At 55.8% G+C, this 60,948-nt stretch overlaps 3 protein-coding genes across 7 annotated transcripts; all 3 read right to left on the bottom strand.

Moving 5' to 3' along the window:
- Positions 1–320: 320 nt before the first annotated feature.
- Positions 321–6,640, bottom strand: PDXP (pyridoxal phosphatase). 2 transcript variants are annotated; one of them, XM_082636311.1, is made up of 2 exons: positions 6,035–6,640; positions 321–1,630 (listed from the first exon to the last, which is right to left on the bottom strand). In XM_082636311.1, the coding sequence occupies exons 1-2, from the start codon at positions 6,606–6,608 to the stop codon at positions 1,314–1,316; spliced, it is 891 nt and encodes a 296-aa protein (XP_082492437.1). In that variant the 5' UTR covers positions 6,609–6,640; the 3' UTR covers positions 321–1,313. The 2 variants fall into 2 exon arrangements, with proteins under 2 accessions (XP_082492437.1, XP_082492438.1); XM_082636312.1 differs by lacking the exon at positions 321–1,630 and adding an exon at positions 2,158–2,727.
- Positions 6,641–9,079: 2,439 nt separating this feature from the next.
- SH3BP1 (SH3 domain binding protein 1) lies at positions 9,080–21,601 on the bottom strand. Of its 2 annotated transcripts, none has more exons than XM_082635004.1 (18): positions 21,364–21,601; positions 20,165–20,207; positions 19,828–19,932; positions 18,609–18,685; positions 18,188–18,299; positions 18,020–18,096; positions 17,384–17,522; positions 16,743–16,811; positions 16,501–16,591; positions 15,930–16,075; positions 14,857–14,968; positions 14,407–14,488; positions 14,236–14,316; positions 13,606–13,722; positions 12,962–13,059; positions 12,462–12,627; positions 11,343–11,436; positions 9,080–9,279 (listed from the first exon to the last, which is right to left on the bottom strand). In XM_082635004.1, the coding sequence occupies exons 1-18, from the start codon at positions 21,420–21,422 to the stop codon at positions 9,142–9,144; spliced, it is 1,806 nt and encodes a 601-aa protein (XP_082491130.1). In that variant the 5' UTR covers positions 21,423–21,601; the 3' UTR covers positions 9,080–9,141. The 2 variants fall into 2 exon arrangements, with proteins under 2 accessions (XP_082491130.1, XP_082491129.1); XM_082635003.1 differs by lacking the exon at positions 9,080–9,279 and adding an exon at positions 9,317–9,937 and having other exon boundaries at positions 11,342–11,436.
- A 6,382-nt stretch (positions 21,602–27,983) lies between these two features.
- GGA1 (golgi associated, gamma adaptin ear containing, ARF binding protein 1) lies at positions 27,984–47,668 on the bottom strand. Of its 3 annotated transcripts, none has more exons than XM_082634483.1 (17): positions 47,308–47,668; positions 43,825–43,909; positions 42,496–42,571; positions 40,899–41,042; positions 39,836–39,959; positions 39,325–39,461; positions 38,622–38,702; positions 37,435–37,575; positions 37,276–37,357; positions 36,064–36,171; positions 35,226–35,378; positions 31,758–31,822; positions 31,122–31,288; positions 30,454–30,647; positions 29,357–29,526; positions 29,005–29,115; positions 27,984–28,911 (listed from the first exon to the last, which is right to left on the bottom strand). In XM_082634483.1, exons 1-17 carry the CDS (start codon positions 47,348–47,350, stop codon positions 28,801–28,803), a joined length of 1,992 nt encoding a protein of 663 aa, XP_082490609.1. In that variant the 5' UTR covers positions 47,351–47,668; the 3' UTR covers positions 27,984–28,800. The 3 variants fall into 3 exon arrangements, with proteins under 3 accessions (XP_082490609.1, XP_082490610.1, XP_082490611.1); XM_082634484.1 differs by having other exon boundaries at positions 39,325–39,425; positions 40,944–41,042; positions 47,308–47,664; XM_082634485.1 differs by lacking the exon at positions 47,308–47,668 and adding an exon at positions 46,776–47,290.
- Positions 47,669–60,948: the final 13,280 nt, after the last annotated feature.

Here is a 60,948-nt window from a genome sequence, read left to right as displayed (position 1 = left end):
CATCTCACTTTCTAGGGGTGTGCCCTTGTGTTTAACTTAACATCACCTTTATGATGCTCATTCCCCAAGGAGTAAAGTGGGATGAGTAATGCAAGCTTGCTGGATTTTCTGAAGGACTGAGACAGATAGGTATATAAAGCTATTGTGCTAAGGTACCACTGCACACAGAGAATATTCTGGAACTGGGGTGAATCATTTCACGAAGCGGGTGGGCCAGTTCCGGGGAGAGCAGGCTCAGGCAGGGGTTCCTCCCCCCGCCCCACCCTGGACACAGACTTCAACCCACAGACACTCCCACTCGCACTTTATTAAGTACGGGAGGACTGGTTACAACAGGCGTGGAGGTGGCAGGGAAGGCCCAGCCCCCATGCCCACCATCACTGGCGCGCAATAATAAATAAATAGCTGGGGGTGGGCGCGGGGGAGAGGTGGCACAGCAAACAGACAGCACGGGGGGCGGGCCACAAAAGCCCCCCTCCCAAGCTGTGACCACCGTCAACACTGGTCTGGTACCATGATCAGGGAGGGTGGGGCTCTCAGCTACAGAAGCCCCCAGAGCAACCAAGTGGCCCCCTTTGTGGAGGAGGGGTGTCTTCAGCACTTGGACCCTTATTTATGAACAGAAACCTGGACCCCTGGCTGGTCCAGTCAGACCCAGATTGTCAAGAGGCCACTGTCTCTCAGACTTCTGGATTGTTCTATTCAGGATCCAAGAGACGAATGGGTCATTATTACCTAGGGTCCTGATTGGTCTACCCAGGACCTAGGACAAGAAAGGGTCATTGTCGCTTAGGTTCCCAATTGGTCCACTCAAGACCCAACAGCAACGAGTCACTATCACTTAGCCTTCTGATCGGTCCATTCAGGGCTCAGGACAATAATGATTCATGGCTACCTAGACCTCTGATTGGTCAATAGGAACCCAGGGCCAGGACCCAGGAGCAGGTAGAGCCCTAGAGGCCCCAGGGAGGAGGTAGGGGATTAAGTGCTCAGGGTTGGGGGAGTCCTCACAAGGCAGCAGGGCCCAGATTTAAACAAGCAGAGGTCACAGGGCAGGATATAAGGCCACCTGGCTGGGTCAGGCCAGAGTAAACCAGTGGCAGGGAGGCGGGAAGCTTCTGGGACAGCAGAGTGCCCAGCCACTGCTGGAAGGGGGTCCGAGGGCCCTGACATCTTCCCTGGGTTCCAGCCCCACCAGGGTAGAAACTGGGGCCAGGGAGCTGGTAGCCCTTAATGCAGCTCTTGGCCCATCACCTCCATCTACAGGAACAGGGTGAGCAAGGGTTGCAGCCGCAGTTGCTGGTCATGTGGGCTCAGTCCTCCAACCCCTCCATCATGTCCGCGATGCTCTCCACATAGTAATGGGGCACGAGGTCGTGCTGGCCGGCTGCCAGGTAGGCCTGGGCCTCCTCCAGACGGGAGACGCCTGTGAGCGTGAGCACGGTGGTCATGCCGCAGCGGTGGCCGAAGAGGATATCCGTCTCCAGGCGGTCGCCCACCATAAGTATGCGGCTGGGGTCCACGCTGAAGTGCTCCGTGATGCACTCGAACATGTAGGGGCTGGGCTTGCCCACCACCAGGGCCTGGCGGCCTGAGGCTGTCTCTACGGCGGCAGCCAGGCTCCCGGTGCCTGCAGGGACATGGAGACTCGGTCAATGCGGGTGGCAGCGGGGAAAGCATCCAGGCCCGGAAACTGAAATTCCCATCGAGGCAGCTTGGCACGGGGGTCAAATTAGGCACTGAAATGAGTTAAAAGGTCACCTGCTTCCAAGTCTTAGTGTAGGGGTTAAGGGCACAGACTCTGCAACCAGATGCCTGCATTCACACCCCATCTCCACCTTTCTTGCGCAGGCTATTTAACCTCCCTGTGCCTCAGTTTTCCCATCTCTTGTATGGGGATATCAATGGCAGTATCTCGTGTGGGTATTGTAAGGCCTGAACAAGCCACTGCACGTAACTGGGCCTGGCTCAGTCACCCCTGCGTGCGGTTCACAATTTTACCCAGGCAGCCACACGCCTTTGGGCAAGCCAACCTCTCTGAGTTTCCCTAGACTCACTGGAAAGGGGGATCCAAGTAATGCCTACCTTCCAAGAGGTGCTGTGAGCACCACAGGGGCAAACGCTTTGGAAACAGAAAAGCCCTTAACAAACAGCAGTTGTAGTCATTGCTACAAGAATGTGTGCTCCTGGCATCGGAAACTGGCACGGCCCTTTGGAACACAGCAGGGCACAGAAATGTTCGCACCTCTGACCCAGTCAGCCTCCACTGGGAAAGTGATCACAAGGCGAGAATTCAAACTGGAGACAAACAGCTACATGCTTGAAGATGTCCGTGGCCTCAGTAACTATAATAAGCAAAATTGTGGAACGCACCCAAGTGTTTAACAATAGGAGGACTGTTTAGAAAAGGCTAATTCCCAGCCCAGTACCATCCTGTCCCACACAGAGTCCACTGTGCCCGTCTCAGGGGTACATCTTTGTGCCAGAATGTTCTACCTTCACTAATGATGAGCACATTCTAAAGTGCCAGGGGCTGTGTGGGAGCTCATGAACGCCCATTTTACAGATGAGAAAGCTGACGTTCAGTGTCGTTAAGTAACTTGTCCAGGGTTGCACAGCTTAATAAGTGGCAGATAAAGGATATGCATTCAGGTAGGTCTGACCCAGACATGTGCAGGGCCAGCTTGTACTGGCTTGGGAGTGCTGAATGTTTCATTTTCAGGAATTCTGAAATGAGTTGGTGGTTAAACAAAGCCACTATTAAAAGTCAACTTATATAAACTTAACAAGTGAAATATGTTTAAAACAAAGGTAATAAATTCTCAAAACTCATCACTTCCTAATTATTTTACCATTATCTATGCTCTTGAGGTTACCTGCATCCTAATGATGGAAATATTACAGAATGGTGTGTACGTATCTTCCCAACCCCATGATGAGAGGTGACTTCACGTTGGTAGGCTGAAATCAGCCACAGTGGGGGGAGTACTTACACCACAGAAATTGGCAAAAGGCATAAATCAAGACTCTTCCAGTTACTAGACATCAGTACTCCAATGGTCTGACCCCAAATGCTCTGGGCCTCCTGTCTCCCTTCTCACAGGGGATGACACTCAACTTGATTAAGCCGAAAACACAGAAGGTGCACAAACAGGAAGAATCCTCAGCCCTGCGGCCCCCAGATGAGGAGGAAGAACTTCCTTAGGATCAAGGCAGAGCTGGCCCAGAGCAACCCTGATGGGAAGGTCTCCCTGACCTCTGACCTAGAACTTGCCTGCTTGTTTTCCTGAAAACTGGGTAGGGAAGAAAAGCCATTTGCCCTGTTAGTTAGAAATTCCTTCCAGGATGGGAAGGGCTCAACTGCGTCACCCCAAAGTGATTTTCTCAGCTCAAGAATGGTAGCTCTGGGGACTTCCCTGGTGGTCCAGTGGGTAAGACTCCGTGCTCCAAATACAGGGGGCCTGGGTTCGATCCCTAGTCGGGGAACTAGATCCCGCATGCATGCCGCAACTAAAGATCCTGCATGCCGCAACTAAGACCTGGCGCAGCCAAAATAAATTAAAAAAAAAAAAATAGTAGCTCTGTCAGCATATTCCTTTCCTTTTTAAAATAAATTTATTTATTTTTGGCTGTGTTGGGTCTTCGTTGCTGCACGGGGGCTTTCTCTAGTTGCAGCGAGCAGGGGCTACTCTTCATTGCTGTGCGCGGGCCTCTTGCTGCGGTGGCCTCTCCCGTTGCAGAGCACGGGCTCCAGGTGCGTGGGCCTCAGCAGTTGTGGCACCCGGGCTCCACAGCGCAGGCTCAGCAGTTGTGGTACACGGGCTTAGTTGCTCCGCAGCATGTGGGATCTTCCCGGACCAGGGCTTGAACCCATGTCCCCTGCATTGGCAGGCAGATTCTTAACCACTGAGCCACCAGGGAAGTCCCAGCATCTTCCTTTCCGACCAGGTCGGAGCCGATCCCTCTTGGCCCCCCATGTCCCACCTCACTCACTCAGCCAATATTACTGAGGCCCAACTATATGCCAGGCACTGTGTGAGGCACTGGGAATAGAGCAGTGAATGAAACTAAGATCCGTACCCTGGGTGAGCGAGCATCCAAGCAGAGGAGTCTATGAACGTAACTGTCCTCAGACCACTACATCCCACTCTTCTCAACATCCTGTCATCCAAGGCTGGCATATGTTTTGCTGGTGATGTATTCCTAAGACAACAGGCATTTCTATTTGCCAGCTCAAGTGGCTGCCACATGGTAAATAGGTAAACACACAATTTAGGAGACCCATAGGGACTGGGGAGGGGGAACTGGGGTGAGATTAGCATTATTTCAGATTTTATGCATATTGGGGCCTTTATTAGTGTTTTTATTCCACTTTTAAAGCTGCATGATTCAGTTGTGCCCAAACAGGACACCAGCACTCTATCTGTTAAACTCTGTCTCCCCCTCTTGGCTGTGGGAATGACCAGTAGAGCCGGCGGGCAAAGCCAGGTGGGGGCTGAGACCCACGGGGCATGCGTGGGCAGGGCCTGGTCTCTCCCCAGCTCCTCCACACCATCCTTCCTGAGCCCCTGGGGGAGCTTCTGAACCCACAACCTTAACCTGAGCTTTGAGGCCTCCAAAGAAACTCACTTTTCATAGCATGGCCTAGGGCAGGCAGGAGCTAGTGCAGCTGGGAGCCCTGACCAGCGCCCTCACCTTGGATTTATGGGGAAACTGAGACTGAAGTGGTCATGCAGCAAAGCTAAGAGGGGCCTAGAACTGTAAGATTCTCAGCCTGGAACGGGTTCCGCCATGGCTCAAGCCCTGTTCCATTCCCTAGTGCCCTGTCCTGCAAGATGCCTCCTCCAGGAAGCTTTCCCGATCTCCTCAGCTCTAGGACCTCCCTGCCACCCATCTTAATACTGTGTCTACTCCTCAATCGATTCCACCCTGCCCTCCTAGGATTCGGTATCAATCGAGTCAGCAGCCAGCAGGGAGTGAGTCATGGAGATCTGTCCCTGCCCTCAGCTTACTGACTGGTTGTCCACACACACACTCACTACTGTCAGCCTCTGCTACCATCTGCCCTTGTCTAACTTGAACCCTCCAAGATGTAGGAGCCTCACTTGCTCCTGCTTTCTCTGCAGATCTGAATTCCCAAATGACAGCAGTGAAGAGTGCCTTGGATGGAGGGGGTGGGGTTTAGAGGTTGGGGGTAAGGTGGCCTCAAGAGCCAAGTTCAGATCCTCTTGCTCTTTCTTGGGTGGCTCACTTCCCCTTCTCTTAGCCTCAGTTTAACTGGGAAATGGGACAATAACTTCCATCTCCAGGATAATTCTGAAACTAAATAACAGACACCAAGGTGCATCATAAAGCTCTGTAACAGGAGAGGTCTTGGATACAATTTACATCATCTGAGCACCTACTATGTAGCAGGCACTCATCCTGATCACTCTCTCCTCAGCGAAACGGTAATGGTTACTATTCTACACCCAGGGCAGAGATGCTCAAAGGTTATGTAACTTAACAAAATTACAGAGCCCTGGAGCTGGAACTGGAACTCAGGTCAAACTCCATCCACCTTCTGTGTTCCCTACACACCTGCCTTCAACCTGCTGCTAGAAACTCCTGTTCCAAACCTCCAACGGTGGTGGTGGTGGGGGGAATCCTTCCAGGCTTTGTCCCCAACTCTCCGACCTCACCCCGATGGCGGGTGGGGAAAATGACAGGAGCCCTTGAGGCTGGTTCAGAAAGGCCAGGATTGGTAGTCGGGGCCCTGGATTCCGCCCGCAACTCCTTGAGCCACAATGGGCCTCAGTTTCCTCGTCTGTCAAACCGGGACCCCACTGCTGCCCCTCACAGGGTGACGGTTGCAAGAATTACCACATGTGGACATGAAAGCATCTTGGGCTCTTGCTGGGTGGGGACCGCCCTCACATCCCTCCTGTTCCCCACCTTTCACCTGGATACGCCCCTTCCCCACCCCACTCGCAGGAGTGGAGGCATAAGCGCAGGCCGCCCCCTAGCTCAGTTTCCCCGCCAGCCCCGCGCTCACCGGGAGTCCGGCTGCCGTCGCTGAGCGGGTGCCACGGGTCGCGGTCGGTGGCCACCAGCAGGCAGTCGGGGTCGCGCAGGTGCGCGCAAGCCTCGCTCAGCTTAGCGAAGGAGAAGTTCTCGTCGTACCCCACCAGCACGGCGCGCACGCGCGGGGCCGAGCCCGGGTCCTCGTCGGGGTCCCCCGCCAGGCGCAGCCCCGCGGCGCGCAGCTCGGCCCGCAGCCCCTCGCCGCCCAACACGAACACCGCGCCCTGCGCGTCCGGCGGCCCGAGCAGGCGCTGGCGCAGCAAGCGCGCAGCGCACAGCGCGGAGCTGAAGAGCTGCTCGGCGCGCAGCCCCCCGAAGCCAAGGCGCGCGAAGCGGAGGGCCAGCTCGGGCCGCGCGCGCCGGCTGTTGTTGCTCACGAACAGCGCCGCCTTGCCAGCCCGCGCCAGCCGCTCCAGCAGCTCCGGGGCGCCCGGCACGGCGCGCTCGCCGTTCCACAGCACCCCGTCGCAATCGAAAAGGACCCCCTGCGCCCGGCCCAGCACGTCGCGCAGGGCCGCGCCGCGCAGCCGTTCGCAGCGCGCCATGCAGCCTCCTGGCTGCCCGCACGCTCGCGCCGCGCCGCTCTCTTTCCGCGAGCACGGCGCGCTCGTCCGCAGCTGGCCGGTTTCCGGCACCTGCCAATCGGAGCGCCGGAAGGGCCAGGGGGCGGGGTCACGGCCTGGCCCGCGGCCAATGGGGGCTAGAGTCTCGGGGAGGAGCTGGGCCGCGAGCTAAGGGAACCTGGAGAAAAGGGCGGAATCGCGGCCGCCACCGAGGGAAAGGAACCAACGACGGCCTAGCCTGGTCCTTCGTCACTCCCCTTAGTTCCGCTGGGCCAGTAGTCGCTGAGCTTCAGCCCTACTGTCTTCTTGCAAGGATGGGAGGCTGAGAGACTGACCCTCCTTTTGACCAATAAGGAGTTAGAAGTAGAAAATATGGCCCGCTCCGCGTTCCCCAGCCAATCAGAAGCTTAAGACGGCTGGTTGCTAGGAGGAAAACAGATGCTAAAGGAGATGTTATCTTTGGGTCAAATCTCTTTGCCCTCTGAACCGTGATCACACCAGTTCCGAGCGAAGTCTTGAGAAGAGTGTGGGTGTGTTGGGGAGAGAGGCACACGGTGTCCTCTCGGACGCTGGAGCCCATGGTCTAGACCAGTGGTTCTCCACTCTGGCTGTGCGGTGGAGTCCCCAGGGGAACGAATTTTTTTTTTTTTTGAGATATAATTTACATACAGTAAGATGTGTAGACCTTAAATGTACAGTTCCATGACTTTTAAAAAATATTTATTTAATTTATTCATTTTTGGCTGCTTTGGGTCTTCGTTGCTGTGCGTGGGCTTTCTTTAGTTGCAGCAAGTGGGGGCTACTCTTCCTTGCGGTGCTCGGGCTTCTCGTTGAGGTGGCTTCTCTTTGTTGGGGAGCACGGGTTCTAGGTGCGTGGGCTTCAGTAGGTGTGGCATACGGGCTCAGTAGTTGTGGCTTGCGGGATCTAGAGTGCAGACTCAGTAGTTGTGGCGTACAGGCTTAGTTGCTCCGCAGCATGTGGGATCTTCCTGGACCAGGGCTCAAACCCGTGTCCCCTGCGTTGACAGGCATTCTTAACCACTGCGCCACCAGGGAAGTCCAGTTCCATGACTTTTGAGAAACGTTTTTTTAAAAATACCGATGTGTGGCAGGATCCCAGAAATTCTAGTTTGTTTTGGGTGAGACCTGGCATTTCAAAATTTCTTTGCTTTTTTAATTACCCAGGGATTCTACTGTGAGGCCAGAGTGGAGAGGCACTGGGCTAGAGGCAGCCTGTCACCCGAGGACCTTGAGCGGGAAGGAGACAGAGCAGCAGTAGCCAGTTGCCCAAGGCAGTGATGGGACCCAGCTGCCTAGGTCCCCACTTGGGGAGGTATGTGTCACAATTCTGAGGTTGTCTGCCAACCTCTGAGAAGGTTCTGAAGACGTGTCTGAACCCCAGGAGCAACTGGAGCTTCAAAGACCTGGGAAAAGCCACACCCTGTCACTCAGGCTCTGAGGCTGATATTTTCTGTTCCTCAGTGCCCTGGGCATTTGCTCCTGGCCTTTGCATAGGTGGTCTTCTTTGCTTGGAATGTTCTTCCTTCTTCCCTTTTTTAGCTGGCCAGCTCCTGAAAGACTCCCCCTCAATATCACCTCCTCCAGGAAGCCTTCTTGACGTCCACCCTACACACATAAACACACACACACATGCACACACACCAGTCTGGGTTAACTGGCTTGCCCCTAAGTGGGCTAAGATGGGTTCCCAGTGCCATGACACTTGATTCTTTTTCTTTTTTTTGGCCTTGCCACGCAGCTTACGGAATCTCAGTTCTCCAACCAGGGATTGAACCTGTGCGCTTGGCAGTGAAAGCGTGGAGTCCTAACCACTGGACCATCAGGGAACCCCCATGACACTTGATTCTAATTGTCAGTTCTCCTGCCCGTCCGTTCCCAGGAGCTCCTAGGGCGAAGGGCTGAGTTGGGACCTAGCCCAGAGTCTGGCACAGAGCAGCCTCAGGGAATATTTGAGGACAGATCCATCCCTGCTCCACAGGGGAGGCTTCCCTGCCTTCTCCGGGAACAGAGACCACCACAGGTTGGGGGAAACAGCAACAGCAGTCATCACTTATAGGGCACTTCTGTGTGCAAGGGCGGTGCCTTGGTCTTAACAAGTGTGTCTCTTTTAATCCTCAAACCAACATTTCTGTGGTGGAAGTTGTTAAATGTTTTCACAGATGAAGGAAACTCCAAGAAGTTAAATAAATTTTAACAGATCCAGGCTCTGGAATCAGGCAGACCTGGGCCAGGTCCATGCCTCACTTGCCATGTGACCTTGGTCATTTTCTGAGCTTCAGTCTCCTCACCTGTAAGAGGTAATGGGATTTACTTCCCTGGAAGAGGATTAAATGGAAATCATGCATAGAAAAACACAATGTGTAGCACAAAGTAAGAGCTAAAAATGTTGGCTGTTATTATTTCAGACAGGAAAAAAGAAAGGAGGCAAAGAATAGGTAACTTTTTCCCCTTTATCAAAGTGGCTTCTTTATTTCAAGAACAGAAAATAAAACTATCATTTGGGCAGCTGCTCCAGTTTTGTCCAAAATAATTTATTTACCAGCCTTACAAAAAAATATGTTGGCAAGAGAAAAATAAAAGTCCTGTAGGAGCAAGCAAGCCTCTCCTTCCTTCCGGCGGCTCCCCTGGGACCCTGCCAGAGAGTGGGGAGTTGGCTGAGGGGCGCCCCCAAGCCCAGGGTGAATCCAAGAGTAAGAGGTCTGGAAGCGGAGGACTGTCCTGAGTCCTCTTGCCGTGGGGGCCGACCCAGCGGACACCGAGGCACTTGTAGGCAAAGGCTGGAGGCCCTCACCCCCTTGGGAGGGGCGAGGGCTGTGTCCTAGGAAGACAAGGTGGGGAGGAGGGGATGCTGAGGGCTGTCGGGGAGAAGCTGCTGGCTCAGTCAGTCTCTGAGGCGAGGCTCCTGGGCCGGGGCTGAGGGGGGATAACTGGGGGAGTGGGGGCCCTGCCTGCAGCCTCAGGGGCCCCTCCCTCCTCTGCGGCCGCCCCCAGGTCCACATCGGCAGGTGCGCTCAGAGAGACTGGGATGAGGGAGGCTGGCCCCGGGGAGGCCGGGCTGGGGGAGGCTGGTGGGGGCCGGCTCTGGCGCCGGGCAGGCTGGGGGGCAGTGGGGGGCAATGGGGGTGGCACCGTGGGGGCCCGGAGGCTGCTGCCAACCAGACGGCGGGGCAGAGCCCGGGGGGTCACAGGGCTGCCAGAGCCAGGGGGCGGGGGTGGGGCTGGAGGGGAGCCGCGGGTGCTGGAGACCTGGGGGGGTGGCATGGTGGGCCTGGCCGGCGCTGGGCGCTTGGCTGTGGAGGAAGGAGAGGGGCGGTTAGGCGTTTACACTGCCTGCGGCAAATCCCCAAGCTCGATGCCACCTTGGGATCTTTGAATCTGCTGTATCTGCCGTTCGCTCTTCCGGGAACAGTTTCCACGCTGGCTGCTCACCATTCGGGCCTCGGTCCACGTGTGTCCTCAGCTAGAGGGCCCCTCCCCCGCCCGGCCCCAGTTACTGGCATATTTTCCAGTCGTATTTTCTTCACGGGACTTCTTGCCCTCTGAAATGATCTTGTCAGTTTTAATTTTGCTCGATTATTGCTTGCCTCCCTGACTAGAATGTAAACTAAGCGAGGCCAGCTGATGTCCAGCTGGCTAGCACAGTGTAGGTGTTCAGTACAGAGTTGCTGAATAAAGAACTGCTGCCTGTTCCACCTGCCACCTGGGTCCTCCTCACCTCCTCTCAGAAGCCCACCAGAACTTCCCCACCCCAGCGCTCAGATCCCCCTGCACAGTCCAACCTCACAAGGCAGCCGAGGGGCTAGGTGGGGCAGGACATCTGGACCCTGGTCCTAGCTCTGTCTCCACCCACTGGAGGACCTGGGCAAATCACTTGCCCCCGGGAGCCTCAGTTTCTTCATCGGTGAGATAAGATGACAGCCTTGACCTCCCAGGGCTGACGTGAGGACCAGCGCAGGTGATGCTGTGACCGTCCTTTGACTTGTGCTCCAGTGAGCAAACATCCTGCTTGCACCCCATCCAGGAAAGGTGGCTAGAAGCCCCCTCCTGTAAGAAGATCCCTGTGCGACCTGCCAGCTCCTGCTGGCCCATCTACTCCCATCCAGGTGGAAAACTCTAGAGCCTCCTGGGCTGGGTGTCCCAAGTGTCCTAGTTACCCTGGCAGACTCTCCACCTGAACCCTTGGCCTTCTCACCTGCCTGGCTTTAGGCCACCTGAACAGGTGAATGCACCAAAGGGGCTCAGAAGGAGGCTACCAAACCACCACCACCGCCACCGCCCTCCTTCGCTGTCTTTCGAAGACCCCATCCTCCCTCTTCACTCTGTGATCCCTGGTCTTCTTGAGGGACTGAACTCCACCGCCCCCAACACTCAATCGCTGACCTTTATCGAGCATTTACTGTGTGCTGGGTATGGGCCAGGCAGCACCATTTAATTCTCCAAAAAGCCCTAAAAGGCAGGTGCAGTTACTGTCCCATTACACAGAGGAGGAAGCTGAGGCACAGACAGGTGAAGTCACCTGCCCAAGGTCACAGAGCTGGAATCTGAACCCAGAGTGTCCGGCAGCAAAGCTGGGCCCTTAGCCACCTGGATTCCTGGTCTCCCCTGGCTGTCTGAAAACATGGGACAGTCTGGGATTGCCCGCCCCCTTTCCCTGCCCACCCTCTGCCCCCCTTCTCCTCCCACAGCCAACTCACTCCTCCGAGCCATGTCCTCTGTTGGGGCGGCTGCCTCCAGGGAGCTCCTACTGACCTTGGGGGAGGCTGGTCTGGGGGGTGTCTCAGACTCTGCCCTGCGAGGGAAGGAGAGGGTCAGGGTCAGCCTTGGCCATCTCCCAGAGGACTCCTGGAATCCTGGGGAGATTCCCAGCCAACAGGCTGAGTTTGGGTCCTCCCAGGAGTTGCTCTCCACCACTTTGTGGCTGGGCCTGGGATCTGATAAGATTCTTCTGGCATGGGCCAGAGTTTGTATCCACTGAGCCCTGGCTGCTGCGTGACACTGCGACAGTGTCTGAGGTCCCTCATGTGACCAAGATGTGGGGTAGAAAGCAGGGCCTCCCCTGTATCTCAACTCTCAGCCTCCACGTGATCTTTACGGGATGTTCTGGCCACTAGAAGCCAGAGAATGGACGAGAAGCAGGGGAGGAGGCCAGGGCTCATTCCTGGCTCTGCTCCGTTGGCTACTCCCTGGGGAGGCCTTTCCTGAGCCCCCCCTTGCATGACTCCTGTTCCCTACTCGACCCCCCGACCCTGCTCTACTGTCCTTCGTAGCACGCATCACCGCCTGACATTACACTGTGCCTTCATCAGTGTTCTGGTTGATTCTGTCTCCCCACTCCCTGGAATGTGAGCTCTAAGGGCAGCATTTGTCTGTCTTGCTCATCTGAGGAAATTCATGGTTGGGGCCCCAGCAGTCTGTGATAACTGATCAATACCCGCTGGGTATGGAGGCAACATGGCACCATGTTAAACCTTCTGATTTAAAGGATCAAAGAGAAGACTGGAAGGTACAGAATTTACACATTCCAAAATGATCAGTTCCCTAGTTCCCTAAATCTCCAGGGTCTGAAACAGCACCTGGCACACAGTAGGTGCTCAGTAAAGAACCATATAACACAGAAGCGAACACATCAGAGGTTGAGAAGAATATGCCTCTGAGGTCTCTATCCTACCCACTCCAAACTGGGAAACCTGGTATTTGGGATGAAAATATAATAATTATATTTCCTAAAATGCTACTGGACACCCTGAGAGATGTTGTCTCAGGCTGGGCATCTCAAGGCCAGGACAGGGGCCATTCATACCCATCAGTCCTTACCTTTCCTTGAGAGCCACTGAGGCTGAGGCAGGGGCCGGAGCTGGAGCTGGTACAGTGGCCGGGGTGGGTGTGGCAATCGATGGAGTCTCCTCAGAAGCCGGCCTGTCGCTGACCTTGTCCTGGGGTGCAGGCGCTGAGAACAGGCCTGACACGTTGAAGTTGATATCTGCAGACAGAAGGGAGCAGATCTGAACTTAGAGAGCTTCCGCAGGCCTCCCCTCCTCAGCCGGTGTCGGGACCACTTTCCCTTTCTCTGGATGTTGTCTGGACCATGTTTCGCCTTCCCACTCCCAGGTGGGCCTCACAACAATCCCACGAAGCAGGCATCATCATGCCCATTTTACAGATGAGAAACTGAGGCGCAGAGTGGAGAAGACATTTCCTCCAGGCCTTGTGGTGAGTTTGCAGGGTTGCCAGGGACTGAAGCTGAGTCTGGAGGGCACCAAGCTGGGCAGATGAAGGCACAAAAAGGGACACGTTCACAAAGGCGGGAGCTTTACCTCCAGGGAAGAGGGTGTCTGCATTCTGTATCAGAGCCTCGACCATGCCCACCACCTGGATGGATGAGACGGAGGCTGCGTCCAGCTGGGCCAGGTCCCTGGGACAAAAAGAGAGTGAAAGTGAGTCATCATTTAGCAAAGTCTAGTGACCCCAACTCTCTGGCCCTCTGCTGGGCACTGGGGACACAAGGATCAGGTGAATAACAACCCCTCATATATCACAGCACTTTACAATTTACAAAACATTTCTCCGTTTATTATCTCATCTAACTCCCAAAGCAAAAATCCTCAATGTTTGTCTAGTTTCTCTCCAATTTACAAAAGAGGAAATGAAGGTCCAAAGTGACTTCCTAAGGCCCATCTCTGGAAGGTGGGGGGCGGGGGGGAGGTGCTAGAATCAGATCCCTGGGCTTCCAGCTCCCCGTAGCAGGCCACCAAGCACCCCATTACTGCCTTTACCCAGAATGCCTATCTCCAAAGCCCCATGGGATCCACGATCCCTTTGGCTGCTCCTCACAGCAGCCTTGACAATTGCAGCTGCTCAACCTACTCCAAGGATGGGGAAACTGAGGCCCAGGGGAAAAATAAGCAGCAGATGTTGGGGGGGGGGACTGCCACCTTCCCCTCAGTCTGTGGCCACTCACCCTTCTTTCTCAGGGGGCCACAGCAGGTTGGGCCCCAGGACAATGGCGATGTTGCTGGGTGTCATCTTGTTCACTTCCTGCTCCTCGGCCAGCAGTGCCAGGAACTTCATCAGGTACCTAGGGCGTGGGAGGGGGACTTGGACCAGGGGCGGGGCATCTTGGGCCATGAACACCCATGGATGCCCCCCAAGACCTGAGACTTCTCCAGCCTGGGATTGCCAACGAGTGGCAAAGACACCACACAGGACATTTAGGAAAATTTTTACTAGTTACGTTAGCTGACCTACTGAACACCACCTACGTGTCAGGCACTAAGTTGAGAACCTCGCAGCCACCCTACAGAGCAGGGACTGTCATGCTCCAAGTCTTCCACACGAGGGTGCTGGGGCACAGAGAGTTAGATTGCTAGCCTAGGACCACATAGTGGCAGAGGTGGGATTTAAAGCTGGGTGGTGTGGCTTCAAGGTTCAAGGTATGTGTTCAGTTTGATGTCTAGTATAAAAAAATACAGTTAATACATCAAAGTGGTATTTTCAGAAATATTGCTTAGGACAAGGACACCAGCCCACGGCCCTGAAGTGGCAGCTGGGCCTTGGCTTGGGGAGGCCTGGGTGTGGGCTGGGGGCTCACCTGAGGTTGCTGAGGTTCTCACGGGGCAGCCGGCTGCACACCTCCTGGAGGGCCTCCAGCCGGGCTCCTGGCTCCTTCAGGCTGTGGACGGGGGAGAGACCTGGTGAGCCTGCCCTGGGTGGCCCCTCTGCAGCCTCATCCTCCCCAGCACCCGCCCCTCCCCATCCTCACCTGGCTGCCCTCATCCAGTCGTCATAGAGGTCAAAGGTCATCAGGGGTTCCGGCAGCTCTCGCAGGTAGGACTTGAGGGCACCTGGAGCGGTGGTGGGGGCTCAGATGCAGCCCTCCAAGCCCCCAACTTTACCCCCAGTCCTCAGCTCTCCCCATGTCAGGAACTTTTACCTCTTGTTCACACTAACGTGTCTAGGTCTGATCATTTCTTTGGGCCACGGGCCCTTTTGAGAAAATGATGAAGCCTAGTGATCTTGTCCACAGAAAAACATACACCCGTTTCAGGGGGCTCACCATGGACCTCAACGTTAAGGACGCCTATGTCTCCTCAGATGTCTTCTTGGCAGATTATCAGGCCTTAAGCCAAACTATCATGGGATCATTTCACGCAGCTTCAGGGAAGGGATTTGGGGGGAAGGCTCTCTACCCAGGGCTCCTCAGAGCAGGTACCTGCCACAGCGTGGGGGTCAGAGCAGAACTCCTGCAGGCTGCAGGGGTCCGACGCCATTGTCTGCTTGAGGCGCTTCAGCACCGAGGCCCCGGCGGCCAGACGGAAGAGGCCCTGAGGTGCGAGAGGGGGCAGGTGGGGATCACGGAGGGGTGGGCGGGGCAGGACACCCCGGTTGGGAGGCCCTGGCCCACTCATGGCCTGGAGTAGGCCTCGGGGGCCCCACTGGGCTGGGGGGCAGAGTGAACACCACCGTATTCGTGGTTCCTCTCGACTCTTAAGGTTTAAGATTCTGAGCAAAACGGGAAGTCTAGGGGCTTCCCTGGTGGCGCAGTGGTTGGGAGTCTGCCTGCCGATGCAGGGGACACAGGTTCGTGCCCCGGTCCGGGAAGATCCCACATGCCGCGGAGCGGCTGGGCCCGTGAGCCATGGCTGCTGAGCCTGCGCGTCCGGAGCCTGTGCTCCGCAATGGGAGACCCCCCAACAGTGAGAGGCCCACGTACCACAAAAAAAAAAAAGGGAAGTCTGGGAGGAGCTCAGAAAAGTCATGGGGAGACAGGAGTCTGGTTAGGAGTGAAAGGGAGACAGGAGGCCCAGCAGGACTGTCCTGAAGCCTAGGTCTGTCTTTGGGTGTGGTCCACTTCCTAAGGGTCTGTCCTTAGGAAGCAGCCGATAGACTAGCACGACCGAGGTGCAAAGGACGGATGGGGGCAGCGTGTGGCTGTGACTCAGGTGGAGTCTCCGGCTTCACTGCCGCCTTCTCACCTGCTGGGCACATCTACCCATTGGCCTCTGCCTCCCCCTTGCAAAATGGAGCCAATGAGGGCTCCCTCCAAGGGTTATTGGGATAATCCACTGGAACAAGGAGCACAAAGGGCTGATGGCACAGTGCCCGGCCCACGTGAGCATCGTTAAGTGGGAGGCGGTGTCAGTTCAGTAGCAGGAGGCCATGCCTCCTGCCAGCACCTGTACGCTAACGGTGAGATTACAGGTCCCAGCGCGGGCAGCGTGTGGGAGGTGTGGGACCGAGTGAGGGCCCTGGTGCTCCTTCCCCACCCACCCCAGTGAGCCCCACCTCTTCCTTCATGCCCTCAGAAAGCAGCATCATGACGCAGGCCTCGATGGGCAGGGCGATGTCCCGGCCCAGCTCTCGCAGGTGGGTTCCCAGAGGCACCCCATACACCCTGGAGAAGGGGGCGGCCATCATCGAGGGGGAGGGGTCTGCAGGGATGAGACAGATGAGCGGCCCAGGGTCCTCCCACCTCTGAGCACCCAGGTCAGGGCAGACAGGAGCAACCCCCAGACGTTCTCAAGGGGCTACCACCTCCCTCCTGACCACCCATGCCACACATCCTGAAATCATCCAACACATCTCTTGAATCCGCCCACCTCCACTGCCCCCACCCCAGTCCGGGACACCATTCCCTCCCTTCTGCCTCCTAGCAGGGTTCCAGTCCTGCCCCTTCGTTCCATTCTCCACGCAGCAGCCAGAGCAATCTCTTCATCACAAATCTAATTGAGCGCTCCCCTGCTCAGAACTCATCCCTGGCTCCCTGCTGCCTTTCGTGATGGAGTGCAAGCTTCTTAATGTGCCCCAAGCAGGGTGGGGGTCAGGGGTGGGGGTCGGGGCCTGCCTGTGTCCCCACCTGTTTGGCTGTGGTTCTCCCTCAGCTCAGCCAGGGCCGTGTCCAGTGAGCTCAGAGACTTGCGATGGTAATCGGCCTGAATCTCCATGAGCTATGGGGACAAGGGGGCACCCCCGGGGGGAAGTGAGGGAAGCTGAGCCTCCCCCAGGGGCCACAAACGCAGACCCCTCCCTCCCACCATCTCGCAGGGGGTCTCAGTGGCCCCTGAGCTCCGGGTGGCAGGAGCCCGGTCTTGGACTCACGTGGATAAAGTAGTTGGCATAGGTGTCCTCCTTGGTGGCAAAGTGGTACAGATCGGCCAAGTACTCGTCCTTGGGGACAGAGAGGGGAGGGCTTATACCAGCGAGGCTGGGGCCCAGCGGGGAAGCTTGGAGGGGATAGCGACTTGCCCAAGCTGTACGGGGAGGGTCACAACCAGCTCTCCTCTCTCTGCTTACGGTTTGTTCCTGGGGCCAGCCCGCAGGGACCCCTTTGAACTCCTGAGGGGCTTTTACAGCTTCTAGTCCTCTTCTCTGTGTCCCTATATCCTCAGCACAGTGCCTTGTGTTACTCACCCCTCATTTGTTCACCCACCCTTCATTCATTCATTCATTCATTCATTCACTCACTTAGCAAACGCACTGAGACTCTGGTGAACAGGCGTCTCTCCCTCCCAGGTGTTATGCGTATGGTATAGACAGAAGTGGCTACAAGGTGATGGTTAAGTACACAGACCTTGGAGCCTGACAGCCTGGGTTCAAATCCCGACTCTGCTGCTTCCTAGCTATGTGGCCTGGGGCAAGTCACGTCACCTATCTGAGCCTCAGTTTTGTCACCTGAGAAATGGGGACAGCACCCACTCGTGCCACCACCACACATCCAGGAAGCCCCAAGCGCCCCTCACCTTGCACTGCTCCACCTTCCTCTTCAGCTCCTCCTCCTCCTCCTTCAGCATCTCCACCTTGTTGGCTGTGGTGGTGTAACTGCCCGGGCCGCCACCCAGGCCCTGGCCACTGCCTGAGTTCTTAGCTGCCTGACTGAGCCTGAGGATGATCCCAAGGTGGGGTGGTTACGTCCCCATCGCATGTCCAGAGCCAAGGGCCCCTCCATAGGCCTGACCACATAGGATTCCGGAATTTATAGATGCAAATCCCAGAGCTGAACTGGCCTTGGGGCTCTGCCCACCCTGGGCAGAGTGCTCTGGTGCACCCCCTTGTGGTGGGCTTGGTGATCAGGGCCACGCACCTCCAGAGTGGAGGGTGGGGCCCCTCCCGCCAACCAGGGATCTTGGAGGTTTATGGCTATCCCGGGCTTTTGAGTACTCCAGCTGGCACAAGCACATGCACATACGCGCACAGAGGCACCCTCACATGCACTGTCCCCATATGTCTTCCTAAGGACCAGGCGTGTGTACAAGGACACACACTGTACTCAGTGGGCCCTGCAGCGTCCTCCTAGTGGGGGAAGGGCCTCGAAGCTCTGTGGCCACATCCATAGGCTGAAGTAGGCGTGAACCTCACCTAAAGGCTGTGGCTCCCACCTGCTTTTGAGTGTGTTCCAGTCAGACACCAGCTTCTGCAGGCTCTTCTTGTGCTTGAGGATGGCTGGCAGCTCCTCCTGGGGGCGGGCACAGGAAGGGTTCAGCGGGCTGCGGAGGTGGGAGCTGGAGGCTGGGGAAGCTGGGGGCAGAGGGAGGGGGCAGGGTCACCTCACTCAGCCTGTTGAGCGGCTGCAGGACGTCCCGCTCCAGGGTCATCTCAAACTCGGCCAGGATGCGGGCAAGCTGGTTCTGAATGGCACAGCTCATCTCCAAGGCCTTCCTGTGGACACAGCACTCAGTGGGCCCGGGCTCCCACAGCCCCTCACCCCGCTCTGGAGAGATTGGGCAGGGGGGCCTCCTGCCTCCCCATCACCCCCTGTCTCTTCTATCTCTCCTTCGTCTTCACTGAGCCCAACGCCCTCGCAGGCCTGGCCGCCCTCACTGACCTGGACACTGTTCCCAGCCCAGACACTCTTCCCAGCCTGGTCATCCTTCCACCGCGGATGCCCTCCCTGACTGGGACCCTCTCCTGACCCAGATACCTCCTTGGCATCTCCAGGTGAGGGCCAAGGTCCCTGTCCGTGCTCACCCCATGCTGGAATCGGGGTCCAGCTCCTTGAAGCTCTCGGCCATCGTGGTGGACAGAGCCATGAGGGGAAGCTTCTTCTGCAGGGAAGGGCAGGGTCGGCTGTGAGCGTGAGCGCATGTGCTCACCCACTGGGTTGCTTCCACGCCCCTGCCTGAGCACATGGCGAGTCTCCTGGGGGCAGAATCCCCACCAAGGCCCTGGGCGTGGACAGGGGAGGCGGGAACCCAGGAGGGCCACGGACACAGGTGAGAGTAGAAGCAGGATGATGACAAGGCACGGTGGAGGTGACAGCTCCCCGTAACCATGTACAGAGCCCCCACCCATCTGAGGTCCCCCTACCCCCTCCCAGAAGCCACTTGATTGGGCAGGAAGGAGTGATGGACCAAGTCCCATCACTGAATGGAAAACTAAAAACAGAGGGCATGGGGCTTGCCCCAGTTCACAGTTAGAGGGAGGGTGGAGGAGCCAGGAACACAACCTAGAGTGGGCCCTCTCCCCTGCTGCAGGGCACCTGTGGCTGACCTAGCCCCTGCGGAGCTCAAAACCCTCCACGGTTCCCTATTGCTCTGGCCACACGGAATTGTTGCCCAGTTACAAGTTTGCCCCCCACATTCCTACCTAGCATTGTAGAGAGCACCAGCTTAGGTCAGGGAGACCAGAGTTCGAATCTCAGTTTTGCTACTTACTAGCTGTGTGACCTTGAGTGGATCACTTTACCTCTCTGTCTCCGTTTCCTCCTCGGTACACAGTGCTAATAAGGGCAGCCTCCTCCTAAGGTTGTTTTCAGCATTAAGTGAGGCAATGCATGGAGATATCCTAGTAACAGACTAGCAGTAATCAGTCCATAAATACTGGCTGCTGGTTAACACCAGTGAGTAACACTCAAAATCCAGCTCAAATGCCACTTCTTTCAGGAAGCCCTCACAGACTGCCCAGTTGTGAGCACCTGCTCTGGGTGCTGATTGGACAGAGAGGTTCAGGTGCTGTCAGAGGCCTGGCTTTGGCTCAGAAGATTGGTGCAGGCGGGCGGTGTCAAGAAGGGGATGGGGAAGAAATAGGACATCATGAGTGGGGTGCCGGAGGAGCCTTGGGACAGGGCAGTCTCCACTCCCTTGGTGCCAGAGACTCAGACTAGTGGGGAGACCCCAGCCCCGACCTCGCTGCTCCACTGGACAGAGGTGTCCTGCCCAGGGCCCTCCTCCCTGGGACCCCCACTCACCACCCGCTTGTCCATGTCCGCCCCGCTCTGGCCCTGCAGACAGGCCTGCAGCCGTTTGTGGACATTGTGGGCTGCTCGCTTGGCCGGCTCCAGTCGCTGCTCCACCTGGGAGGGGGTCCACGGGTTATGGATCGTGGGGGTCTGTTGTCCCCCACGCCCCACTGTCCTGCTCTCCCCCAGAGCAGGAACTACCTTTCTCTTCCCTCCTCCTGGGGACCCCACTGCCAACAGCGTGGTAATGACTCAACTCGGGCCCCCAACTGGCATCCGTGCCTGGCCCTCTGCTGACAGCCTGCATGGGCCTGCCCTGCCACCCGCTGCCGGCCCAGGCACATACCTGCTGCAGGTCCTCCCCCAGGAACTCGGCAGTCTCCGGAGTGCTGCAGGGGGAGACAGCTTCTGCTGAGCTGGCCCAGGTTAGGAAACCCCCACCTCCTCCTGCCCCCCCACTGCAAACAGGGCACCTGAACCCCAGATGCTTCCAGTGCCCCTCCCAGTCAGGCCGCCCTGGGTGGCCCGCCTGCCTCATCCCAGTCAGAACACATTCCATGGGGGCGGGAGTAGGATACCAGGCTTTTTCCTCCTCCACCCAGGGCTGTGTCCCGAGAGAGTGGGCGGACGAAACCGAAGTAGGGACTGGGGGCGCCTCTCTCTTCTGCTGACCTGGGGAGAGGAGGCCTGGGCTGCCCCAAGAACAGGAAGTGTGCGAGCTCAGACTCCTGGGCTGTTGGTTACAAAGGACTCTGGACTGTGGTGGTGGGCAGGTCCTGGGCCCCTGCCCGGGGACACGTGGGGACACTGAGGCTCAGAGCAAGGTGGCCGGCCTGCCCACGCTCATATAGGCATCTGCGCCAGTGTGTGACTACAGCAGGTCTGTGGACACCCAGTCCCCTCCCCTGAGCCCAGAGAATGAGAAACTCCCAGCGCAGGGGGAAGAGGAGAGAAGACAGGCACTGGGAGCTCCCCACATTTCCGCCCTCCACACCACCAGCTCAGGGGCTGTGGTGGGAATGTGGGGGTGTTTCCACCTGAGGCTGAGAGAAGCAGAAGCAAGACAGAGAAGCAAGGATGCCTCTGGGCTGGAGGGCGGCGGGAAGTGGCGCAGGGCAGGGCAGGGGCGGCCCCTCCTCCCATCGCTGCCAGGACCCTATCTCTGCTGCTCCCCCAAGGTCTGGGGCCCTGACCGTCCCTCCCCCGCAGGCAACCAGAGATGGTTAACAGTCCCCCCTTGTACAGAGGGGACAAGTGAGGCCAGGGAGGACCGTCCACTCAGGGGCTCATGGAGACAGAGAAGACCCAGCATCCTTGATCCTCCACCCACCCTCCAATCAGGGGTAGGGGTGCCCCTTCCCCCAAAGGCCAGCGCCTGCCCCTCCTGCTCTGGCTGGGAGAGGGGGTGGCATTCAGAGGGGAGGAAAAGAGGTGGCCAGTCAGAAGGTGGCCGTCCAGCTGTCCTCAGTCTCCCCCCGACCTCCCACCTCCTCTAGGGTCCTGCCGGCTGAGAATGGGACTGGAAGGGAAGGGGTTGACACTCACCGTCCCAAGCTGCCCGTGTGGGCCAGCTGCCGCATGCGATGCAGCTGCCTCTTCATCATCTTGGGGGCAGGCTGGGGGCCGCGGGGTCACGGTGGGGGTCGAGGGCCCGGCAGCCCCCGGCCCAGCCTGCCTCTGCCCGCGGCGCCTCTCTCGCCCCGGGTGGGTGGGCGGCGCTCTCCGCTTCCTGGGCCAGCCGCGCTCCGCTGCAGCTCACTCTCTCCTCCCCCGCTGGCGACTCCGCCCCCGGCCCCCAGGTCACTCCTCTCTCCAAGTTTGTTTTCTCGCTCTTTCGCGTCTTCCGGGCCCCCCAATGGCGCCCCACCACGGTCCCGGCGAGTGTGGGTCCGACGGCCGCCTGGAGATCCACAGGTTGTGCGCGCGGCCCCTCCTCCCCGCTCCTCCCCGCCCAGCCCCGGTGGCGGGAAGCAGGTAAGCCCGTTCCTGCCACCGCGCCTGCCCGGCTTCCTGGGTTCCTGCCCCACCCGCCGGCCTGCAAGCCCTGGGTATAAATAACCTTGGCACCCTCTTAAAGGGAAAACAGCCTTCCATGTTTAGGAGGCAGAGGCCAAGGACAGGCCCATCTAGGCCTCCCAAAGGATGCTGTCCTAGACTCCCTTCCGGAAGGACCTCCTGGTCACCTTGAGCTAAAGGTCAACCCCTGCTCCCCTGCTGGAAGATGGGCTGGAGGCTTTGGCTTCCTGGGGCCACGCTGCTGCAGTGTGCCCTTGGACAACTCCCTGGAACTCTGGACTCACTGTCTCTAATGGCCTGTGGGTCAGCTGTCCTGACCCTGCCCACCTGGAAGAGTGGATAAGACACTCCTGCCTGCTCCTCCAGCACCCATGCTTCTGCTCCCATCGCCCTTTTCACAGGGGTCCCCACCACCCTCCAGCCACAGCGAAACCTCCCAGAGCAGTTCCCTGACACCCTGCCGTCTTCCAGCCCCAGCCACGAGTTTCCTCTGTCTGTGAAATCCCTTCGCTGGGCAGACTTCCTCAGTCCCTGCCCTAACTTCTTGTAAGGCAAGGACGTGGATACTGCTCTGACCTCCCCAAACTCAGTACCGTAGTAGTTATTTCTTCAGCTCTCCACCCAAAACACACTGGGACATACAGTAGATGCTCCATAACTGCCAGTTAATACAAGATGAGGGCCTTTGGCAAACAGTAGGCTCTTCTTACTCTGAACCCCTGCACCCCTTGGGCATCAGGAGCTCCGGGGGGTGGGGGGAGAGGGAGGGGCCTGGGGTAGGGTCCTAGCACACCTACTGCACTTTGCCTTGTTGGAGTTTCAGTTCAGTTTGAGGGTTATTTGAGCACCTGCTGTGTGTGGATGGGCAGACTGGGCACTTCTGAGGGCAGGACCTCCACCTCAGACCCCTCAGTGTGCCCCGGGCCCAACATGGGGCCTGGCACACAGTGGACACGTGCTGGACACTGGCCACCCCTCCAACTCTCCAAAGGGAGAGCCAGGCAGACCCTGGTGGGGTGGGGAGGGGCTGCGAAGGGAACCTGAGTGTGGAATCCTGGCCGGAAGTTGAGAGGCTCCTGGATCAAACGCTTAGGCCAAGATGAGGGGATTGATCCCAGGCTAGGTTTCCTCGCCCACTTCCCCTTCTCCCAGCTGGAAGGCCCCTGGAGGGGATTCTGGGGAGGGCAGGGCTTGAGGAATGCCTCGATGGAGGGAGACATCAGAGTCCAGTATAGACTTGGATTCTGTTTTTTATTTTTTTTTTGGCTGTGTTGGGTCTTAGTTGCTGCGTGTGGGTTTTCTCTAGGTGCGGTAAGCGGGGGCTACTCTTCCTCGTGGTGCGTGGGCTTCTCATTGCGGTGGCTTCTCTTGTTGCGGAGCGCGGGCTCTAGGCTCACGGGCTCAGTAGTTGCAGTGTGCGGGCTTAGTTGCTCCGCAGCATGTGGGATCTTCCTGGACCAGGGATCGAACCTGCGTCCCCTGCACTGACAGGCGGATTCTTAACCACTGCGCCACCAGGGAATTCCCGACTTGGCTTCTTAAAATGTGGGGCTGCGCTTTGCAATGCCTGGGTTCTAGTCCTGGCCTCTCCACCTCCCTCACTGGACAGATCCCAGAACTTGGTGGTGACTCAGTTTCCCCTGTCTCTGCAGTGGGCACAACCTACTGCGTGTAGAATTAGGAAACTGAAGACTCCCAAGGCAGCAACTTGACACCAGGTGCCACTGTCCTGCCGTCTGGGAAATCTCCAGGCTACATGGTGTCCCCATCCTCTTCCAGCCCTGCCTCTGGCCCAGACCACACTGGTCTGGGCTTGTCCACTTCCCCAGCTGTTCGAAAGGTCCTTGAGGGCAAGGCCTGGCTTCTACCCCTGTCCCTCCTAGTCTTGCCCAGGCCTGAGCCCCCAGCTGCAGCCTGGGGAGGGGTCAATCTATGTGGGCTGTAGCAGCAGCTGCTGTGGAAACAACTGAGCCATATAATCAGGCCACCTGAGCTCTGGGCCTCCCATCTGGGCTCCAGACTCCCCTCCGGCCAGACCCAAGAGCCTTTGCAGGAAGGGCACCTGGCTCCTCCATGTCCAGCCTGGATGGGGCTGCTGTACCTTTTAGCTGGGTAAGGGGTATGTTTTAGGGTATATTTAAGCTCAAGCACACTCAGATGTTGAATCGTGAAAAGGCTGGAAGCCCTGAAGTTTGGATCATTGGCTGTTCTTTCGAAGGATGTTATCATCAGAGACTTCTGGACTCAGAGGTTTCAATCAGTGAATATTGAGATCATAGTTTTAGAACTGCAGATGCGGAAGGGGACCTCAGAGGTCACCAGCCAACCCCTTCTCTAATGACTTGCTGTGTCTCCTCCTGAGGAGGGCCTGGGCCTTGTCTGGCTTAGGCTGAATTCAGGGGCCTAGCAATATGCCATAGTCACAGGAGCTCAATAAACACAGCCGACTTGAATGGCAAGTGAAGACATCACATCGATGGACGTTTATTTCCAACCCAAGAGACAGAGCTTACTGGTGTGGATGGAGCTGGCTGGCTGGGCTCAGCCTCTCACCAGCTGGGTGACCTGGGGCGAGGTAGTTCACCTTTCTGAGCCTGTGTCCTCCTCGGCAGCTTGAGAATGATAGCATCTACCTGATAGGTTGTGAGGGTTAAATAAATTAATTTGTAAAATACTTAGGACAGTGCCTGGCCCCGCTTATTATTCAGCCTGCAAAGTCAGTAATGGAAAGACCCTTTAACCCCCATTCCTGCCTCAGTTGCCCCCAAATGTGTCCTGCAGCCTGGGGTCGATGGCACTTATTGTCATGTACTTCAGCACATCCTCCAGTGAGGTTAGTATCATGTGGTTTTATTTATTTATTTTTAAATTAATTAATTAATTTTTGGCTGTGTTGGGTCTTCGTTGCTGCACGCGGGCTTTCTCTAGTTGGGGTGAGTGGGGGCTACTCTTTGTGGCAGTGCACGGGCCTCTCATGGCGGTGGCTTCTCTTGTTGCAGAGCACAGGCTCTAGGCGTGCCGGCTTCAGTAGTTGTGGCACATGGGCTCAGTAGTTGTGGCACACGGACTCAGTAGTTGTGGCACACGGGCTTAGTTGCTCTGTAGCATGTGGGATCTTCCCGGACCAGGGCTCGAACCCGTGTGCCCTGCATTGGCAGGCGGATTCTTAACCGCTGCGCCACGAGGGAAGCCCTCGTGTGGTTTTCTAGGTGAGCAGACCCAGGCTCCTGGCCCAGGTCCCTAGCCGGCTAAGTGGTAGAGGCCAAGTTAGAAAGATCTGACAGGCTCCAGACCATCCATGTGCTCTCCTGCTGTACCAGATAGCACTGCCTGAAGACTCTAGAAATGCTGGTCCCTGCCCGCCTCCCCGCCCCCCACCTTAATCCCTGCGGCTGCTTCGGGGGGCCCAGAGGCTTCAGTGCAGATTGTCTGCCAAAACCCACAATGGTCTGAGAAACGTCCGCTGCTGAAGCTCCAGCAGGATGTGGGTAGGGAGGCCAGTGGCCGGCGCTGAGGCGGTGGTAGCAGGGGTCAGCTGTGGGGCCGCAGGACTGAGCAGGAACATCCCACTTCAGACACTTGAGAAATTGTTTGTGGCCGTATCACTGCTGCCCTCCAAGGGGAGGCTTCTGCCCAGAGCAGCTAGGCGTGTGTTGTCACTTCTGGGGCTCCGAAAACTTCCTTGCCTCCTCCTCCAGACAAAAGGACTTACCAGGGAACCCGGGGTGGGGCTGAGGCACGGGGACTCCACCGCAATCCTGATAGCCCCAGAGGGCATGTGCCCTTAACCCTGGCCCCAGAGGACAGCAGCTGATGGGGGTGGGGGTGAGGGTGGGTGCAGGCGCAATGTGCAGTCAGGGTGGTCACCTCACAGGACTGCTGGTCACATCTGGGCCCTAACATATGCCCTCAGGCACTTTATAAGCTCCCTGATCCTTGGTTTCCCATTTTCACGGGGCAGCGTGCTGCCGGCCTAGAGCGGCGCTGGGCTAGGGCCGGCTCCCCTCTTATCTGCCTTGCTGAGCCGGTGTCCCCACCAGGAGGCCCGCGGAGAATGGGGGCAGGGGCATCAAGGGGACTGCAGAGACAGGCTCCCAAGGCGAGCGGTGGCTTCTGTTTCTCTTGGCTGCTATGAACAGACGAGCCCAGTGTGCTGTGGTTATTTAAAAAAAAAAAAAAAAAAAGCTGCTCAAATAGAAGTGGAAGTGTGCCTTCAAGGCCTGGGAAGTCCCACTGCTCCTGGCGTGGGCGGGGGTGGGGCTGACCCTTGCAGAGACAGAGAACACTCCTGCGTGTACCCCCTTCCAGCCTGAGGTCTCCAGGGGCTCTGGACCTGTGTCTGGATTGACACGCAGTATTTGGGGGATGACTCCTCCAGGTGGTGAAGGCAAAGGGTCCCCTCCTCTGATCAGACACCCCCTCTAGCCCCTCAGACAGATGCGGGCTCCTGCGGCAGCTCCCGTGTGCATCTCCCTCCCAGCTCTCGGTGGTCACGCTCCTGGCTCAAGGGTCCCGTGCCAGGCTGTGAGCTCTGAGGACAGGGCTGTGCCTGGCACAGGTGCTGCTCAAGAGGTACTTGCAGGACAGACAGGCAGACAGCTGGATGGGTGGCCTAGGAACAGGGAAAGGTGGTCAGAAAGACTGAAGGGATCTCCCTGTCCCTGTGACATCTGGGTCACTCCAAGCCGACTGGGGGACCCTTTTGCCCAAGGACTCTTCAGAAGGCCTCTGAGGGGCCTTACAGCTCACTGGGTACCCCCCCCCCACCTTTTCAAACAAGGAACCTAAAGGCCAGAGAAGGAAGCACCTTGTTCAAAGTCTCACGGCAAGCCAGAGACCCCACTGGAAGAGGCCTAGGCTCCCAGCCGGCAGCCACAGGCTCACCAACCTGTAGAGTGCGAGCTCCTGAGGGTGCTTCTGGGGCCCCAGGGGGACGCCACAGGGAATAGGGTTTTGTTTCATTTAAAGGAAGAAGCTTCCAACAAGAGATTATCTTTCGGAGACATCACAAGGGTTTAGGCAGAGTCCTGCCTGGCAGGCAGGGAGGGGAACAGGAAGGAGGCCACGTGGCTGAGAGGTCAGGGTGTCTGGGGGCCTGGATGCAGGATGGTGGTCACACTGTGGGGGCAGTGGGGAACTGGATATGCTGGCTCTGAGGCCTGCTCCCTCTCCCGTGCCCTCGACAGCACGGCCCACGTCGAGAAGCTCTTGCCCTGCACTTCCAAGGGTCGGCCTGGCACAGAGAAGGGCCCTCATTTGCAGAACTGAAAAGAGCACACAGGCTAGGCTGGCCTCCAGCACTTCTCAATAGTATCTATGTAAAGGTGTTCAGCGCCCAAGTTCACACTGCGGAAAACTAGATTAGACAAAGGGAAATTGACGTCTTAAATGCAGAACTTCCATCTGCTAGAAGAGAAAGGGCGGGCAGCCTTCCCCAGATGTCTGTGAGCAGGAACCCTCCCTGGCAGAGCGCAGAGGGCACAGAGGGTGGGCTCCCCACCACAGAGCAAGCCCTGGACTAGCTCTTTCTGGCTCTGCTCTGTGCTGGTTGGCTCCCTCAGCTGCTAGCCTCTAAGCCACTCCCCAGGCCTGGACCCCAGCCTCCCAGTTAGAGAAACACTGATAACCCAGTGGGGACGTGCTCCTGCCGGGAGTGGCAGGGCCACCCCCCCACACCCCGCCCCGTGCAGGGTCCGTGGGCCTCTCCGGAAACAAGCTGCAGCTGGCACCCTGCTCCCTAGGAGTAGCCTCTGGGGAGAGGGAGCAGCTGAGGCACGGGCCTCGGGTGGTGCTGCACCGCAGCTGTGTTTTGAGGGCTGAGTGCAGCAAGAGGAAGTTGTGAGTGGCCAGGGGCCTCCCCCTCAGCGTCTGCAGCAGCTGGGGCTCCTGGCAGGTCCGAGCAGCCGCTCGCTTCCAGCTGGGACGGCTCTGGGCCCACCACAGCCCTGGGTCCTCTCTGGTGACTCAGCAGTGGCCACAGGCCCCTGAGCTGGGCCTCTTCCGGTACAGGGACTGGGAGTGGTGAGAAGAGGAACCGCGGCCTGATCTCCAAGGAGAGGCAGAGAGGTCTGCGGGGCAGCCCTGGGATCCTCCCACTCTTGGACCCCTCCTGACTCCCTCTACCTCAGAAGGACCACGAGAGCAGCTGGTCCAGGAAAAAGGACGTTTTATTTCCATAAATACTCCTGCTCTCACTCACACACTGACCCCACTTCTGCCCATGGACAGACGGATGGACAAAGCCCAATGAATGAAAGAGAGACACTGAGAACTCCAGTGCAGGACCTCCCTTGGCCAGGGGCCTGGGAGCCCCCAGCTGGGGCCACCTGTCTCTCCCACAGTCCCCCCGGAGGCCTGACAGCAAAGGGGCCAGGAGAGTGGAGACCCCAAGGAGGAGTGGGGGAGAGGTGGGGCTCCCCTCACTGGGCCCCCGTGAGACAGTGACCACAGGGCCACGCAGAGAGAAAAGCTAAGAGAGTCAAACCACACACCCGAGAGTGCAAAGAGCTGGGGGTGCAGGCGTCACGCCCCCCAGTCACCCGGTTCCTATGGAGGAGGCCTGAGCTGGTCCCGGCTCCAGCACGGCCCCAGGTTATGGCTGGGCCTTCCCATAAGGCATACGAGACAGGCAGGGATGACCCCTCCCCAGGCGGGGGTCGGGGCTGGGCCTGAGGTCCTGGCCCTTGCCCGACAACCATGCTTCTCCCCCACGACCCCCAGTCCTTCCGGGGCCCGTGTGCAGCACTTCCCCGCTCCAGCCTCCCACCTGTGATGAAGGTCCCCACCAGTGCAAACCGAGGCCTAGCCTCCTGCTGGGAGGCTGCTGGCTCAGCAGGGGAGAGGGCAAGGAAGGAGGGGGCCACAGTGGGGAGGGGAGAAGCACCAGATCCAGGGGAATATGGCCGTGGGAACCCAGGCTCAGTGGCGGCCAGTCCCGTTGCCCCTCCTCTCCCCAGCCCCTCTGTTCTAGAGGCTTCCCCAGGTCTCCGGTGGGGGGAACTGGTCCACGTCCCCCATCTCGTTGTAGGTCTGGTCGCCCACGGTGAAGAGGAGCTTGTAGCGGAGACGAACCTTCTCCTGAGGCAGATACGGTGAAGGCAGAGGGTCGGACGGGGAAAAGAGGCTGCCCCCCCGCCCATAGCAGTGCCCTGTCACAGCCGGGCCCCTCACCTTCTGGGGGTTGGCAAGGAGCAGGACCTGGGTGATGGCTGAGGGGTGGACGATGGGGTTATATGCTGGCAGCTCTGTGCCTGAGGGCGGCTGCAGCTTCACCTTCATGATCTGCAGACAGGAGGGCAGGATGGGGCACAGCTAGCCCTGGCTTCTCGTCCCCGGTCCCTGGGGAACAAGGCCCAGCCTCCTGCCAGCTCCTCCTCTGGGGGCCCTTCTACCCCCCAACTCCCCAAGAAGAGAGAGACAGAGAGACGGAGACAGAGACCCTACCCCGGCCCTGGAGAGCTGGCTCCCCATCCAGCCCCAAGTCACCCTGCCTTGAGGAGGTGGGGTGGTCTGCCCATGTCACCTTGGGAACAGCTGACTGGAAAACAATGTTGCGGATGGGCTGGGGGGCGGTGCTCAGCATGGAAACCACCACCACCAGCACATCGGAGCGCCCGGGCAGTGGGTCTCGGGCGAAGTGGAAGAGGACCCGGAAGCCATGTTGGTCATACACGGTCACCGGCAAGATGCTGCCTGGCAGAGGAGAAGGGGAGAGGGCGATGGTGGGGGCGGGGGTGGGTGCCAAGCCTGAGCCCAAGCACACCCGACCAGCTCCCCACACCTGGCTGACCCCGGGCACTCGCTGCTCTGCTGGGGATGAATGAACAGACCCAGACCCAGGCTGTCGCCTTGACCCTGGGCAGCAGTGCAGGCAGGGGTACAGTCCGGGGCTCAGACAGGCAGGTGGACTTCTAGTGTGATGGTGAAGGCAGAACGCCCACCCTGGAACTGAGTCCCAACCGGGCTCCCGAAGTGCCGGGCTCCCAGAGCGCTCGAGTGAAGGGCTGGGCGTGCGCTTCACTCATGCTCTCACTGTGCGATGCTGGTACAGCCACTCTGCTTCTCTGAGCTCAGGGTCCTCCATACTGCTAAGACGGTGGCACCACTACCTAGCTCCTGGGGACACCAAGGGGGTGATACCCTCGTCACAGTGAGCTCACAAGATGGACAGCGCTGAGAAGACTAGCCCGTCTTCACCAGTCTGCTCACGGCCTGGTGCCGTGAGCGGCCCTTTTGCTCCCGGGCAGGAGAAGCCTAGGCTTGGACCTCAATCTTTATCCTGGTTCGGTTTTATCACCTTGGGGAGCCCCACAAACCTCCCCTGTTCTGGCCCCGCCTTCCCGGGGAGGGGCGCAGGGGCCATCCGTGAGAAGTCCTCTTGCCTGGGTCACCCTGGAGTTTAGAACGCAGTTTTGTGACACTCTGGGACCAGTGAGAAAACTGAGTCCTGGGAAGAGGAAGGGTCTTGCCCAGAGGCCCCGCTGAGTCGGGCAGGGCTGGGAGGGGAGCCCTGCCTTCCCACCAGCTGCCCCAGATCCAGCTCCTGACAGCAGGCAAGGCGGGTGGGGCCGCGAGCTGACCCAGCCCAGCCGGTACCTGCTGTGCCCCCGCCCTACTCACTGGGTTTGATGGACTCCAGAGGCACAGTGATGTTGGCCAGCGAGAGCTCCGTCGGTGTGGGCTGCTGCAGGGGCCCAGAGGGCTCGGGGGACACGGTGTGGAGGAGGCTGGGGGCGCCGGAGCTGGACAAGCTGCAGCCGCTTTTATTCTGCAGGTCCCGGAGTGTGAGCCGGGGGGCTGGCTGCTGCTTCTCCCTTATTGGAGGGCGGTGCATTGAGAGGTGAAGCTTTGGTGGCCAAGAGACGAGGGGCACAGGAAAGGCTGGGCTTCCTGGCTGTCCCTGACGGCCGGCTCAGACGCCCCCTGTCTCTCTGGCCTTGGCCTCCTCACCTTGGAACAGGTAGCTCTTGCTCACCCCACCCACTCGGGGTCAATGCCCTAGTCCCTGGCAGCCCTCTGGGCCTTCAGTCTTTGTCAGGTGCTAGCAGGCCGGGCCTAGGGGAGGGCGTGTGAGTGGGGCACGGTCCCCTATCTCTCATACTCTCCAGGCCCTGTTGGATGGGCCCTGCACCTGCTGTGGGCACTCCTGTGTCCCTCAAGCCCAGGACAGCACTTGGCACACGGTGGTGCTCTGGCAGTGCTGCTCACGGGGACAAGCCAGCATCGGGCCTCTCCCTGATGGGCAGGGGCAGGGGCAGGGGCAGGGTCTGGGCAGGGCGTGCCCTCACCACCGCACTTGCTGGGCCTCCGGGGGCAGCGACTGCTGCAGGAGGGTCCTCCCCAGGAGATCCAAGTCATCCAGACCACTGCTCGTGGGCAGGGACGTCTGCGCCGGGGGCCGACTGTCCACGTTGGGGGCTGGAGCAGGGTGGGGGGGCTCAGTGCCATCAGACGACTGTCGGGCATAAAAGGATGCGGGTGGGTGAGGCTGTGCTGAGAAGGCGTCAGGTCACCTGGCACTGCCCTGAGGCCCCCGCCCCTCCCGGCAGGAGACATCTGGGGAAGCAGCAGCAGGGGTGTGGACAACATTCCCGCCGGCCTGCGCCCCTCTCACCCCAGGGCCATCGGTGGGCCAGGCCTGGTCTGGGATTCTACTCGAGAAACCATCCCGTTCCAGGGACCTCGGAGTCACCCTCAAGAGAAAAGGAACGGGGAACCCCCATCTCAACCCAAGAGAAACCCAAGGCTGAGACATGCAGGGAAAAGCGCTGTGAGGGGAGGCCCTCCTATCTTCCTCCATCCTGGGATGGGTGCCTCCGCCCCCCGGGCCACCCCTTCCCCCGGCCCTCCTGCCCACCCGTCCCTTCACTGCCCCTCAGACTGCCTGTCCCAGCTGCTCTGCACCTGGGATGGGCCCCTCCTACCTGGAAGCTGTTCCACCCAGCACCATCCAAGCCTGGGCCTGAAGCGGGTGTGGGGTCGCTTAGGCCTGCAGGGAAACAAGACAGAGGTAAAGCCTCTGGATTCGTGAGCAGAGGCAAGAGAGCCGGGGCGACTATGTGCTAAGTCAGGGTTCCCTGATTGCTACCCTCTCCCTGCACCCCCTCCTCTGAGAGGCTCAGCTCGAAGGGGACACACCCTCTCCCCCCCACAAAGGGAACCAGCCGCAGAGCAGAAGTAGAAACCAAAGACCCCAAGAGCCCATTCCCTGGGCCCAAGCACGCTTCCTCTCTTGCCACTCAGAAGCCAACTCAACTACTGAGGTCAGGACTTTCACCTTCATTCATTATGGGGCAGCTGGGAGCCAGCGGGGCGGGGGGGAAGAGGGCGTGGGAGACACCACGTGAGGTCTGTAAACTCAGATCCAGGCAGGCAGGGGTCACCATCCTGTGCCCATCCAAACTGGAGGGACACCCTCTGAGCGTCACAAGGGCACTGTGGTGCAGTGAACAGGGCCCTGGGCCCAGGCCCGGCCCAGAATCTGAGCAACCAGGGGCAAGGTGCCGGCTGGGCCGCAGGGTCCGAGCACACCACGCGGATGGCCTGGGCAGACTCTAAAGGCCCTGTCTGCCCTGGCACGTGCCAAGGCTGGCTGCAAAGGAGGGCGGTGGCCCTTCTGGAAGGGGCCTGCTCATCGCCTGCTGGTCGGTAGAGGGCAACAGGTCACCAGCCAGTTTGACCTCTGCCCGCCCTGAAGCACACCCCCAGCCAAGTTCACCCTGGGTTTTAAAGAGAAGCCAAGTTATCCTGTTTGTAGCAATGCCTGAATAAGTAAGGTCCAGCCTGACAAGCAAGGGTGAGGCACGGGAGGCTGCAACTGCTGGGTCTCCACCTCTGGACATGCCTCTCTTGAGACCAGGGACAACACAGTGGAGGCTGCTAACAGCTCCGGGTCAGGCACTGCAGACGTGGGTCTCAATCCTCACACAGCCTTACAAGGTGGATGTGGGGTTCTCATGCCTCCTTTAGAGATGAGGAAACGGGCGCTCAGAGGGGCTAAGTAACCTGCCCACAGTCACACAACTGGAAAGCGGCAGAGTGTGCAAATGGACAGAGCAAGGCCTCATTACTGGAGCTCAGACCCAGCTCTGCCACCCAGCTGTGTGACCTCGGGCTGGGGGCAACCTTCCTGTGCCTCCAACGGTAGCATTTGCATCAGAGGACTGTTGTCACTACTGAATGGGACAATTCAGACACGGTGCCTGCCCGGCGCTGGGACCTCTCTGGCAGACGGGAAGTGCGTTTTGCTTACCCCACCCCTCCCCCTCCCCCTCCCTGCCAGAGAGAACAGTTTAGGATGAGCCCCCTTTGTGGTCCCAAGTCTTCCTCCACTCCCCCGAGCAGGGGAGCTGGGTGGCTGCTGCCCTGCCACTTCTGGTTCTGGTTCCCACATTCTCTTTGCTTTGAGTAGCAACCAGAGGAAGCTGGAGGCTCAGGGCTCTGCTGAAGCGACTGGGGGACAGGAAGTGCAAAGCACACAGTGCCTCGCTGGGGGCTGGGCCACACGCTCCTGCTGCCGCCTGGCGCAGGCTCTGCTGGGGAACACGAGCCTGTGTGTGCTTTCTGGTTACTGGGCCATCTTGACCTCTCAAGCGGGGCCAGGGTCCTCTCTCCCTGAGTCACCTCACCCCTGGCTCTGAATGATGAGGGCGCAGGTGGGTGGGACTCCTCAGGAAGCCCCCGCACACCCCGTGGTCAGGGCCTCCTCGGGGGGGTGCTGGCTGACAGGCCCACACAGGGGAACTTGACCTGGTCCGCTGACCCCCTTGTCTCCTGCTCGTCCCTCCAGGCCCTCACTTCCCGTTCCCGGCTGACGAGCTGAGTCAGAGCAGCTATGAGTGAGGCTTCAGGATCTGAGGGCCTCGTGCAAAGCCTGGTGCCCCGTCGGGCAAGTCACTCAGCCTTCCTAAGCCTTGCTCTGGCATCTGCAGACCAGGGACGTTGACAGCACCGTCTTCTGGGCTGAGTGGAGGCCGAGGTCAGGGGAGCCCCCGCCGGGACCCCGGCATACCATCACTTCTCGGAGTCCGTCAGGTGTGGTTTTCACCTCAGAACTAACTCAGGAGAACACAGTCTGACTTGGCTTCCAAGTTAGTTTCCCAACATATCCTCCGAGACTCCTTTGACAGGGCAAGGTCTCCTTGACAGAGCCCGACCACCTCTATTTCTTCACGACTTCGAGCCATTGTGAGGAGGCTGCTCCGAGGCTCTCCTGCTGCTACACTCTCAGGGGGCACTGCTGCGCCTGAAAGCTGCAAACTCTAAAACTGCTTGGCCGGCTGGGCGCCCTCTGCTTCTTCCCCAGGGATGAGCCTGCTCCCCATTGGGCTCTGGAGCCCCGACCCTGCCACAGTGACTGCAGGCCTGGCCTGGGACCAGCGTGGCTCACAGAGTGCCTTGTGCTCCCGCACGGGCTTCCCTGGAGCTTCCAGAGCTCCCCACCTCTTTCTCAGTGGCGAGGAAATGCTGACTTGCCTGGGGAGCTCCCAATTCTAGGCTCTAACCTGCTGCAGGGAAATCCCTTTGTTTTCCCTCAGGCCGCCAGAGCCTAGGTGTGGCTGGCTTATCAGAGGTGATGCCAGCCTTACCGTTTTAAAAAAAAAATGTTTTTTTGGCTGCGTTGGGTCTTTGTTATTGCACGTGGGCTTTCTCTAGTTGCGACAAACAGGGGCTACTCTTAGTTGCGGTGCGTGGGCTTCTCATTGTGGTGGTTTCTCTTGTTGTGGAGCACAGGCTCCAGGTGTGTGGGCTTCAATAGTTGTGGTACATAGGCTTAGCTGCTCCGCGACATGTGGGATCTTCCCAGACCAGGGCTTGAACCTGTGTCCCCTGCATTGGCAGGTGGATTCTTTTTTCTTTTTTTAAAAAATAAACTTATTTATTTATTTATTTTTGGCTGCGTTGGGTCTTCGTTGCTGTGCGCGGGTTTTCTCTAGTTCCGGCGAGCAGGGCCTACTCTTCGTTGTGGTGCGCGGGCTTCTCATTGCGGTGGCTTCTCTTGTTGCAGAGCATGGGCTCTAGGCATGCAGACTTCAGTAGTTGTGGCGCAGGGGCTTAGTTGCTACGTGGCATGTGGGATCTTCCTGGACCAGGGCTCAAATCCATGTCCCCTGAATTGGCAGGCGGATTCTTAACCGCTGCGCCACCAGGGAAGTCCCACCAGCCTCACACTTTGACTGTAGGACCTGGCGCAAGCTCCTTCATTTCCCTGAGCCTCAGTTTCCTCAGCTGTGAAATGGGCCTGATGCCTCTCCTCCATCCTCCAGAGGACTCACAGGAGGAGGAGGAACACGCTGACCTGACTGCGCTCTGAAAGCTGCCTTGTGTACTGGGGGCATCACCCCCCACCTGCAGCAGAGCCTGCCCTGCTCTGGGCCCCGCCCCTTCCTCACCCAGAGACATGAGCTCATCGTCAAGTAGGGAAACTGAGGTGCTGGGCTGCTCCAGGCTGGCCTGGTCACCAGGGCGGGTGGGCGTGGCTGGGTCAGTGGTGCCCACCGGAGGGAGATCCAGACCTGAGAGGTCCAACAAGGCCGAGGTGCTCCCTGGGGTGGGTGGGAAAGGAGAGTCAGGCCAGCCTTGGGCGGAGGACACTCAGAGTCCCTGGGGTCTGGGAGCAGCGAGCTTCCCCTCCTTGGCCACACTCCCTCTGCCCCGAATCTGCTTGCCAGGCCTCTTCTTTGGCACATGGTGTCCTTTCCTCACAGAATGTACTTCCTTCTTCCCTCTCTCTTGGCCAATTGCCTCCCATCCTTTAAGGCCCCTCTTAGACTCCGATGTTTCTGTGTAGTACCCCACCCCCACCTCTCCCAAACAGGGCCAATTCTAACCTCTCCCGGGGGGGCTGTCACTTTACCCTGAGTGGAGCCGAGCCTGTAATGCTGATGTATCAAACCCTCTTTGCCCACTTCTGATAATTAAACTAAGCCTCGGGGGGTGTGACCTAGCCCCACACAACAGGTGCCAGACTTGTCAAATGAAAGAAAGGCCTTCCTTCTTCTGCCTGTCCTTGCCAAACCCTCGGCTCCCTCCCCTCCGACCCGCATCCAGACCTCCTCCCCCCCCCCCGCCCCCCGCAGCTGCAGGCTTGGCACAGACTCCACCCCCAGCTCTCTCAGTGGGGGCCTCCTCCATCTTAAGGGGCCACCAAGCTCTGTGACCAGCACCCTAGCCAGGACCCTATGGCCCTCCGACTCAGGGGCCCTCCCAGCTCTCCTGCCACCTCCTCACCAGGGATGGAGGCGGCTGTGGCATCGCCGTTGACTTCCTCGCCCCGCACCAGCTGCTTGTACAGGTTGATGACCTGGGTGAGGTTGTCGTTGGCTTGCAGGATCTCCGCTGGAACAGACAGGAGGGGAGAGGCCAGGCTGAAAGAATGTGGGGGCCTCTGGGGGGGATGAGCACCCCACGGCCATCTCAAGCCTCGTGGGAGGGGCCCGGGGGCAGCCCACCTCGACTCCTCAGACTAAGGCCCTCTGCGACCTGCCCTTGCCCAGTCCCCTCCACGCTGCCCCGTGCCGGCCCCCGAACACACAGGCGTGCACCGGCCTCCAGGCCTCCACTCGGGCTCTGCTGTCTGGAGACCCCCGGATCTCTGCATGGCTGCACCCCTTCCTACTTCAGGTCTTTATCCAGTTCACCTCAGGGAGGCCCTCTCTAACCCCCAGCCCGCACCACCAGTCCCGCCTCTGTTTTTCTCCACGCCCCTTACCACCGCCTGACAAAATGCCCCGCTCACACCCCTGCTTTACCGTTTGTCTCCTCTTATCAGGCTACAAGCTCCATGAGGATTTGGCTCTGCTGATTTTGATCACTGCCATACCCCCCGGGGCCCAGAACAGTGCCCGGCACAAACTAGGCCCTCATTGATGTCACCTCCTGGGGGCCAAGGCTTAGAGGGATCTGAGCAGCAAGCCTCTTGGGTGGGGACCAGGTGCCTAGCACATGGGAGGCGCTCAGGGAACTCCTGAGGAATGGAGGCTGAGACGGTAGCTAGACTGCTGCCCGAGAGGCCCTGGCTGATGTGGTGGCACAAAACAAGGACGAGACCCTGACGTGTGGCCCTAGCAGGAGCCACGGGGCCCAGCTCTGGAAGCACTCAGGCCTGAGGGGTTTGCTCTAGGTTTCGAGCTCACCCTAACTGGGGAGGCAGTGTCTGGAGGGAGAGAGCCTCCGGTCCACCCTGGCTCTGCCACTGTTCTGCTCTCTGATCTGGACAGGTCACTTCCCTCCCTGAGCCCCAGTTGTGAAATAGGGACAATTCTCCCTCCTGTGCAGCTTATGGGCAGTAAATAAGGTGTCTGCGAAAGGGCTTGACCCAAAGGGCCTCTAAAGCACATCAGCCCTTGATCGCCGCTTCCTTCTTCCTCAAAGTGGAGAAACCCAAGGTCACTGCTGGAGAAGGGGGCCCCCTGGTGGCAGCTCCTTCCAACTGCAGCTCACCTAAGGCCTCATCATTGTCCTCCGTGTCGCTGGCCAGTCGGAAGAGTGTGGGCCGCAAGCGCTCACAGCGCTGGTACAGTTCCTGGGGGCAGCAGGGCGGGCAGGTCAGGGCCGGCGGGGGCCCTGCAGTGCGTGGGGGGTGGGTGGGGGCGGGCGCACCTTCATGAGGTCCTCACTACTTTGCGCAGCCGCGCCGCCCTGGCTGTGGTTCATCACCATCTCCGTTAGCAGCTTCACGTTGTTGTTCACCTCCTCGATGGCGCTCACCCGCTTGGAGATCTTCTCCATTCGCTTCTGGTCCTGGGGAGGCATCCGCAAACGGCCCCGGAGCACCTGAGTCAGGCCTGGACCTGAGCCAGGCACTGTCCCACACCACCCTCTGCTGGGTGTGATATCAGCCCCTGCTAAGAGCCCCTCGGGCCCAGGACAGGGCACTCTGGCCCAAGAAGCCCTTGACCAACCCTGTGTTCACTTCCTCTCCTCTTGCCAACGCCCCCTGGACCCAGGCCTCCGCAGGAGCCCATCAGAATCTCTAGGGGTGGCCCAGGATTCTGGGTTTCCAACACACTCGCCAGGTGATTCTGGAGGGCTGGGAGCTAGATTTACACCTGTGTTTCTACATAACCCTCCCCCTCTGTGTTTGTCCCTTGAAAGGAGGTTCAGTACTTGAGAGTGAAAGGGGACCTTAGCGGTCACCAAGTACAACTGAGAAACTAGTGCCGTGACCCCCTTGAAAGGCCACTGCAGCAGTGACCCTGCTATCCCTCTCCCACTCTGCTCACCATGCATGCTCCTCCCTTGTGGAATGAAAGGTGGGCTTGTGCTGTGCCATCTGATACAATCGCCCTCCTTGAGAAGAGCTGCCCTTTCTCTGGGCTGTCAGAGTACACAGCTTGCCCTGAGACAGCCAAGAGTGTCTGCCCTTTGGGTCTCTGGACTGCACTTTTTTGATGACATACCCTTATCAATAAAAAAGATTTCAGCGTGCACCCACAACACAGGTATACATACTTATAAAATACATGTACATTATTCTCTCTCTATGTATATGTATGTAAAATATACTATATTTTGAACATAGTAAGGCCTAATTTCCCTCTAACTTTTACAAAAGAGGTATTCAGCCTCACAGAAGCCAATGCAGGTCAGCTTGCCTGCTGGGAAATTCTTCCTTCCACATGCTGATCCTGGCTCTGCCCGCAGGGTCCCCCTGACTCGGTCAGCTCTTTCTCTGCTGTCACAGCCCTTTAGTTGGGCCACTGTGCACACGTACACACGACCTCCCTCAGTGGCCCAGCTCAACATCCCATCCCGCCACCTCCTTGCACTCTGGGCTTGGCCATCACCTCCTGCACCATCTCCTTGATGAGTTTGTTGGCAGCTCGGAGGTCCTCGGGGTGGGAGCTCTTCAGGAGGCGGGCCAGCATCTGTGGAGACAGAGGGACATGGCTGTGACGGCAGTCCCTGGGTCTGGGGTCCCGTGCTGGCTCCTTTTCCTGGTGGTGGGATGTGAATAAGTTACTAAGCTCTCCATGGGATGGCAAAGATCTGACACCTTACAGGGTGGCCGTGGGACAAGTGACACACTGCACGTAAGTGCTCTCTGCAGCGCCCGGCAGAAATAAGCTTTCAACAAATGGTGTGAAACATGACATTACTATTGCTAGAGAATTCTTCTGGAAGGATGTACAGGAAACTCAACGCTTACCCCCTGGGACTAGAGCGGGTAGAAGAGGAGCTTTTACTTTTTATCCTACCCCCCGTGCTGTTTTAAGTTCTTGCCCATGACCACATGCTTCTTTAACAAAAAGCTAGTAAAATCATTGTTGAGAAGGTCACAGACATAAAGACAGGCAAGCTCCCTCCTGATCAACCTATGAAATGCCCTCAAACCAACCCCAGGGCCACCAGCCTCAGGCCTGCGTTTACTAAATGAAGGGCACTGCGCGGGCAGCACTCAGCACGTGTGAGGGCTCAACACCCGGCGCCCGTCACCCACTGACCCCCAGTGGGCCTGGAGTCCTCATCTGGCCCTCCCTGAAGCCTCACCTTGGATTTCTCCTCGTCTTCAAAGATCACATTCTTGGGCCGTGGCGGAGGAAGGGGAAAGATGGCATCATCTGGAAGCTTGGGGTCAGCCTTCACAATCCCTGCAGCAGACGGCGGTGGGCAGACTGTCTCAGGGGCTGGGGTGGAGGGGAGAGGGGGATGGGGGCGGGCAAGGGTAGGATGGAAGGTGGAGGGCAGGCTTTCTCCAGCATGCGGGTGCTGGACTGTGGGGGGTCAGGGCCTGCTCCTGAACTACCATGTCCAATAGTGTGTGTGCGGGGTCGGGGGCAGTTAGAAACCTGTATTTTGAGGCCGTACCATGGGGACCAGTCTCTGACTCAAACTCATCTTTTCTCCATCCAAGCTGGCCTCAGGCAGAACCATAAAGAGGCCCCACTGGCTCTATGTTCTTGAGAAGTTAAAGGGCAGACCTAGGACCTTGCTGCCAGAGGTCCTGAAGCTGCCAGAGCCCCAGGGAAGAGGTGGTCACACCCCACCTCTGGGGCCTCACCCTGCTTCTTCAGCATCTGGTAGGCCTCTGCGATCTTCACCTCCTCAGGGAGGCCAACCGTCCAGCTGTAGAGAAGCTCCAAGATCTTGTTCTTCACCTTCTCCGACGTCCGAGAGCCCAGGTACTTCGGGGACGGAAGGGAGAGGAGGCTTTGACATTGCCCGGCCCCACACACTGTGGTCCCAACACCAGCCTAAACCTGGCTGCCTCCCCAGGACTCCTTCAGAAACCTCAGCCTACACGACCCTCCCACCTGACCAGCCCGAGCTCACCCCCAGCCCTGCTGCTCACTAGCTGTGCAAGCCCTGGGTGTCCCAGTGCCCCGCCTGTTAAGTGGGGATGACAGCAGTGGCACCGTGCTGGGGATGCAGAGCTGACACAGGTAAGGCCCAGAGCCCAGCGCCTGCTCTCGGCCAGCTCGTGGAAACCTTAACTGTGACCTCAGGAAGGAGGAGCCACCAGGCTCCGGGCTGACCAGGGAAGGAGCAGGTGTGGAACCACTCCGCCCCGGGCTCCATTCAGTCTCCCAGCAGCAAACTCGGCAGAGGGAACCGGCTCTCACTCCGGTCATCTCCTGAGAAGAGCTGCTGGGTCATTCAGCCGCTCTGGTCAAGGGCTGGGTCTGAGCAAGGATGGGCGAAGAGGTGGGCTCCCACCCAAGGGGCATCAAACATGTTCCTGCCCTAGGGGAGGACTCCTCAGGCCCATCAGAGGCTCTGTCACTCAGGTTTGGGACCTCAGCATCCAAGGCCTCAAGGAGGCCACTTTTGTGAGGTGGAGACAGGGAGACCCTCCACTAGACACCTAGGCAGGGTGCTGTGGCCAGGTCTGCAGGGAGAGATCTCAGAGCCCGAGCAGCCCGCGCTGGGGAGGCCGTTCTGTGTTCACTGCAATCATTCCTCCCTAAGTGTCAAGCAGCTCCAGAGCTGGCCAGCCACCAGGCAGCCTGGAAGCATTCTTCCTGGAAACCCAGCCGTCCCAGACTCAGCTGTGAAGGGAACCCTGAGAAAGGATCTGTGTTTGTGTCGGGTCAGGATGAGGCCGGTCAGCCACCCCTCCTTACCGCTGTCTGACAGCGCAGGTCTGAGCGTGCGCCGGGAGCACCCACCTTGGGCGACACGACCTTGATGAGCTCGTTGAGGAAGCGGAACTTGCCCACCTCGTCGTGGAACCTCTTGCCACAGCTCTTCATGCATGTTTCCAGCACCTGGGGGGGTGGTGTGAGGTGCGGGGACCCCCAGGGAGGATCAGAGGAGGTACCCTCCCTCCCACGCCTCAGCCGGGGCCCAGAAGCCCAGGGACCAGCAGTGAGAAGGGGGAAAATGACTCTTGAGAAAAAGAGGATTCTGAAGTTCAGAGGCCCCCTGAGATTGATCACCACCCTCTGGGGGACAGGGCTGGGCCACCCCGAGAGCCTGGCGATGCCCAACTCGCAGCACCGACTTAGTCCCTCCACGGCTTGGCCATATCTGAGGACCACTCGTAAATTACTTTCTTACTATTTTCCTTTGATGATTTTTTGAAACGTAAATAGGCACCATCAAACTCAGCCTTATCCTAAGCTAGATGTATGTGAAATCAGAGGATTAATATGTATTTCAGGGAAAAAAACCCCACCCAAACCCTAACATGTTAAAACAAATACATAACTATTAAAAGGAAAACTGTTTATCTACCACCATCTAAAATCAGCTTTGCTGTATGGTTTGTTGCTATCTGACCCATGCTTGGGGGCCACAGCAGTGCACCCCCTGCTCTTCTGCTACTGGCTCAGCTTTGAAACCTCTGGCCTGAGCCCAGTTGTCACCCCTTGTGCCCCTGTGCTGTCCTGTGCCTGGAGGCCATCGATGGGCTGGCCCGGCCCGGCCCCGTAATGCATCTATAAACACAGAGCTCTATTATAAACACGAAGATTCCTGGATGCATATACTATAGGGGTTCTGGTTGGTGGGTCTGGGGTGGGGCCCTGATTCAGCCTCCTGAAGGTCTGAGGCACAGCTGGAGCTGGGAATCCCTGGGCTGAATGACCTAGGGCTTCCTCCCCGCAAGAAGCCTAACTGCGCAGGGTCTGGGGTGGGAGGCCAGCCCACTGGTTCACTGTTTGCCATGGGACCCTCAGGGGCTGGGCCACACCCCCATTCAAGGCCATCTGGGCACAACTCCCTTGGGCTCTAAAGAAGAACCTGGGGGCTTCCCAGGTGGCGCAGTGGTTAAGAATCCGCCTGCCAATGCAGGTGACACGGGTTCGAGCCCTGGTCCAGGAGGATCCCACATGCCGTGGAGCAACTAAGCCCGTGCACCACAACTACTGAGCCTGCGCTCTAGAGCCTGCGAGCCACAACTACTGAGCCTGCGTGCCACAACTACTGAAGCCTGCGCACCTAAAGCCCGAGTTCTGCCACAAGAGAAGCCACTGCAATGAGAAGCCCACGTACCACAATGAAGAATAGCCCCTGTTCACCACAACTAGAGAAAGCTCACGTGCAGCAACGAACATCCAACAACGAAGAGCCAATGCAGCCAAAAATAAATAAATAAATAAACTTATAAAAGAAAAAGGAAGAACCTGTTGGGACCCCAAAAACTTCAGTGTTGGCCCCCCCCCGGTGCCACCCACATGGTCAGGGGACAGATGGCACCGTGCTTCCCCTTCTCCTCACCGTCAGGGCCTGGATCGCCTCCCACTCCTGTGGGGACTGGATCTTGTGGGCCAACAGCCGGGTGGCAAGTGGAGGCCTGGGAGAGAGGAACAGCAAAGAGCCAGACTAGCCGCAGAGCCCCGGGCACCCCAGGGAGGGCAGCCGCACTTCCCCGCTGGAACTGCAGCCGGCAGCGGCTTCTCCAGGACACATGCAAAGGTCCAGCTCCCTCTCCGGATTGGGGCTGGAGACTGTGGCACAAGAGGGCAGGACCAGGTAGGGAGCACAAGCTGGGGACCTTTGAAAGGCGTGAGCTCAGCCCGCTGGCCGGCTTTACTGAGAACTATGACCTGCCGTGTCCTTGGCTTGCCATAGGGACAAGTACAGAGAGATGCCCACAGCCTTCAAGGGCCCAGCCTGGGAGCAGAACATGACAATGTGCACAGAATATTCTGCTGGGAGAAGTCACGGTGGCAATGGTGACATCATCTACCAGATCATGAAAGACCTGTCACCAGTGACAGTAACAGCTAACACATACGGAGCCCTTATGATGTGCAAGGCACCTCACATCCATCTTCCTGCCTAACCTCCACAAGAGTCCCCTGAGGTAGGCAGCACCATCACCTCCACTTTACAGTCTCAGAAATGGGGGCTTAGAGGCATCTAGTTACTCGTCCGGGTGACTCAGCGAACAGAAGGGACGGGACTCTCACCTGAGCAGCTGGACTGGGGAGCACACACGTCACGCCGTCTGCACGGCATCCCGAGTGGAGCATCTATGCTCATGGGGTGCGGCAGAAGTGAAGCACACTGAGCTGTGCTCCCCAAACTTCAATGCCACCTGGGGAGCCTGCTAACAACATCCTCCGCAAGCTCCCTGCCGGGCAGTCTAGTCCAAGTCTGGGTGCAGCCCACAAATGGACATTTTTGACAAACACACCGGGTGATCCTAATGCAGATGGTTCTGGTTCTTCCTTGAGCAAAGGGCCTGCTGGCCCCTCCCAGCTGGGGAGCACGCAGTTCTCTGGGAGGCCATCCCCAACAAAGCATGGGTGCGGGTCAGGCAGCCCTGGGATTCATCAAGCCCGGGACTACCTACTCCTCTCTACGAGATCTTGGGGCAACTGCTGAGCCCCGAGCCTCGGTTTCTTCACCTGTAAGATGGGTCCAGCAAGGCCCAGGCACACAGTGGCACTGAGTACAAAGTGCGCGCTGCCATTGTTAATTTGGGAGCACTTAAGAATGGAAACTGGGTCTCAACTCATCCTCGTCTCTGCCCAAGGCCAGGGTCTGGAGTGTGCACGGCAGGTGCTGAGTATGTGAGTGAAAGACGGGGAAGCCACCTACCCCTCAAAGTCCTCGTTGAGCTGTTCGCAGAAGCCGTTGATGCTGGCCCAGTGCAGCTCCTTGTTCAGGGGGTTTGTGGCTCTGTCTGGAGGAGAGGAGAGGGCCAGTGGCCTGGTGAAGGGATTCCTGCCTCTCCCACTCCCTGCCCTGGCGTATGGCTGAGCATGCGAAAAGGCCTCCCCCCTGGACTCCCTGCTCCGACGGCCCCAAGACCCCAGCGCTGATGTCCGTCAAGTCAATGCACAGATGAGCTGCCGTCTGCGGGCTTCTCCTTGCAGCTTCTTCCCGAGGGGCCCCACGTCTAGAGATTGTGCTCAGGGGTCGTTCCCCTCCCGCATTGCCCCAACCCCTGCTGCTGTACGCCTGTCTGCACCTCCTCTGATTCTGCTCCTGAAGTGTCCCCATAATTCTCACGGAATTTACTCTCAGAGGAGATCCAGAGGTAAGGGAAAAAAGCAGTAGTTCCAACCTCAAGGAGCTTTGCAGCTGGGAAGTGGGCCAAGGTCAGCTAGGTTCTCAACAGAATGTGACAGAGGGAGGCAAAGGAGCCGTGGGAACCGGTAACTGGAGGAGGGGACTCAGGGGAGCCTGGAGCCGGGGGAGGCTGCCTGGAAGAGGCAACACAAGAAGTGCTGGAGGGACTTAACCAGGCTGGGGATGATGTGCTTCCGAACAGCTCAAGGGTTGCGGGTGAGAAGAGCTGTGGATAACAGCTCAGGGCAGGGCATGGGGGGCCTTGGGAAGGACTGCGGCTCAGGTATCGCTTCCTCCATCCCTAACAGCGCCACCTTCCCCGGGGCAGCACTGCCGAGGCAGCTCTCTGCTGTGTCCCCCAGACCCGACCTTCATTGTGGGCCCAAGTCTGCTACTGCACCGCATCCCAGCCACTTATGCAAGCGCCCGTAAATGCACACCCAGTAAATGAGTGAATGGATGCAGGCTCAGCTGCAGGCAGGCAGGGGGAGGTTCTGGGGGAATCCGAATCCAGGAGGTTGGGGACTCGGCCTGTGGCGCCTGCCCATTTGGGGCCCTGTGCTCTGGCGGGAGGCCTGGAGCCCTAGGATCCCAGTGCCTGGCAGCCAATCATTCAATTCATATTTATTCAATAAATATTCTGAGTGTGGAACCACAGCAGTGAACAAGACAAAATCCCTGCCCTCTTGGAGCTCACCACCCAGCAAGAGAAACACTGACTACTCAGATAAACAAACACACGATACTGTACACTGTTGCAGAGTGCTATAAAGAAAAACAGAGCATTAAAAAAAAAAACAAAAAAAAAAAAACAGAAAGAAAGAAAGAAAACCAGAGCAGGGAGAAGGTATAAAGAAGTGTGTGTGGGGTGCTGCTTTCTGGGAAGACTTTCAGAGGTACAGCTGAGCAGAGATGTGAAAGAAACATTTCCTCTGTGCATACAAATCTCTGTTCCAGGAGCCCTGCAGAGCCCGCCAGTCCCTGGGAGAAATGAAGCCCCTGCTGACCACCCAGGAACACCAGGAACAGCTGCCCCCCATCTACTCTGCCTCCCAGCCTCCCAGCCCCCCAGCACGGCCAGAGCCTGCTTAGAAAACTAGAATGGGGCTGGATATTGCCTACTCAATGACATCCAGCCTGGGGACCCTAAAACAGGAAGTCCCTTAGAGTGTCAGAGACACATGAGTCTGAGTGAGGACAAAGAAAGTGGTTCTAGAGCCCGCTCCTAAGTCAGAAGCCAGTGAGGAAGAAGTAGTGGCATCCTGAGACATCTTCTCTGCATCTGGTTCAGAGCGAGGGCCTCTGGGTCCAAGGAGGTCTGACCAACCTCTCTGGCCCTGGCTCCCAACTCCCAGCCCTCTTACCTCTACCTGGGGGGAGCACTCTCCCCAGCAGGCAGCAGGGTAGAACACAGAGGGAAGGAGGAATTGTTTCACAACAGGGCATGACTCCACCCTGTCACTCTACAGTGGTGACAATGCCATCAGTTACCCACCAAAAGCTACTCTTCACCTCCAGTCACTGCAAGGTAAGAGCTTACAATTTTGCTAGGGCACAAAGGGCAAGAAAAAGAGAAAACCACATCGGCCGCAATCTATCAGAGTCTAGCCTCCTGCCAAACCTGAGTGGCCTGACTCCTGTCTGTTTTTCAGATCAGACTCTTTGGCCTCTCAGAAAAATCCCACTGTTGCTAAACCTGACACTGTTCTGTAGCACCCACGGTTCAAGGCTTGCGGCCTGTCAGATCTGTCAGCCAGGGCCCTGCCCATCCCCCCTAAGTTACTGCTGAGACCTGGACACTTGTGGCGTTCCAGAACAGTCGGCCGCTGAGTGCTTCCTTTCCATGCCCTCCCCCACCACTGGCCAGACTGACTCTGAAACATCCTTGGAGACGGTGTGCTTCTGGGACCATCCTCAGGATTCAACTCTGCACAAGACTGGCTTAAAAGGGGCTGGTCATAATCCCAAAATCATCCTGTGCAGCTCCCTGGTGCGCCTGGAGTCAAGGGGCTGAGATGAAAATAGACCCAGAGGAGTCTCTGAGGCCCTGGTACAGATGTGACCTGAATGGGAGCAAAGACTTGGGAGCGAGTTGTCCCTAGTCCAGGCGGGAAGCAAGCCGCGCTCTCAGGAACAGAGTCCAGTAGTAGGTTATGAGAGCCGAGGATCTTCTGCAGTGTGGGACACGGAGGTCAGGTAGACAGTGTGAGGGCTAGTACTCAAGCCTAAGTATTAGGAAATCGTGTCTGAGGAGACACAGGAGGAGATGCAGGGCCCTTTGGAGGAAACTTAGCAAGGGCTAGGAAAGGAGTCTTTGGTGGGGGGTGCAGAATCTCAGGGCCTGGACTGAGGATAGTGACAGAGAACTTGAAATCACTTCTGGAATCTGAGACAGGACCCTCCCAAGCCTGTGGGGTTTGGGGGTTTCTCACTATGTGGCCAGAGCGCGGAGGATTCGATGGGTTAGTGGGTCCTACCTTCCAGGGCAAGGGAACGAACAAATCTGAGTTGCAAGCTCAATAAAGAGATAGGAGAGAGTCACGCCATGCAGCGCCAGAAAGTGGAGGATTCGGGGCTCAAGGGGAGCCTGGTCCCTCCCTCCCGGGTGTGAGGTGCAGCTATCGGGGCCGCTCGCTTGCTTCCTCCCGGGGTCCAGGGAATGACTTGGGTGTCCGCTCCGCGGAAAAGTCTGGGCCCGAGGGAGCTGGAGGCTGCTCTCTTTATCCCGGGGGTTCTGGGCGCAGAGCCGGGCGCAGCTCACTTCTCCGCGGGGGTCGCGGCCCAGGAATCGGAAGGGTGGGCGGCGCCTGCTCCCATCGCCGGTCCGCGCAGCTGGTGGGGTCTCCCTTAACCCCAGGGTCGGAGGTATTGGCTTGGGACACCGCCCCTCCCGGGCCGGGGCAAGGCGTGAGGAGGGGGCACCGCGTACCCCGCCCCCGCCGGGAAGGGGCCCGCCTAGTGCCCCCGGTTCCGGTTCCGGTCCGGCCCGCGCCCCTCCCGGACACTCACTGATTCGCGCCTCCAGAGTCTCCGGCTCCATCGCAGGCTCCATCCGCCACAGGCCCCCAGCCTCGGCACCGCCCCCCGCCCCCCGGCGCTCTCGCGGGACCTCCTCGGCACCGCCTTCCGCCGATTAAAGGGGCAACGTACGTCCCGACGCGCGGAGCAGAAGAGCATTTGGCACCATAGAGGCGCGAATGAACTCGCCTAGAGCGTCACCTGCTCTCCCAACCCCTTCCCCAAGCGGCGTTAACATCGTGGGAGGGACTCGCCGCCTGACTTGTTCACAGCGCTCTGGCCGGAAAGGAAGCCGAGGGACTCGGGGCTGAGGGCTGCACCATGGAAACCCTGCGGGACGCTCTAAATCGTTCTGCGTCACGGCGATGCCTATGATCGCTTCCGGAAGAACTTTCCGCGGCCATGTTTTTGAGGGGCTCTGAGGTCACTTCCGTATCCCTGAGCGGGTATTTCCGCTTAGATGCAAAGGTGGGAGGGTCCCTTAAAACGGCAATGCCGTACGTTGGCCGCTGTGAAAATAAGTCAAAGTTTGAGTGCTTACAAGTATTGTTTTAAGCACCCCCCCTCTTTTTTTTTTTTGCGGTATGCGGGCCTCTCACTGTTGTGGCCTCTCCCGTTGCGGAGCACAGGCTCCGGACGCACAGGCTCAGCGGCTATGGCTCACGGGCCTAGCCGCTCTGCGGCATGTGAGATTTTCCCAGATCGGGGCACGAACCGTGTCTCCTGCATCGGCAGGCGCACGCTCAACCACTGCGCCACCAGGGAAGCCCTAAGCACTTTTTCTACATTTGTCTATTTACTCCTCACTACATGAACCAGGTAGTTTGTCTGAGATCACACAAGTGGCAGAGCCGGAACCCTGTACTGCATTCATTCTACAATCATTTCATGCACTCTGTATTCGCCTTTCTCTGGGACAGGCGCTGGAAGAGAAAGGCAAGGCCAGATATTTATTACACAACGTGGTAGGGGAAGCCCACGGGGTAATGGCAACACAGGAGGGGCCCTCTACCCCAAACTGGGGTGGGGATGGGGGAGGGGCTCTCCTGTCAGGGGAGGTTTCACTGGGGAGGTGATATTTAGCTGAAAGACAGTCAGAATTCTCCAGGTAAACCTGGTGTGAGAAGATATTCCAGGCGTAGGGAACCAAAAGTTTCAGGGCTCACAGGAGAGAAAGAGTATGATGAGGTCAGATAATTGAAAGTATTTCAATACGGCTTCAGAGGATGTAGGCCTGGAAATACGCTGGGGCAAGATCACGCAAGTCCTACGTTTAGCTTTTTTTCTTGTGAACTATGCTGGAGATGTCCTTAAAGAGTTTCACGCGTAATGGTGACAAAGTCAGGCTTTTGTTTTAGAGAGGTCCAGGCGGCCACAGTGGGCGGAAGATACTGCTGGGTGCCAGACTGAAGTCAGGCAGGGCAGAATGAATAGACTTCCTAGCCTCAGTGCCTTTTCTCCTGCCGTTTCTCCCCCTATTACAGACCCTTTTCATCTGTTTTCTCACACGCGGCCCGGGGGGGAGCCCGGTTACCGGCTTACCCGGGTCCGTTGCATTCTGTCGCCCCCTGGCGGCCCTCCGGGGAACTGGCCCGTGGTGTCCTCTCGAGCCTCTTGGTCTCCGGGAGGGTTAAAGCGAAACCGAGACAGAGAATCTGGCGATTCTGGTTCTGCTCAGCCGTCGCCCTGGCAAGCGACCTCGATTCACCTTGCAGAACGGAACTGACCTCATTAGGGAGTTGAGAGGCATGTGCTGGGTCAGTTTTTCCCTAAACTCAACCTTTCAGCCAGCTGGGACGCTTTTCTAAATTCTCCCCCACAGGCCATTAAAATTATACAGGAAAGTGATATCTATGTTTATTGCATTCCTCAATAAAAGCTGTAACATAATATGTACTTAGAGCTCTTTTCCTTTGTTTCTTTTATTACTGAAATGAATTATTACAGAAATAAAATGCAACCGCATTTACCACATTGATTTAGGGGCATATACACACTGTCAAGACTCACTTCTTAAAGACGGCATAGATTTGACCAGGGTTCAAATTCTGACTTGACTGCTTTCTAAACTGTATGACCTAGGACAAGTCACTTAGACACTCTCCATCTCAGGCTTCTCATCTGAAACACGGTTGTGAGAATTCAGTGGGTGTCTGCAAAGTAAACCCCAATCAATGCTCTCCACCCACTTTCTCTGCTGGACTTTTCTCCTTAGCACCTATCTATCTAGCACTGTCTATTTCCTTTCTTCATCGTGTTTTCTGTCTTCCTCCCCCACTGGAATGTAAGCTCGGTGAGGATGAGGAATTTCAGCTATTTGGTTCACCGACGTATCCTCAAGGCTTGAAAGAGTCACTGGCACATAGGTGTTCAATCAACATGGATTGAATAAATGAATAAGCTGAAACTATTATTCATAAGCTTTATGGATGAAGGGGTGCAGGAATGTGCTCAACATTGCACAGCGAGTGTGTGTGTGGGGGGGAGCCAGATCGTACTTTCAGTGAAGGCTCTAGGCTTGCCTCACTGAGTCCTGGAGAGCAGGGATTGGTGAGGGAGTCAGGAAGTGGCTACGCAGGTAGGGCCTGGCCCAAACTGGGTGTCAGGGTAGAAGGTGTGGAAAGAAGGATCTGAGGATGGTGACGAAGGTGAGGATGCTGAAAGGAAGGAGGACCAACACAGGAAACAGGAAAGGCAGGAATTGGGCCTTTGGCAGCTGTTCCCTTCTCCACCATTTGCAAATGTGTTCCCCTGAGTGACTTGGGTAACCCCTAGGAGGGGGTGGTCAAGTAGAGCTGAGCTGTCCTTGAAGCAGCTATAATCAACTAATCCAACTGCTGGTTTTCTCGGAGGTGGCTACCTGTGTCAAAATCCCCTGGGGAATTAATGAAGAATTCAGGCTCCTGGGCGACCTCATATTCAAGTAGGACTCCCGGGATGTGGCCCAGGAATTTGCAGTCCAAAGTTAGCTTTATCCTATGCTCAGTCCACCCCCGGCTCCCTGAACCCCCTTTGCCTGCTCTGGTTCCTCAAAGACCTTAGATCCGAGATGTGCACGTCTGGGGTAATACAGACCCACTCGATGGTCTGACTGCGCAGTGTGGATGATCACTGCAGTTTAGCGGGATCCTGGTGTCCGACCTTCCTCTGCCCCAGCTCTTCGTAACATCAACCTCTCCCAGCTCGGTGCTCAGGTATACCAGGTAGGGTCACATTCGCTGTGTGACTGAGTTGTGTGCCAACAGGGTTAGAGGATAAGGGGCTGGGGACTGAAAGGTCTGAGCAACCCCGTTCCGCCCCCCACCCCCATCCATACCCCTTTCCAGCGGGTAGGAAGATCTGGTTTTTACAGAAGGGTGTGGCCACAGAGGCCGATATTATGACCCTCCTTCCACTGGCTGGAAGGAAACTAGAGACCACGGATTTCACCAATAGGAAGGCAATATGCAAATATTGCCCAGCGTTAATTGGCTGATGGACAGATGCGTACCATTCATTCTTGTGCTCTGAGACTTGGAGCTTGGAGCACAACTTTGAGGTAGAGGTTGTACTTGGAAGCAATTATTAAACGCCCACCTTGTGCCAAGTCCTGTGTCAGGGCATACAGGGGTGAATAAGACCGGCAAGGCACCACCTTCGTGGAACTTACATTCTAGTAAACTAATAAGAACATAAATAAATGAACAATTTGTTTTCTAAATTTCAGATCTGGGTGGTGCCACGAAGACAATGCACCAGGGAGCTGTAACACCAGCGATGCTGTAACAAGTCCTGCAAGGGTATATTCTAAGAGCAGCAGAGGAGGACAAGACCAATTACCCTGGTGGTGGAGTGAGAGGTGGAAAGAGGAGGTGCCCTTGAGCATGGAGCTAAAGACGGAGGAGGAATTTCCTCCCCTAGCTGAGGGGGCAGTATGTGGGAAGTACATACTGAATTTTAGGAACCCCAGGAACTGTGGGGTAGATGGAGGGAAGAGTGTGCAGGGCAGGAGAGAGCAGACTTATGTGACTTTGGGCAAGTCTTTTACCACCTGAGCCTCAGTTGGCAGAGGATTAAATATAATGTAGAACACATAGTATATATGTGCACTCAATAAATGCTAAATAAAGAAAGCTCCAGGTGGTGACCACTACTGTCATACTGGGAGAGCCCCTCAACTGTGTTCCCTAGATTTAGGGCTTTGGTCCTACCCCTCTCCCCTTTCCCCCAAAGCTTATACCTTCAGGGCTTCTGTCTTCACTTCTCCCCCTGGAACTTAGCACACTGGCATTTTGTCTTCCTGCCTCCCTAGGGGACAAGGACTCCAAGTAGAGCAGGAAAGACTTGGATAAGCTCCAAGAAGGGACTTCCTTCTCTTTCTTTCAGAGTTGCAGCTGCTCGGAGGAGGGGACAGCGTGCATTTCCCACAGATTTAGAAAATTCTGGAGCTGGAAGAAAGGTTTGCGATAACATATATAGTCCAGAGCTTTTTTTTTTTAATTTAATTTTTTTTTTTAGATTTTTTTTGATGTGGACCATTTTTAAAGTCTTTATTGAATTTGTTACAATATTGCTTCTGTTTTATGTTTTGGTTTGGGTTTTTGGACACGAGGCATGTGGGATCTTAACTTCCCGACCAGGGATCGGACCCACACCCTCTGCATTGTAAGGTGTAACCACTGGACCGCCAGGGAAGTCCCTAGTCCAGAGCTTTTCAAATTTTTTTTTTTGACAGATATCCAATGTAAGAAATGCACTTTACATCTCAAGTTTACAACTCAAGTTTTATGGAGGCTGAAGTTTGTAAAATTTAGGGACCTCTTTAAAAAAAAAGAATATAAAATTATGTATGCAAAATCAGGTATTTATTTAGAGCAAAAAAATAAATTCCTATAAATTAAAAACTTTAAAAGTCTGACTGGGATTTCCCTGGTGGTCCAGTGGTTGAGACTCTGAGCTTCCACTGCAGGGGGTGGAGGTTCAATCCCGAGCCGGGGAACTAAGATCCCTCATGCCGTGTGGCGTGGCCAAAACAAACAAACAAGAAATAAAAAGTAAAAAAAAAGGGTCTGACAAACACCATAATCATAAAGTCAGAACAATAAGAAATTTTCACTAAACTACCTGACGTATTGCTTTACTACCTTTTTTTCTGCAATTTGAGGATGCATGCTTTTCATATAGCAGTGACTTTCTTATATTTTCTATAAAGAGAAAGAAAAGTCAGGCTTCTAGCATATTTGATCAAAATGTTTTTTGTTTTATTATTTTAGAAAAGTTTTTCTCAGCTTTGTAATCAGTTTTTGGTAATGTCACGTAAACTTAAAATGTTTAATTTTGTCAAATTTGGGAAAGACAAATTTTCTGTGTTGCTTCACTAGGAGCCGCAGACTTTGTCCGGACAAAATGTGGTGTGTATGAGACAGAACCCCATGAGTCATGATATATAAAACATTTGAAGACATACACAGATGTACTTGCTATGTACAGTACTGTTATGGGTTGGTGTCCTACAACAGAGGCATCCTGGTTAATTCTATTGCACACGAGTCTCCCGCCCCAAAAAGAAAATAGCATGTGGTGCATTTATAATTAGATATGCTGTGTTATTAATTGTGTTCCCAATGGCGTGGACTTTTGCTGTAACTAGATCAGTGGGAACTCAATCCTCCACATGTAAGTTTACAGGTCTGAGAATTGGAAGAGTTTTCCATAGACTAGCTTCTGTCTCTGTACAACGCAGACCTGGGTTCTCCTCCACTGCCCACATTCTTCCCATGTCAGGTGCCAAGGTGTCATGGTCACATAGTGATGTGACCTCTGTCCCTGCACCTTTATGTCAGGACACCAGGTGAATTGACATGGTGACTGGGTATGGGTGATTGGAGTATTTCTGGGAACCATTCCCTACACTGGGATGCTAGCAATCACCTAACTGTTCTAGAAGTTGACTGTGAACCTTTTAACTATAATCTACTAAACTCAAACTAAATGTGTCCAACTCAATTTCACATGAGTTGGATCTCAGAGTAGTCGGACACAGCCTTTGGAAAGAGAAAAGTGTTTTACTGATATGGAACAATCTTCAAGATATATTAAGAGAATAAAAGTCAAGGTACGAGGCAGTGCGGCACACTTGCACCTGTGTGGTGTGTAGGGTATCTCTGGAAGGAAGAAGGAGAAGGGTATTCGCCTCTGAGTAGCTGTGGGGACCGGGGTGGATGGGGGACTTGCTTTTCCCTGTAAAGCTCCTTTGAGCTTTGTGAAGTGTTTTTTTTTTTACTTGACCAAAGTATTTATTTATTTATTTTTAAAACTTTATTGGATTATAACTGCTTCACAATGGTGTGTTAGTTTTTGCTTTATAACAAAGTGAATCAGTTATACATACACATGTATCCCCATATCTCTTCTCTCTTGCGTCTCCCTCCCTCCCACCCTCCCTATCCCACCCCTCTAGGTGGTCACAAAGCACCGTGCTGATCTCCCTATGCTATGCGGCTGCTTCCCACTAGCTATCTACCTTACGTTTGGTAGTGTATATACGTCCATGCCTCTCTCTTGCTTTGTCACAGCTTACCCTTCCCCCTCCCCATATCCTCAAGTCCATTCTCAAGTAGGTCTGTGTCTTTATTCCTGTTTTACCACTAGGTTCTTCATGACATTTTTTTTTCTTAAATTCCATATATATGTGTTAGCATATGGTATTTGTCTTTCTCTTTCTGACTTACTTGTGAAGTGTTTTTTAAATCGCATGCATGTCTTCTTTTTCTTTTTCTTTTCTTTCTCTCTCTCTTTTTTTTTTAGATAAATGCTTAACAGTTGACAATCTATTTTTCAACCTAATTTAGATTGTTCTCTTAGTGGCCAGCAGGGGGAGGCAAATGCTTTCTCTCTCTTGGAGAGAGGCTTCCCCTTCTACAACCTTCAGAAAACACCATGGCTGTGCCCTGTAGCTGGAACCCAGACTCCAGGTGGGGTCTTAAAAGGAAAATAAGTGAAAATAAGTTGTCATTACGAACTCTAGGGAATATCTGATTTTTAAAATAGCTTTATTGAGATATAATTCACATGCCGATCAGGAGCTGGGCACAGGTGGGAATTCTCGGTTGGGAATTGTAATCCAGGTGTTGCTTCTGTACTCCATGGATCTGCCGCATCAGCTGTGACCAGGCCATTAAGGCATCCAAGCCCCCATTGTCCACAGGAAGACGGGGTGCTCTGGACACAGGGGCAGGAACCGGGCTCAGGGCTGAGGTTTCCTCCCTCTTCCCCGGGAAGGTCACTCCAGGACTACCCAAGTAACAGAAACAGTTTGCTTTATTGTTTAATTTCTAGAGAGATGTTCTCTATGGAAAAAATGTTCCTCTTGCCACTTATAAGAAGCAGAACATAGAACATTATGGTCTCTTGTGTAAATCCACCCAGTACCACATGTGCATAGGTAGGTATGACCCTGAGAAGGAGCCTCCCGGGTCCAAAGGACCTGGGTAACATGCTGGGAGGGGGTGGGGGGAAGAGGAAGTGAAGGGGCAATGCACCACTGGATTGGAGCCACTGAAAATATCCCCCTTCTGAGCCCTGTGATGAGTGGTTCCTGCTGCTGACCTACCATCCAACTACCCATTCGTCCATCCACCCCTCACCCACCCACCCAACCACCTATTCACCTTTTCAATCTCCCATGCACTCATCCATCCATCCATCCATCCATCCATCCATCCATCCATCCATCCACCCTTGAGTTAAGATCAACCTGATAAGGTCCAGCCAAGAGCTGAGGAAGAGTTCTAGGTGGAGGGAACAGCAAGGACAAAGTCTTGAGGCTGGAATGAGTTTGGCGAATCCATGGGTCAGCCTGGCCAGGGGGCATGTGTGATGAGAGGAGACTGCAAGGTGGACAGGACCGTATCAGCGGGACCTTGTCAGCCAAGGGGGGAGTTTGGATTTGTTCTAAGTGTGAGAAGAAGCCACTGGAGGGTTTCAAGCAGGAGAGTGGGGTGTTGTCATTTCCATTTTACAAAGACCCCAATGGGTGGTGGAAAGATTGTGGGGGCAGGAGTGGAGAAGGGGAGACAGTGAAGTGGCTGTGACCCACCCCTTCCTCCCACAAGGGCCCTCCCCTATTCCAGGGGAGGCGAGGATGACCCAAGAGCTCCAGTGGACCTAGGCAGTCCTGGAAGGATGCGTACTGGGAGTGTGGCCAGGCGCAGCCAGCAGCTGGAGCTCAGGGTGAGGCCACAGAACCTGGCGATCAGGTTAAACAAGGAAGATCCCTGGACCGGATGAGGTAAGAGCTCTGTGGATGTCCGTTGAAGGACATCTGGTCAGAGATGCAGAAGCAGGGCTGGACATCCAAGCAGACCTGATATTAATATTTAATAACAGCGAACATTTATTTATTCAGCTGAACATGGGTCGGCACTGTGATTAGCACTTCACATACATTCTCCCTTAAGGCCCACATCTACCCTGTGAGGTGTGACAGTTACAGTTCCCATTTTGCAGATGGACCAGCTGAAGCCCAGAGAGGTTACATGACTTGCTCAAGGTCACACAGCTAGAGACAGACCTCCCTGTGCCTGAGGTTAACACAACTGAAGAAAGATTGTGGGAATAAGAGGGGTTTTTCTCTGTATCGGGACTGGAGAGCACAGATCATAAGCCCTAGATCTGTCCGGGGGAAACAGGGCCCCGATCTCGCTGGTGTGATCATTTGGCCCCTTGAGATGGTACATCTGGCTGTCACCAACGTCTTTCTCCTTACCCATCATGCTCTAGTCCCAGGCTCCCTGGGCTCTGGGAGGATGGACACTGGCTTCCCAAGGAGAACTGTCCTCCAAGGGCAGGGGAAGGGATGTGCTCACCAGCCAGAGTCCAGGCTGTTAGATGCTGCTTGTTGCAAATTTGCTCCGAGCTTCTGCTCTCTCCACTGTCCTGGATACTAGGCTTCATCGTCTCAGGTGAAACCTCTGCCCATTTAGGAATCCTCCCTCAAAGCAAGGAAGGAAGACATTTGTTTCTTTACTTAATTTTTAGCATCTATTATGTGCTCCACATGCTACATAGGTTAACTTTTTTAATTTAAAAAATCTTAAAAAATTCTCACAACTGGGAATTCCCTGGTGGTCCAGTGGTTAGGACTCCATTCTTCCACTGCAGGGGGCACGGGTTTGATCCCTGGCTGGGGAACTAAGATCCTGCATGCTGCATAGCAAAAAAAACCCCAAAACAAACAAACAAACAAAAATTCTCACAATCACCCCGTGAAGAAGATACTATTAGTTCCCTTTCACAAATGGAGAAACTGAGGCTTGAAGTGACTTGACGTGGCTCCTCAGCTTGCAGGTGACGGAGCCAGGATGTGTTATTTGCCTATTTGATGCCCAAAGCTCGGTGCTTTCCATGAGCCCCGCTCCGTCCTGGCACCTCCTGGTCTCAGAAAGAGGAAGTTGGAGAGGGAATGAGCAGGGAGGGACGTGCGGACAGATATCACTGATGAGTTGATTTGTTGGTTCTTTGGGAGGACAAGGACAGGAGAGGAGATAGGCAGGGATCCCACAGACCTCAGGACCAAAGTCCCCCAACAGCAGGAGGCCTGGTGGGTGACAGTTGCTGGAAGCCACGGGCCAAACTCTCCATTAGGCCCAGCAGAACACAGTGGCTCAGGCCCAGACAATTTAGGGGCCCACCAAAATGTTTTAATCTCTTATAAAATCAGAAGAGGAATTCCCTGGCAGTCCAGTGGTTAGGGCTCCATGCTTCCACGGCAGGGGGCACAGGTTCCATCCCTGGTCGAGGAACTAAGATTCCATATGTCATGTGGTGCGGGCAAAAACATAAAATCAGAAGAGAAAATAAACTTTCAGGTAGACACAAGTGTTTTAATAAATAACATTGAGGGACTTCCCTGGTGGCTCAGTGGTTAAGAATCCGCCGGCCAACGCAGGGGACACGGGTCGATCCCTGGTTGGGGAAGATACCACATGTCACGGAGAGCTAAGCCTGTGCACCACAAGGACTGAAGCCTGCGCACCTAGAGCCTGTGCTCTGCAACAAGAGAAGCCATCGCAATAAGAAGTCCGCTCTCTGCAACTAGAGAAAGGCTGCATGTAGCAACGAAGACCCAACGCAGTCAAAAATAAATAAATGAATAAATTTACTTATTTAAAAAATATGTAACATTGATATATTCAATGCAGTCATAAAATATAATTAAATATATGTATGTTTATGTCTATGTGTATGTAATATATATTTTCTAATGGAGGAAGGGACCCATGAAGGCAGAAGTACCTCAGGCTCACAAAAGTCATGATGGGGCCCTGGGAGTTTGCAAGGAGAACATTCCCACAGGCCTGGGGCTCAGATTTGGCCGCCAGGTGGAGGTGAGCAGCCTTCCTCCCAGCTGACACAGGTAGGGCACTGGGCTCCTGATAATAATGGCAAATATTTTCTGTTAACTATTAACGAAGTGCCAGGCTTTGTCTCCCTTAATCCTCAGAACATTTATTGCTCTCATTTTACAGAGGAGGAGACTGAACTCAGAGAGGTTAGAACCAAGATTCCAGAGCTGTACTGACCTCTAAATGACATTGGAGAACCCCCTCGGCCCCAGGAATCCGGGACTTTCTGAAGCCTTCCATTGGGGTGTCATTAATTATTTTCTAGTCATTTCCTGTGCACAAGCTTGTCTCGCTACTAGACTTGGCCTCTTTAAGGCCTGGCTTTATTTTGTACTTTTCTTCTATGGGGGCCCTCAATCCCATGCATTTGAATCAAGTCTTTTGTGCTTGTGTTCCATAAGGGAGACCCTGTGTGGCCAGCTAGGCCATGTCCTCCTTGGCACCTCAGAGGTGGACACACCAGCAGCTTTGTTATGGCTGCTCTTCACTGTTGTCCCTCAGTGCAGCCTGGTGGCCTGCTGTACAATTCAGTGAAGACAGATCTGTAAGGGCCCATCATGAAGTCTGGGGAACTTGCTTTTGTAGCCGCTTTATTCACTTAACACTGTACCATGAGCAAGGAACCACGGCCATTGAGGGTCTCCTCAAAGTGTGATTTCTGATGGCCGTATAATAGTTCATTTATATTTTCTTTTTTTTTTAATTAAAAAAATTTATTTAGTTAGTTATTTTTGGCTGTGTTGGGTCTTCGAGGGCTTTCTCTAGTTGCGGCGAGCGGGAGCCACTCTTCATCGTGGTGCGCAGGCCTCTCACTGTCGCGGCCTCTCTTGGTGCGGAGCACAAGCTCCAGACGCGCAGGCTCAGTAGTTGTGGCTCACGGGCCTAGTTGCTCTGCGGCATGTGGGACCTTCCCAGACCAGGGCTCGAACCCGTGTCCCCTGTATTGGCAGGCAGATTCTCAATCACTGCACCACCAGGGAAGCCCCTATTTATATTTTCTTAGCACCATTAACTTAGCCAATCCTGTAGTATTGATGTTTCACTTTCTAACTCTTCCCTGATGATGATGATTTTTGCTGTTCAGTCAGTCAGTCAATAAATATTTATTAAGCATGTACTAAGTGCTGAGAACAACTTTCTGATCATCTGGCTTGATTCAAGGGTAACATTTGGAATATTGAGCAGAACGTCTGAAAACCTACGAGAAGGGGCTGAAGTAGTAGGTAGAGGAAAATTCATAGCTTTAAATACAGTTATTAGTAAGAAGAAAAGATGAAAAGTCAATGAACTAAACATTCATCTCAAGAAGTTAGAAAAAGAGCAATAAAAGAAAAAGTAAAAAAAAAAAAAACCCTAAAAGTTAATTAACATAAAGGCAGAAAATAATAAAGGAAACAAAACCAAGAGCTGGTTCTTTAAAAAGACCAAGGTAGGGCTTCCCTGGTGGTTCAGTGGTTGAGAGTCCGCCTGCCGATGCAGGGGACACGGATTCGTGCCCCGGTCCGGGAAGATCCCACATGCCACGGAGCGGCTAGGCCCCTGAGCCATGGCCGCTGAGCCTGCGCGTCCGGAGCCTGTGCTCTGCAACGGAAGAGGCCACAACAGTGAGAGGCCCGCGTACTGTAAAAAAAAAAAAAAAAAAAAAGACCAAGGTAGTAGAATGTCTAGAGACATGTGCGGACTGCAGATTCTTTATTTATTTATTTAAGAAATTTATTTATTTAAAAAATATATTTATTTATTTTTGGCTGCTTTGGATCTTCGTTGCTGCATATGGGCTTTTTTTAGTTACGGCGAGCAGGGGCTACTCTTCATTGTGGTGCATGGGCTTCTCATTGCAGTGACTTCTCTTGTTGCAGAGCATGGGCTCTAGGTACATGGGCTCAGTAGTTGTGGCACATGGGCTTAGTTGCTCCACGGCAACTAATGTGGGATCTTCCTGGACCAGGGATCGAACCCGTGTCCCCTGCATTGGCAGGTGGATTCTTAACCACTGTGCCACCCAGGGAAGTCCCTGCAGACTCTTTAGTCAGGAGGCTTTCATGAGCATTATTTCTCCCACCAAACTTCTGATAACAGTTGCTTGGTAAAGTGTAATAGTTATCTACTGTTGTGTAACAAATTAACCAGAACTTAGGGACTTAAAATAAGAAACACATTTCTTACAGTTCCTAGGGTTAGGAATCCAGACAGGACTTAGCTGGGTGCCTTCTGGCTCAGGGTCTCTCACAAGGCTGCAGTCAAAGTGTTGGTGACACCAGCCACCCCAAGGCTCAAATGGGAGAAGACCCACTGCCAAGTTCACTCACATGGGTATTGGCGGAGCTGAGGTCCTCATCCCTGGTTGGCTGGAGACATCAGTTCTCTGGCACATGGGCTTCTCCATAGGACTACTGATAACATGGCTCACTTGCTTCTTCCCCCAGAGCTAGGGTAGAGAGAGAGAGAGAGAGAGAGAATGAGAGAGAGTGAGAGAGCTGTCTTTTTGTAATCTTTCTTTTCATAATCAGTCTTTTGTAACCTAATCTTCTAGCATTCTGTTCCAGAATTCTAGTATGCTATTAGAATTGAGTCACTGGGTCTAGCCTTACTCAAGGGGAGCCAGTTATACACGGGTGTGAATACCAGGAGTAGGGATCACTGGGGGTCAGCTAAGAGGCTGCCACCACACAAAGGGTTTAAGATCATACTCCTCCTGGAGGTGAAATATTGTTTTTGCAAAGTGAGGGCAGTGTAACACGCCTTGACAGTCATCTGAGCAATGGGTTGGTAGACAAGGCAAGCTCTGCTACTTATTAGTTGTATGAGGCCTGGGAACCTTGGTTCCTCATCTGAAAAATGGGGTAATAGTAAAGATCACCTCCAGAATTTATTGAGTTTATTGTGATGAGACCTGGAGAAAGTGCTTTGTAAAGTGTAAAATACCCTGCAGAAGGCAGGAATTATTAAGAGAACAAGGTTGGAGATGCAAGTGTCAGTGATTTTTTCCTTTCCTTTATTAGTATTTTAAAAATCTTCCATTGATGTAAAACATATACACAGAAAAGAGCACAGTTCATAAGTGTGGTCATGTTCTCCTGTCTTTAAACATTCTTTTAAAACAAGTGAACTTTTAAGTTCTTTTTACTTTGTGTACTTTCTACAGTGGGCTAGAATTACTACTATCATCAGAAAAATGTCACCTCTACAAGGTGTAGTTTCTGTTGATTAGAGAGTTTCTGTTTATGAAGCCCTTTCAACTCCTTAT

This window comes from Mesoplodon mirus, assembly GCF_964341445.2.
Source record: "Mesoplodon mirus genome assembly, chromosome: 11".
In the NCBI taxonomy this organism is placed as follows: domain Eukaryota; kingdom Metazoa; phylum Chordata; class Mammalia; order Artiodactyla; family Ziphiidae; genus Mesoplodon; species Mesoplodon mirus.
Note: the sequence above shows the minus strand (reverse complement) of the source record. Positions and strands in the feature narration are given on the sequence as shown.

What these genes read in the sequence shown, in the direction of transcription:
- PDXP (XM_082636311.1), bottom strand. Translation starts at nt 6,608, where the DNA reads ATGGCGCGCTGCGAACGGCTGCGCGGCGCGGCCCTGCGCGACGTGCTG. An exon ending in CGACGGCAGCCGGACTCCCG is followed by an intron (nt 1,631 to 6,034) that starts GTGAGCGCGGGG and finishes ATGTCCCTGCAG; the next exon opens with GCACCGGGAGCCTGGCTGCC.
- SH3BP1 (XM_082635003.1), bottom strand. Translation starts at nt 21,422, where the DNA reads ATGATGAAGAGGCAGCTGCATCGCATGCGGCAGCTGGCCCACACGGGC. An exon ending in TCAGTGGCTCTCAAGGAAAG is followed by an intron (nt 11,437 to 12,461) that starts GTAAGGACTGAT and finishes CTTCCCTCGCAG; the next exon opens with GGCAGAGTCTGAGACACCCC. An exon ending in AGAGGACATGGCTCGGAGGA is followed by an intron (nt 9,938 to 11,341) that starts GTGAGTTGGCTG and finishes CTTCCTCCACAG; the next exon opens with CCAAGCGCCCAGCGCCGGCC.
- GGA1 (XM_082634483.1), bottom strand. Translation starts at nt 47,350, where the DNA reads ATGGAGCCTGCGATGGAGCCGGAGACTCTGGAGGCGCGAATCA. An exon ending in GGACAATGATGAGGCCTTAG is followed by an intron (nt 36,172 to 37,275) that starts GTGAGCTGCAGT and finishes TGTCTGTTCCAG; the next exon opens with CGGAGATCCTGCAAGCCAAC. An exon ending in GAGGCCCAGCAAGTGCGGTG is followed by an intron (nt 30,648 to 31,121) that starts GTGAGGGCACGC and finishes CCCTCCAATAAG; the next exon opens with GGAGAAGCAGCAGCCAGCCC.